The sequence below is a fragment of the Syzygium oleosum genome, unplaced genomic scaffold (genome assembly GCF_021117445.2).
Source record: "Syzygium oleosum isolate NSW1041296 unplaced genomic scaffold, Sole_v2.1 Sole_v2.12, whole genome shotgun sequence".
Classification (NCBI taxonomy): Eukaryota; Viridiplantae; Streptophyta; class Magnoliopsida; order Myrtales; family Myrtaceae; genus Syzygium; species Syzygium oleosum.
In genome coordinates, this window is record NW_026607496.1 from 7,104,060 (window position 1) to 7,174,351 (window position 70,292).

Below are 70,292 nucleotides of genomic sequence, written 5' to 3' on the forward strand. Positions count from 1 at the left end.
ACGCCGGCGAGGTCGAGCCCTCGCCCGATCTGGCGAGGCCGGCCTTGCCCAGCCCAGACGAGGGCGGCCCTTGCCCGACGCCGGCGAGGGCGGCCTCGCCTGAGGCCGGCGACCTCCGCCGGCCCCGGCTATGGCCGGCGGAGGAAGAAAAGAAAAAAAAAAGAAAAGGAAAAGGAAAAAAAAAAAAAACAGAAAAGAAAATTATGAACCGGTTCATACTTGGCCACGAACCGGAACCGGCGGTTCCGAACCGTCGGTTCCGAACCGTGGCCATGAGTGTGTGGTGAAACTGCAGTAGCAGGCAACGGTCGCTTCGCTTCCTTCCTTCCTTCCTTATGGCGTCGAGCTCCGACCCCTCAAGATCACCCGACGACGATGACTTCTCAGCGTCCCGCTTCAGAAAAACAGTGAGTGCTCTGTGCTCAAACTCTCTCTCTCTCTCTCTCTCTCTCTCTCTCTCTTCCAACTCCTGATTTTTCTTCCATGCGTTTCGCCGAGTAGGTTTGTCTCTACGATTGGTGGTTGTCACAAGCTGCAGATGGTTCTCAGGAAAGAACACTGGCTGTTTCTGGCTTCGCTTCACCCAAGTAAGCGTCGACAATGATCTGCTAGAATTCATCTTCCCGTTCGTGTAAATTTTTCACCTTTGTAGGAAAAAAGTGAGCTTTCCCGTGGATTTGCGGTTCTTTTTTTTGGGGAGAAATCTAGTCAATTTGGGCCAAACATCGGAAAATGTGATCCTGTAGACACTAATCCATCCAAAGGCTCACTTTTGATTGAGACAAATACAACCTTGGTCTTTCATGTCTGCACTTGTTTTGAAAATGTAGCTGGCAAGGTAACTATTGGGGCTGGGGATTTGTGTTGCGTCATCATGATCATGTTCGTGTCGGTTATTCAAGTCATTAGCTGAATATTACAAAGTTGGTGCAATATGATGATAAATTGTCTATTTATTTTCTAAAAGCTTCTTGAAATTTGTCGAGCAATGTCTGTTTTGAGTTAGTTATATTCGTGTTCTTTTAATTTGGGTTTCTCCTATCCAAGTTAACTCGATTGTATTGTGTAGAAAGTTGCCACCCTTATTAACTAGGACTGCATCTTCAGGTAGTCATTGTTGTCCTCGTGACTTGGGCTCTCAATGAGACTTCTCTGTTGGCATTTACTTTATTTTTCTGGTGTAGCAATTCCATGAGCTCAGAGGACTTTTTACTCCAGGCAACAATCTGTTCAACAAGTGGTTCAGGTGTTCAAATCGGCTCCGATCACCAAAAGATATGATTTTGCAACTCTTGAAACAGCGGATGGTGTTTGTGTTGTGGTGTCTGGATTGATAAATAAGTTGCGTACTACAGAAAGTGGCTTCTCATCTGAGGTTTGTGAGTCTCTTGCTATTTTCCTGCCCATGCAGGCTCTATCAGTTAGTATATACATCGCTAGCTTCTCAGTGCAACAACCATTGTTTGTAGGCTTAATCAAGCTTCAAGAAGCTATGAATTGCAAAAAATTTTACTAGCCCACTCTAGTTTGAGCTCTCGGACCTTGACCATGGAAAACTTGACATGGGCAACTATCAACTGTTGTTAAAAGTGCTCGGGTTCAAAACAAAAGAAAAGTAGAAAAATCATCTCATGGTGACCTGTTTACAAATGCAGAAGGATTCTGAACAAGTCGTTATGAGCTGCTCTTAAATCCGCTTTAATGCTGAACTTTAGCTGTTTTAGGGGAAAATGTTTGAGATGGATTCGAGATTTGTTTGTCCTTTGTGCAGTCATCTTACTATTTGATTATCTTATCTCATTGCAATTTCATATGTTAGATTCAAAATTTGTGCTGTTCGTAGATTTTCAAGCATTTTGTGTTTGGATTTCCTCTTAATTGGGAAGAATGTGCTTCAAAATGCTTGGAGAAAGAAGCGAAGATAGTTACGAGGCCGGGAAAGGAATCTTTCGATTTATCAACATTGAGAGGTATATAAGCAACACAAGTTTGCTTAAATTAACTTTCATATGTTAGGGACTATGGTTTTACATGATGACATGTTGCTCCAAAATGTTTGTTCCTTCTCAACTAGAAATTTAGACTTGTTTGATGTTTATTGTTCTGCAACTTTTTGTGTTTTGGATGTCTCCATTTGACTGACAGGAGATACGAACCTTAGTTTGGATGAAAGAACTCCAGGAAAATACAATATAGGCAATAGTAAATAAGCACAGTGTACAACTTTACATTGTCTGTTCTCCAAAATGCTGTGATCTGCTCCAGTAATGTGGATCGATGCTTCCAAATTTGGCATTGAAGGGATTTCAAGTAATTATCTTTTTACACCTGTTGATGTGGTTGAAGCACTCTTATTGCAAATCATTGTGTAGAACATTCTTTTTTATTTACACTTTGCTCAAGATGACAATCAAATTTGCAGTTGTCATTGCTAGGAAGTCTGGGGAGATTGTTTTAGTTTGCTGATGTCCAGACCATTTGCAGGTGGGAATAGAAAGAGTGAAATACATGAAGATAACTCAATTAGGAATGCTACTATTGTTACTATCAAAAGAGTTACCAGATCAGCAAGCAAATCTTCTGCATTATCAGCTTCAAGAGGTATACATGCATGTCTAGTTTGTGTGAATTAACAGTAATATATTTGGGAGAAATTTCCATCCATAAAATGTTACTTCAAAGTTTTCATACTATCGGAAGTTAAAATATTATGCTTCTGGACGTTTATTATCTTCACTGACTACTGCTATGGATTGCAGACTATTGTGGGCCCAGTGAAAGAAATTCGGACAAATGCATGAGGGATACTAATGAAAATAAGCATGATGCACAACTTCAGAATGATTTTTCTCCTGAAAATCCTAAAAGTCACCTCACTAGTATGGACCCAGGTCTTCCTAATGTGGAAGTTGAAGGAACACAAGAAAATCATCTTTCCGCAGCTATGGATGAGTCTAAACTGTACTCTCCTCAAAAGACAGGTGCTGAAACGATTTTGGTGTTTAAACGGTGCATAATGACTCTTAATCATTCGTGTTGAAGGGATTTGCAGTAATAATAATTAAGCATCTGTTGATATGGTTGAAGTGTTGTCTTATTGCAAATCAATATCTAGAACATTCTTTGTTTATTTTTACCTTGTCTAAGATGGTAATGTAATTTGGAGTTGTCACTGTAGGAATTCTGGGAAGATTGTTTCAGTTTGCTGATGCCGTAAACATTTGTAGGTGGGAAGAGAACAGGTAAAGTAAATGAAGATAACTCATGGAGGAATGCAACTATTATTACAAGCAGAAGAGTCACCAGATCAGGAAGCAAATCTTTTGCTTTATCAAGTTCAAGAGGTATACATCCATGTCTAGTTTGCTTGAGGGATAGTATATTTGGGAGAAACTTTTATCCATGAAATGTATTTCAAGGTTCTAATACCATTTTAAGTTATGACATTGCAATTACCAGACAGTTATTTATCTTCACTGACTTTGCAACATTTTAACTTCTATGGATTGCAGACAGCTCTGGCCTGGATCGAAGAAGTTCAGGCAAATACAAGAGGAATGCTACTGAAAATAAGCATGATGCACAACTTCCAAATGATTTTTCTCCTCAAAATACCAAACGTTGCCTTACTATGATGGACCCAAATCTTCATAATGCTGAAATGGAAGGAACACAAGATAGTCGTTTTTCTGCAGCTGTTGATGAGTCTAAAGTGTACTCTCCTCAAAAGATGGGTATTGAAACAATTTTGGTGTTTAGATTGCATATGATGGCTTTTGATAATTGCTAGGAAGTCTGGGAATCAAACATTTTATCACTAGTTTGACAGTTATCTAACGAGTTAGCATTGCAGGTGGGAAGGGAAAAGGCAATGTCGACAACAATACTTTATGTGGGGAACCAATTGTGATTAAAACTCCTACAGGCTCCCAAGTAAGTTCTCTCAGTTTCTGATTCTGTCAATAATGTTTGAGTGGTTTAGCAAGAGTTTCGTGTTTTGCTGCTTCTCCTTTACAATATCAAACATTCTGAGTTTCCATATACAATATTGAGAACTTTGCAGTGAGGTTTTAGTGAACGTGGATTAGTAATACTATGAAATGTCACTTAGATTGATTTTCGAACTGAGGAGAAGTGTTATAAAACTGACTATCTTGTCAACCAGGAGAGACTGCTGAGATTTTATAGTTTTGCCTGTAAGCTTTATTAACAGTGGCAGGTGATTAAATTTTGATGCCTTTGGCCACATTTTTCTGGATATATTATCTCACTCCTAGTCATTGCCTTTTCCACCCAGACCTTAGCCTTCCAATTCAACTCACTGTTTTTACAAAACATTTAAAGCTATGAAATACGCCAAACTGATAAAAAAAGCTTTTGAAGATGGGAGGAAAATATAGCACCTAAAACATACTAAAACTTGACTTGTCAGCCCATATGCATATGTGATCTGTGGGGGGAATTAGATATAAATCTAGTTAGTCATTACTCATGTGAACTTAGGGCAGTCTTTGCCTGCCTTTCTAATCAGTTTATATGTTTAGAATTATAGTATAAGTTTGGTATCTGTATGCCTTTATATGGTGATCTTCTGTCCACACCCACAATTACATCTGCCATCATCATGCTCCTATTTAATTTGCATACAGATTTGGGCACTTGTTTGGTCTAAAGCCTTCTTACTTTGTTTCCTGTTTGTTTAGGGAAGTTCCCTCACATCTCCAGATTCTTTCAAACGTTCTAGATCTGGTGAGTAGACCATCAGACCATATTTCTGTTCAAGATCTACAATTTGCTGTTTAGCCGCTTATGAATTCAGAATAAGCATGTATTATTTTTTCAATTCCGTTACATGCCTTAAAACCTATTTTTTTAACTTTAATGAAGTTAATGAACTGGAATTATCATTTCAATCAATACTAAAGCATTGTACATACCTGAATACATATCACCAGTTTAAATGAGAACATCCTTTGAACTGATGGATCCATTTGTATGGAAAGAATTCCAGTTATCACACTCTGTATCCTGTAACAGTTGGGCCTGCATTTAGCAAGCATTCAATCAATAGCGAAGGATTTCTCCATTTTAACTACTCTTTTTGTGAATTGCATTTTGCCTTCCCAAAATGTTTACTACTATTCTGAAATAATTGGCCCGTCCCATACTTTAGTTAAATGCATTTGCAATGCTTTGAAGTATTCCAGTAGTCACCATCCGTATGCTCTAATAATTAGGCCTGTATGAAGCGAGCATTCAATCAATATTCAAAGATTTTCTCCATGTTTAAATACAATTTTTGTGAGACACATTTTTGCCTTCTCAAAATGGTTACTACTACTTCCAAATCATATATTGCCGTCTTGAAAGGTTCATAATTCGCTTCTTCCTGCATTTTTTGTAGGAAGAATACTTTTACCCAGGTTAGAGTTCTGGCGAAACCAAGTGGCAGTTTATGCACTGGTACGTAGTTTCTTTCTGGTTTGCAATTTCACTTTATGTTTCTCTAGTAAGTAAGGATTTGTCCTTTCTATTATAGTATCAGTCCTGAGTTGGCATAGTGGTTCAAGCAACCAAATCATACTTATGAATCTAGGGATACTACTAGGGCAGTTATGGAATTTTGTGCTGTAAATTCACCTTAAAATCTTCTTCCATTGTCTCATAAAACTGTGGATGAACTTCTTAAATTTGCATATTCAGTACAATTGTATTGATTGCTGTTTAAAGTTAAATAAAATATGTTGACATTCCCATATGACTTTTATTTAGGACCGTGGAGTCGCTGGAGTCCAAGAGGCCCAAGTTTGATTTTAGATGAAGGTTTGTCTCCTTAAATTTTTGCAATGCAAATATATGTTTAGCTACTCCTCTTCCCAAATGGTTGGATGAAATGGTTTTTCCAATGACAACGTTTTAGTGATTCTTATCTGGCATATTGACCTATTGGGTCCTGATATGACCTTCCTCTAATCATACTTATTTTTATGCACAGTCCAACGGCTCTCCAAGGTTTAGCTGTTCCTTATGTATTTATTCCCAGTCAACAGCTCTCCTAGGTCCTTGGTAAAATCATCTTCTGTATCAGACCGAATAGAAAATGCCGCTTGAAGGAGGGACAGAAATGCATATTGTCGACATCGAAACTCTCTTCGCTGTCCAAGTCTAATCGAGTAGAAAGTCTAGTTTGTTTTGTTTTTTCCTGTGGCTTATGCATGCTGCTATAAAATGGATATGATGCCAGGTTCGGCAAAATCATCTGGAGTAAGCCCAGGACAGACAGATTGACCCTGCATCAGTGTAAGCAGTGTTGCATGAAAGTCAACTTAGTACTTTTGCAATGATTTTGCAGATTGGAATGTACCTAAGCAGGTGACACTGTCTTTTGGGGCTTTTTGTTGAACAGTGCTGTGCGTTATGATTTGTTTGGATTTCTTGTTTTTGATGATTATTATCAGCATGGCCTTTAATATAAAGTTGACATATTGGGACGGATGGATGCAGGGTTAAAGTCTTGGTTTTTGGGGTAGCCATGTGCAAAGAACCATTGTGTCATACTTTGCACAAATTGAGAAGATATGCGCAGTAAATATGACTAATTTTCAAACAAGGCCAAAAGCATAGAGCAAGAGTAAGTTCAAGATTGGTCGATTGGCAACTTCTTGCAAGAATGCTTCCTCGATTCCATTTATTGTCTTGTTTCTTCCCTCAATTTCACTAGCTTTGCACGCATTTTTTCGCTCGCCAAAGAAGGTTTATATGGAGTTGGTTGTTTTCTCATTGGCTGCTTGAATGTTTGATTTAACCACTGGGCGAGCCCGTCACCACAGCACCACAACGTGCGAGTGGGAAAGCCCAAGACTGGTGATATATATATATATATATATATATATATATATATATATATATATATATATATATATATATATATATATAAGCGCTTACCCATCTTTCGCGGACTAACCAAGGTTTTTGAGATTGAAAATAAAGTGCAGAATTGAACATGTGGTCTTTGGCTAGCAAATCAGGTCTTTGAACACTTGATCAACCACGGGGTTCGTGTGCCTGCCATTTTGTTATTTTTCCATATGATGCATCGATGAGCGAAAATTTCTGAGTGTATGTTGCTCTTCTTCCTCCTGTATCAACTATAATTCTGCATCAGAACTAGCATCTTTTGTGCAAACAGCAGTGTCGATGGGCGTGAGCGTGGGTGAATCTCTCTTCCATCTCAATGTATCATTGATACAGATGGAAATGAAACAAAATGCAGTATTTGCAGAATCAATAATTAAGGAAAAAACACAAAAATAAATACCTCGCTCTGGCAATATTACAATTTTGCCCTCTTTTTTAGTGATACCCCTTCTCACATACTCTAAAACACACGAACCATACCCACAAATCCCAAACGCCGACCACCTAGGTTCGGCCGCCGCATACCCCCGCCTGCCGCCGCAACTACCTTGAACGCTCGCCCCTCCGTCATCGACGCCTTGTGCAGGATCTTGGCCACTGTCGTGAGTGGTCATGAAGGTCTTGCCGAGAGAGCTCGTTCTTCTTTTGTCTCTCTCCTCCGTAACTCGCTCTCTCTCTCTCTCTCTCACACCACCGCCTAAATGCAAAGGTCGGCCACGCATCACGACCTCTCATTGACGCCATAGACGCCATGGGCGACCAATGGGTTGATGTGGAGGCTAGGGTCTTTCTGGGTCCTAAACATGTGAAGGTATTTTGGTCATTTAAGAGGGTATGAGGCATGGGCCTTGTAATTTTAAAATTAGAGGCATGGTTTTGCTATCAAGATGAAACTCATATATATATTTATTTATTTATTTATTTATATTTTCCCAATAATCAATGGACGAAAAATGCCAGGTGAGATAGATTTTACGAGAGAAAATGACACAAATGATTACTGAACTTTGACCCAATGTACAATGTTGTCCCTAAACTTTTAATTTGTGGTATCTAAACTTTTAATTTGTTCAATATGGTTTATGAACTTTTGGTACATGTTCAATTTGAGGGCTAGATTGAATTATTTATGAACTAAATTGAACATTTACCAAAAGTTCAAGAACCACATTGAACAAATTAAAATTCAGGGACGACATTGCACATTAAGCTAAAATTTTATCGACCATATTAAACAAATTAAAAGTTCAGGGACAACATTTCACATTGAATCAAAGTTTAGGGGCTATTTGTGTCATTTTTTCAATTTTTTTTATGAGATCACTTTGGCTTTTTTATCTTTTCGCTTTTACAAAATTTTGTAGCCTCATAAGTTGACTTTTTAGTTAATGCGAAACCCCTTTAAGGTGTTTTTTTTTTCAATGGAAAACGAACGTATCATTAGGCTCCGTTTGTTTGGCGGAAAATATTCTCCCGGAAAATATTTTCCGGATTTTCCGGTGTTCGGGGGACGGAAAACGTTTTCCGTGGGAAAATATTTTCCTTCCCCCCTCACAAAATAGCCTAAGTCTACGGAAAATGACTTCCGCTTCTTCAAGAGCGGAAATCATTTTCCGGAGCTTCTTCTTCTTCTTCTTCTTCACTAAGGTCGCCGGCCGCGGTCGGCCGCCGCCGCCGCGCGTCGCCGCCGCCGCCGCCGCCGTCGCCGGCCGCCGCCGCTGTCGCCTGCCGCCGCCGCGTGCTGCCGCCGCCGCCGCCGCCGCTGGCTGCCGCCACGGTTGCGGCGAAAAATATTTTCCGAAACTTTTTCATATTGGTTGCCGAACACCGGAAAATTATGTTCCGGGAAAAAATTTTCCAGGAAAATGACTTCCGAGAAAATATTTTCCAAAAAGAGAATATTTTCTGCCAAACGAACAGAGCCTTAGTACCAAAATAAAATGTCGATTAAGTAATAGATTTTGGTATGGATTTTTTTTGTCATCGGATATTTATAACAAAAGTTTCGAAAGATTTCTTCCCTCTCCTCAGTTTCCACCGTCCCAACACAGAATATAAATATCCGACGACAAAAAAAAAACAAAGAATATAAATCTTTATGAAAGTGCAAAACATAATTAAGTTTTGTTTGGTTTCAAATTCAGCCAATTACCAAAAAGTATCTACTCCCCATCAAAGTGAAAATCATATTTCGATTCAAAAGATAATAAATTCAAATTATAAAATCACTTCGAACGTATATTCACCAAATGTTTTAGGGTGTTTTTCATTAAACTAAAGTTTGAATTTTATTTCCGAAGTTACAAGGAGTCGGGTTTTATTCACAAGTGCGGAAGAAAATTTTGTTAGGTAACTAATTTAAAAAAATATATATAACCTAATTTCACTATATTTTTTTTGTGTTATGTAGTATTAATTTTTTTCAAAATCTAAATATTCTTTCTGGTTAGAGTACGCTTAAATTATTGCCAATAGCAGCAAAAGACGCTTGAATTTACCCGGGCGAGGCCACGTCAGCATCCAGCGTCATCCTCGGAAAGCCGAGGGGAGCCAATCAGCTCCATTCCTAGCAGGCGACGCGGATCGACATCCTCTAGCCGTCCGATGGTGAACTGATCCAACGGTTCACGTTTCCCCTCCCCCGAAGCTCCGTCTCCTTCAACAGCGCCACCGCGCAGTGCCGTTTCCTCCCCCTATAAATCTCCTTCTCTCTCCGTTTTCCTCCTCAAGCTCTCTCTCTCTCTAAAGCTCCGTTTCTCTTCCGGCCATCTCGATCGACCTCCGAGTCTCCGACCCTCCGATCGCCGCCATGTCGGGCCGTGGGAAGGGGGGCAAGGGGCTGGGCAAGGGCGGGGCGAAGCGGCACCGGAAGGTCCTCCGCGACAACATCCAGGGGATCACCAAGCCGGCCATCCGCCGCCTCGCCCGCCGCGGCGGCGTCAAGCGCATCAGCGGCCTCATCTACGAGGAGACCCGGGGGGTCCTCAAGATCTTCCTCGAGAACGTCATCCGCGACGCCGTCACCTACACCGAGCACGCCCGCCGCAAGACCGTCACCGCCATGGACGTCGTCTACGCCCTCAAGAGGCAGGGCAGGACCCTCTACGGCTTCGGCGGCTGATTCCGGTCCGGTGGGGGGCCCCGCGGGCTGTTTCCCCCGCTCCGGTTGCGCGCCTGTTTGTGTCGAATTGGGTTGTCGCCGTGGATGGTGGCGGCGCTCTAGGGTTGGGGGGGCTTTTTGGGTTTGGTTTGGAATCGAAGTCGCGTGTGATGTGAATACTTGGGTCGATTTAATGGGAAGTTAGTGTTCGCATTGATCAATTTCTGCGTCGAATCTGTTTGGCAATGTTCCTCTTTGCTTCGATTCGTTCCTACTCTGCTGTTCATCATTCATGATTGTGAATTTTTTCCCACTGCAATCTTTTCCATTTGAACCGAATTGATGATCATCTAGATTCGCTAGCAAGCAAACACTTAAAGAGAAAGGAAGAAAGATTCTCCGACTGCCTTTAGTGGACGTGCGTTCAATTTGCCAGTGTTCTTGCGAGTCATGCAGCTCTCTATGTGCATCGGTGAAGCTGTGTTTCCATCTGCAGCTGAACTTGAATCTGTCGGCCTCTGCATTTTTGGTTGACATGTGAGAATCGAACATGCTTTTCTGTCGGATACGGTCATATTGCGGAGCCGCCCCATTCTTGTTTTTCAGGATTTTAAATCTGAGGTTTTCGGAAGCTGTTCGTTCCCTTTGCGCTCGGCTCTTCTGCTTGTTGGGTGCTCCGGAGATATGCTTCGTTGGACCTGGCAAAGAGCTGGTGTGTTGGCACTTTGAATTGGCAAGTAGCCGGCCAACTGGATTCGCCCTTTTCTTGATTCATCCGAAGAAGATTTCACACGTAATACATGGTGAGATCAATTGGGTTTTGGCATGTTTTGGATTTGTGTCCTTGTAGTCGCGGATGGCATCGTTTGGTTGTCCTTACTTCGCGAATGGGGTTACTCTAGTTTGGTCTTGTCAATTTTGGCAATCGCCCCTCAGGCTCATTCCTAGCAACAAGCAAGAATTTGGGTTGTATAGTATAAAATGTTGGAAAGTATCAATGGATAATCGTGACTAGGTGGAAGGTGGTGAATATTCTGATTGGTTCGGCGGTTGGTTTAGACCGTTTTCTCTTTAACCTGTTTTGGCATATCGGATTCCTCGAATGAGTACTAACTTTACGATACGGCCCGTTCCTTAAGTTTAGCCTCTGGCAATTCGTATCGTGTCGAAATAGGGATACGATATGAAGGTGACTTATTCTAATTACAGCTTACACTTAAAAATCATGGGCCACGACAACGGGCCACCATTCACTTTTGAGTAACAATCATTTGGCCTTAAATGTCGAAATCAACAATAACAATCAAAGCAACATAGAACATGGCGAGGGAGGGAGAGGGGTTACACATGAATGATGAAACATGAACAGAAATGAAGAGAGCCGTGAGTCCGTTTTATAAATTAAAGTGTTATTTTATAAGTTATTAAGAAATAAAAATGTCTTTATATATTACATACGTATTTAATTTTCTCAGGTCATAGAAAATCGCATGCTAACATCTCAACTTAAAACATTTGGATTCTTATTTTAGCGGGTTAAGCGAGTTAACTCGCACAAAACACGATTGTTTTTTTCATGTCTTAAGCATGTTAACCTGCTGTGCGAACGAGTCGTGTTGAAAATTGTCGGCCCTAACATCATGTGTTGGGATCGGCCATATCTAATCCTGGTCCAATTCTTTTCATTAGATGTTTGGTTTGATTCTTTGCCCCTGTGGACGCCCCACCTTGAATTAGATGGATCCATGTGAGTGAAACGTAGAAGCCCATAACATATATTTTCGAGCCCATTAGACTAATTGCTATCCATGCTACTATTATTGTTTTTTTTTTTTTTATAATTGAGGTGTCCGCGCTGCTGGCGAGCTAGGGCTCAAACCAGCGGTGATGCCTGTTTAAGACCAAATTCTTAACAAATCCCGTATAGGCAAACAAAAAAAAAAGAATTTACTAATTCCTCTAGCCCTCGGCATTGAAGGGACAAGTTAGTTTTTTCAATCTCTCGAGTTTCTATTTTGTTCAATTTCATCCCTGTAGTATTGTCCGACATTCAATTCAGTCCCCGAACATTTATTCCGTCCGATCTTTTCCTTTTATTCTTTTAAGTGATCCCGATTTGGTCATTTCGTTGAACTTCTTAGCAGCATTTGCTAATGGGGAGACAACGCTCTTCAATTTGCTGTGATTTGATCACAGTGGCTCTTACATTTGATTTTTTTCTTTTTGCCAATTTTCTATGTATAAAAGTGCATGAACGAACAGTCTATTTCTAAGAATGTCCATGACCAAAAAACCGTAAAAATCTTTCAACAAGATTGTTCGGGCCGGATCGAGCCCGTTAAAGGAGCCGGAAGCTTAGCCAGCTCGGCCAATGGGTCTAAAAACGTAAGGGCAGTCCATTAAGCCACTAAATTTGCAGTCCGTCATAAATTATTTAGGCTGAAATATTCCCCAAAGTCATGTCATCTCACATTTTCAGAATTACACTACATTTCTCAAGAGACAAAGTGAAGAATTATTATCTGCCCAAGAAAACAAACGGTCAAAAGGGTAAAATGGCTTGTGAGTAATGAGTACTTTGACTTTGTTGGGCCTAATGGATATGATGAAGTAGCCCAATTCCATCATGTCTTTTCTAGTTGGACGACGCCGTCACTGATGAATTTAGGATCGATCGGGTAAAAGCCCAGATCAGTTTGAAGCCATCATCTTTTTGTCCTTCCTTTTCTTCCCCGTGATATTTGAACTTTTATCGCAATTGGATCGCTAAACTTTATGTTTCTTGTTCGAGTTGATCCATCCGTCGATACTTATCAACGACCCGACGTTGGCCGACAAGGGCTCCGTGACCCTCACCAGCATGTGTCCCGCCACCCCTTCTTTTCTCTTTTTCTTTCTCCCTTAGTTTTTGGATTCTCTTCTAAATTTTCTGATAGTTTTTTTAGTCAACACAAGAGAATTGCAAGAAAGCGCCTATTTGTCAAGACAGTGCTGATGGGGCGTTGAATTTAATGGAAGAATCGACTTAAACAAAATATATATACTTCAAAGACTTAATTATACAAAAAAAAAAAAGAGAGACTATTCAGACACCAGATTGAACAATTTAAAGTAGTGCCGAGACACTACAGATTGCGTTGCCTTTTATCCCTTTTTTTCTAAATGCACATATAGTACTCTCCACTGGCTCTCTTCTTCAGTTTTTTTTGTAATATCTGACAAAATGGTAAACTTGACGAGGTCAACAACTTCTCTCTTGATCACGCATATTTTCTTTTCTAATCACAAAAATTGATAAAGCTTTTAGGTGGCATGTGCAAGGTTCCTGTGAGAGTATTTTGAAGAAAACTTTAGTGAACGAATTTTCACTTGTGAAAAAGCTAAAACGGACATGCCCCAAAAGTTTTTCCTACCATTATAAATTACCTTTGACTTTCACTCAAAAATTTGAAAATGAAAAAGATTCTAAATCTGAAAAAGTCTCGAAAAAACTACATATGATACTAAATATCAATATTTGTATATTGAGATAGCCTTTAGATGTTTCGACTAGGGAAAAGTCAAATTGCGCGAATCACAAAATTTATGATTCAAATTAGGTCAGAAGTAAAAATTTCTCCAAATAGACAAACGTGAGGGATTGTAGAACCTCTAAAAAAGTAGGCTCATGATAAGTTTGGGAATGTAAGGAAAAAGGTAGGAATGAAAATTCGGATGGAATATTGGAAAGGAAAAATTAAATCTTTTGTAGTATCATTGCTTTGATCTTTTACCTTCTTGGAAATTTCAATTAAGAAGTTATATTCAAGATATTAGGTTTGGGACGACAAAAATTTCGACATGCAAATCAAAATGAAATATGTACGGAAAAAACACACGTGTTATTGAAGAACGACAAATCGAACGAGTAAAAATGGAAAAGTCAAATTGAGGCACGAAGAACGTACTCTTGGCTCCGGCACTTATCGGTCGGATTCAAAAAATTAGCCGTCGGATCATGAGTAACTTCATATGCACATGAGGTCACGAAAAATCCCGTAACCAAGTGATGTAAGAACTTCCAACGGCCCTCGTCCCGGAAACTCTGGGTCACACTTCTTGAGTTTCAAAAAAATATTTTTTTTCTTTTCTTATTTTTGGAAGTTCCTGTCTTTAATTTCATGCGATTTGCAAGGGATGAACATAATTGATGACGCCTTAGATATTCTCATGTTCCGTTGCACGAAAAACATATTTAAGATTGTAAGTGGATCCCAGACGGCAAAACTATTCTTTCATAACTCTTTTTGTCATTTAAATAAAAGGAAGAGCCCCCAATCAACAAAGTGCTGGCGTAGATGGTAAGAAAGTTCGTTTTTCTCCTTATGATCTTAGGGTTCGGGTATTGTTGAGAGTATTGCCGGAAGAAAATCTTGAATGTACCGGAACAATTTTGGGGAATGCACACCCTTAAGATAAACTAGAGAGAACCAGTCGAGGTGCAGTGCGCGAAAGTTGGCTCGGACAATTCCTAACCACTAAATTTTAAAAAAAAGGAGGCCCACGTTCAGTCACTCACATTATGCTTGTGTTATGTCAAGCTGAGATGTATGTGATTCGATTTAATGTGGTTGAAATGGAAAGAAGTAGGCTGTTGCTTATTAGCAATGAAGGGGACAAAGGGTGCCCTAAATGCATGAATTGACTTATCTGCTACTATACCTAATTTGGATCAATTGCTCGGGACCCACAACACATAAATCCAAAACGTGATTGTGACCTAAAGAAAACCTTCCACCAAAGCGTGCCTGTCTTGTTGAACTTCTATTTTTTTTTTTTTCTTAATTTGAATCTTGCAATGGCTTGAAACTTTTACAATTTACAAATGTTGACATATAGATTTATATATACTTTCATAGTTTTTGAATATTAGATGATATTATAAATTTTAACGGAGAAGTATAAAAGTACTTTTTACTCGACAAACAAGTCGAGCATACACTGAACACACCTCGCTAGAACAGTTAATGCATTATTGACAACTGTAATATTTCCATAATGGTCACTTAACAAGTGCAATAAACTTACAAACAAATTCCTGGACAAAATAAGGAAATTACAGTCTACCTCATGTACAACATTTTCTGGACCATTGGACTAAACCGAAAGTATCAATAGCTAGTCCCCGAGCATTTCTAATTAAGGAGTGGGTGGTCAGGACGAGTATGGTTAAGAGTTGGACCTAAAAAGTCTTGGTCCCACTTTAAAAAATATTAACTTTTCTTTTCATAGCAATAGAGCCTGGGCAAAAGCCAAAATGGGCATGTGCTAGGGCCGAACCCACAATGATGTCACTTTCAACTCGCGAAAGGTCAAACCGTCGATCTTAGGGCAATTCCCAATTGACCCAGACAAAACTTTTTTGCTTTGCACAGAAGGAATTAGGTATACTCATAGGTAGCCCCCTAGCCTTTTGGAACTATATATTTTCTATATCTAAGAGGGACTTCTCGAATGAGAATGAATTCATACCTGAACTAGGAGATCCAGCTTGACGCAAATTAGCCTTGTGGCATAAATAGCGATTCCTATAGAGAGGGCGTTTGGTTCAGTTTCACTCTGAACAATGAAGAAAAAGACCGTTACTCCAGGCTCGATGAAATGGGATAATTATCCAAAAAGTCCTAAACTTATTGTACGACGGCTAATTCAATGCTAAGCATTTCAATTTGTGTCAATTTAGTCTTAAATCTTATGACGATTTATCGATGTAGTCCTTACGATCAATTTTAGCCGGAAATCGCTAACGTGAACAATGGACGGCGAACACCTAACATGAACAAAAGGCAATTCCACTTGCAATGCTGCATGCGGGGGAGGAATAAAGGCATTGTTGACTCTAACTTTTGGTTTTTTCTGGCTAAATCAAGACGTGAGACATAAGGCAATTCCACTTGCAATGCTGCATGCGGTGGAGGAATTAAAGCATTGATGTTATGTCCAACTCCTCCACCTATAAATTGATTGGCGATAAATTGATTGGCGATTAGCCAAATTGCGTACGACTTTTTTGCCCAAAAACATATCACGTGCAACCCGCTAGAGGGGAGCGGTCGTCCTAGGCTTGGCAACAAAAAAAGGACTGCATGAAGCACAGATTTTTCAGTAAATTCGATTCAAAATGTTAAGGGATAAATGCAAAAAAACAGAACTTAACATTTTAATCATTCGTCAATTGAAAACTTAAAACTTTATTTTGATTACTTTCAGTAAATTCAATTCAAAATATTAAGGGATAAATGCAAAAAACAGAACTTGACATTTTAATCGTTGGTCAATTACAAACTTAAAATTTTATTTTGATTAATTGAGGATTTAAAGGTTTGAAAAACACCTCAATCAGGTCTACAGTTCTCGGTATTGATAGAGGATCAGATCAGAGAGAGAAACAGAAGAAATAAATGGATGCGGAGAAAAGGAAGAGAAAAGTGAAAAGTCCTTTTGGTATTGATTTTTTTTTTTTTTGGTAACCCAGGGAACCCCCGCACGGCCGACAGCCGGGGGGTAAACCCTGGGGGCGACACGTGCTAGCCACCACACACGTGCCACCGGTTAAGTCACCCTGCGGCGCCCGGGATTCGAACGCTCAACCTTTTGCGAGAGGAAGAGCGCCCGCTCCAGCGACGCCACCCAGGCGGGTGGTCCCTTTTGGTATTCATAGTTTTCGAGAAAGTATAAAAAAGGTTTAGTACTTTTTGACATTTTGCCAATTTAGCTTATCTGGCCAATATTGATCTGAAATTGCTAACGTGGACGGTGGTCGTCATACATACCACAGCCGGCAGGAATTTTTTTTTATATGTTTTTCTTTTCTTTTCTTTCTTTTTTTTTCATTCTTTCTCCGCTGATTGCCGGGCCTCGGAGATGACCAACGATCGGCCATAGGCGGTGACTAGCGAGGGTTGCCCTCGTCAGCCTCAAGTGAGGTCACCCTTGCCGAAAGCCGCTGAGGTTGACCCTCACTAACCTCACCAAAGGCCAATAAGGGCCAGCCTCATCGGGATATGACGGCGAGTAACCTTGCCAGCCTTGGCCGGCCCTCATTGGCCTCTGGCGAGGTCGCCCATCGCCGATCGGCGCCTATGGTCGGCCGCTAGCCATCACCGAGGCCCGGTGATCAATAGGGAAGAAGAAAAAAAAAGAAGCAAAAATGGATGAAAATACTATAATAAAAAATTGTAAAAATTGTCCTGTTAGCTAGCGCTGACGGTGCCACGAAGGACAGCTAGTGTCCTGGCCAATGATTTCCAGCCAAAGTTGGCTGCCTGTACTACATTAGTAAAATGTCAAAAGGTTTATGACTCAATTAATACAATTAAAAGGTTTATGACTAAATTGATATAAATATAATAAATTTATGAATTTTTTGGTACTTTTCCTAATAGTTTTCTATATATTTTGCAAAGTGGGTTTATCTTAATATATACACTTCAAGAAATCGTGATTCAATAAAATCTGTTTACACTTACTGGACCTTGAATGGGTCAGCTTGGTCTTTCGATAAGTAGTTGCTAGAAGATCATATCTTGTGCTAGAGATGAGGAAGGAAACACTAGGGGCTGCTAGCCTACTGATGTGAACTTTGACTTGTTCAACATGCGTGTTATCATGTCAGTGAAATTTAGGACATGGAAAATGACATGTGGCAAATGGCTAAATATTCCACATGCGAGCCACATTGGATTCTGATGCTTAAATACTGCCGACGGTAAGGTAAAGACCTAATTGTGGCTTTTGTAAAATCTTAAGTTCTCAACCAACCAAAATATAATCTTAAATTGTCAATAGACAAATGGCCGTGTGAGATATTTTGGGATCACTGCCTATTGTTTTAAAAGCTTAAGTCATTAGATGAATGCATAAGATGACGTTATTTAATTATTTAAATATTCTAATATGCCAAAAACGCGAAGTCATGTTTCTACACTTATCCCAAAATTTTAACTCCTTCCATTTCGTTAACAATAAGTATAAATTAATTCATTGTGTTAGCAAGTTTAGCTCTTGAATCGTTTCTGGAACTTGAAGAATATGGTTGCCTACTTATTGCACAAATGTCATGTCGAATTATACCAAATAAGACGATCACGTTAAGCCCTCGATCACTAATGTCTCTCTATCTTTTTATTGTCTAGTTAGATCTCTTTTATCGATCTGGTACAAGTACACTTTATTATTAAATTATGTCTCGAATTTGAGCTCATATATAGAACCTAACCAAGTTGGATGATATAGACCGATTTGTTAAATAGTAGAAAAGGAAATCCAATGAATGTCTTGAAGGGCATATAAATATATTTATATGTTGGGATTTGTTTTGATTGGGTTGGATAAATATTCAAATGTGACCGCACAAAAAAATTCAAGAAAGGGAGCTTCTATTACGGTTAAAACAAAAAGAAAAATCTCTCTGGCTCTGCAAGACAAAATTTGGGTCTCACATATTCTATTTTATAAAATATATTTTTTATTTTATGGGTAGAGAAGTCTTTGTCAGAGAAAGCGACAAAAAGCAAAAAAATTTCTTTTATTCCCCTTGGCCAGCCGCAGCCGCACAAGGGAAAAGCGTACGGAGGTGCTTCTTGGACAGCCGTAAAGCTTTTGCTTTAGGTTTGAACACACGGTGATTTTGTGCTGTAAATTTTACATTCAATTAAATTCTTTATTTGTAAAAATTTTAGACTTTGGTGTAATCTAAATTTGGAAAACACTCGAACATATGAGCAATTATAATCCTAATTCTTAGATTATAGTAAATTATTTATTGCTGGCTCACCCGTAGAATGGGTACCGACATTCAGACCGAACCACATAAATCTCTAGTATCCTTATTGTTCCTTATTTTTCTCTGGTGATTTCGCATTAACTTAAATTGTAAGATCCTATCAATTTCTACATTAATATTACAACAATCGGTATCAAACGTTGAGGATAAGATTGTATGGATTGTGATTTGGGGCTATTACTTGTTTGATTATTATTCGGAAATTATGTTATTGTGATTATGTCTATAGCTAAAGTAGAAATTAAGAAGTTTAACGGGAGGAATGGTTTTGAGTTGTAAAGCATTAAGATGCATGCACTATTGACAACTCAAGGTTTGGCCAAGGCATTGGATGGCAAAGATATGTTGTTGATTTTGATGAAATAGACTAATAAAGTAGAGCTAATGGAGAAAGAAAAGAGTATAATTTTATTGAATCTATTGGATAAGGTAATAATATAGAGGTAGTCAAGGAGAAGAATGCCGCAACGTTGTGGGCAAAACTTCAAATCCTCTATGTAACGAAGGGTTTGAACAATCGCTTATATATGTTAAAGAAGGTGTTTCAGTTTTGATATACTGAAGCTACGTATATCAGTTCACATCATACCTAGATGAATTTAATAAACTCATGATGGATTTAAATAACGTCAGTAAGATCTTAGATGATGAAGAACGGGGCATGATGTTGTTAGCTTCTTTATCAAGGCCATGGGAGCACTTCATTTATTCACTATTACAAGGACGTACTACGATTACCTCAAAAGAGGTGAAATCCGCCCTGTTCTCTAAGGTGTGATAGAGAAAGTTACGAGTTGACAGTCTGGCATGGGCTGTAGTGCGAGAAGTGATTCAAGGTAGAAATCAACATCGGGGGTCCAGCAGCAGCACAGGTAAAAGTAGGTTGAAGTCACATCATAGAAAGCCCAAGGGACGAGTGAAATGCTTTGAGTGTCAAGAGACGGGGCACATAAGGTGAGACTGTCCAAAGCTGAAAAACAAATGTGACATGCAGAATGTCACAAATAGTGTGGCGAACGTTGCCAAGGAGAGCGCTAGTGATACAGAGGCTTTTTTGTATATGACTACCGGTTCATCAAGAGACGAATGGGTGCTAGATTCGAAATGTTCTTATCATATGATACATCATAGGAACTGGTTTACTACTTATCAAACTACAGACGAAGGTAGAGTTCTGATGGGGAACAACACAGCCTAGAAGGTTATGGGTATAGGGACAGTTTGGATAGGTGCGCACACTGACAGACGTGAAATATGTACCGGAGCTCAAAAAGAACATTATTTCTCTAAAGACACTCGATGACATTAGGTGTAAGTACACTATTCAAGGTGGAATACTCAAGATCTCTCGAGGTGTCATATAGTTTTAATGGGGAAGAAAGTGAATATTCTCTATCATCTACTAGAAGAGACCGTGACAGGAGATGCTACAGTTTCATCAGGTAAATCAGACTCCGACTTGACTCAATTACGGCATATGCAATTAGGGCACATGAGTGAAGCAAGTATGACAGTGCTGAGTTAGAGGAGGTTGTTGAAGGGTCAAAAAACAGGAAAGCTGGACTTGTCTCAGCATTGCATCTTTGGAAAGTAGTGCCAGATTAAATTTACCACAACTATTCATTCAGACATTTGAGACCTGTCTCTGGTTCCTTCGAAAGGAGATGCCTAATATATGCAGTCATTTATCGATGATTATTCAAGAAATGTATGGGTATACTTTCTTAAGCACAAATCTAATGCGCTTGATCGGTTTAAGAAATTTAAGTCATTAATTGAGAAGCAGGCAAATAAACAAATCAAGTGCTTGAGAACCGATAATGGCATGACGTTATATGGTAAAGATTTTACTAAGAGAAGGGATTTTGAGACACTTCACAGTACCCGAAACACCATAGTAGAATGGCGTAGCAGAACAGAAGAACAAAAATTTACTAGGGCGAACTAAGTTTATGCTTTCACATACAGGAGTGGGATAAAGAATTTTAGGTCGAAGCAATGAATATGGTCTCTTTTGTTACCTGGTTAATCGATCTCTATCATCTGTTATCGGTGGAAAACTCCTATGGAAGTATGGTCGGCGAAACCTGTTTACTTTGAATTACAAGTATTCGAATGTCCTGTATATACTCATGCGAGTGATGGCAAGCTTGAACCGAGGGTGAAGAAGTGCATATTTATGGGTTCTTCACATGGGATTGAAAGCTACCGGCTATGGTGCACCAATCTTAAATCACTTGTTTTCTAATTAACAGAGATATGATCTTCGACGAGACTAATATGCCTCGATAAAGGAGTCAGCAGAGTAGATAGATTGTGGTGTCGGTAGTGAAGTAGAGTTTCAGATGGAGACTTGATATTTGACGAGACTAATATGCTTCGATAAAGGAGTATTGAGACACAACCAGCGGAGCAAACAGATTATGGTGTTGGTAATGAAGTAGAGCTTAAGATGAATGGAGATGGAGACCTCGAAGGTAATCAAGGTTGAGGCTACAAATGAGGCCACGGTTCTTGAAGTCAGTGATACATAAGAACCGGCAGCTATAGCACACTATAGCCATGGGCAAATAGAGATTATGGTTAAATAGATATTGCTTATGCATTGACCGTAGGTGGTGGAGACAGGTGAGCCTTCCTTTTACTCTAAGGCAATGGCTAGTCTGAGTTGTCGCAGTCCCTAAGGGCTATGAGTGAAAAAATGGAATCACTCTATCGAAATCAGACATGTAAGCTAGTCAAAGTACCAAATAGCCAAAAGATTGTTGGAAGCAAGTGGGTCTACAAACGGAAGGAGAGCATTCCAATGTTGAGGCGGCGAGGTATAAGACGAGACTTATGGCGAAGAGGTATACATAATGAGAGAGCATTGAATACAGTGAGGTATTTTCTCTTGTGGTAAGACATACTTCTATAAGTGAATTACTTGCCTTTGTTGCTATACAGGATCTCGAGTTGGAGCAACTAGATGTGAAAATGACATTTCTTCATGGTGAGTTGGAGAAACAGATTTAAATGAGACAGCCGAAGGAATTTGCTATTCCGAATAAGGAAGATCATGTTTGCTTATTAAAGAAATTTTTGTTTGGGCTGAAACATTCTCCTAGGAAGTGGTATAAGCATTTTGATGCTTTCGTGACTAGTCCGGACTATTCAAAAAGTTAGATAGATAGCTGTGTTTACTTTAGAAAATTAGATAATTGGTCTTTGATATATCTGTTATTATATGTTGATGATATGTTAATAGCAGCTAAAAATATGTTTGGAATTGATGTATTGAAGAGGCAGTTGAGTGCTAAGTTTAAAATGAAAGATTTAAGTACTGCAAATAAAATATTGGGCATGGAGATTTTACATGATAGGACTGCAAGAATTTTACATATGTCTCAAAAAAATATATATGTTGAGAAGATTGTTACACATTTTAATATGTAGTTAACGAAATCTATGAGTACAACTTTAGCAAAACACTTTAAATTTTCCAATAAATTATTACCATAGACTGAGGAGGAGGAGAAGGAGTATATGTCTCGTGTTCCCTATACTAGTACAGTAAGTAGTATTATGTATAATATGGTATACACTAGACTTGATATTTTACAAGCTATGAGCGTAGTTAGCGTTATATGAAGAGTCTAGTAAAGCTTATTGGAAAGCTGTGAAGTTGATCATTAGATATTTGAACGGGGACAATAGATGTTCGTATGTGGATTTGGATCACGCCGATGACTACGATTAGCAACGTACGTATTTACAAGTGATGTAGTGAGTTGGAAGGCGTCCTTACAGGACCACGTTACCTTGTCTTCGTTGAGACGGAGTACACAGCACTGATCTTTATAGCGAAGGGGGCGATATGGTTACGGGGTTTGCTTTCAGACTTTATATTGGAATATAAAAGCATTTATATACACTGTGATAACCAAAGTACGATATTTCTGACATATAATCCAGTTTATCACGAGCAAACGAAGCATAATCATGTACCATTTCATCAAAGTATCTTAACGAAGGTTAAGGTTGTTGTAAAAAAGATTGCTACAGAAGAATTGTGACATGATGACCATGCCCGTTCCTTTGGTGAAGCCCAAGCTTCGTTTGAGCGCAACTGATGTTTGTAAAAAGTGAGTGCCTGTCGGGTGTTGGGGAGCTGGCTTAGATGATGAGCATTATGACCTGACTTTAAATGTCAGTCAAGGTGGTGAATAGTTAAATTATGTCTCGACTTTTAGCCCGTATACGGAACCCGACCAATTGGATGAAATCTTAGGAAAGAAATCCAATGAATCTGTTGAAGGGCATATAAATATATATGTTGAGATTTGTTTTGATTAGGTTGGATAATTATCCAAGTTTGAACGCACAAAGAAATTCAAAAAAACGAGCTTCTGTTACAGTTGAAACAAAAAGGAAAATCTCTGCGGCACTACAAGACGAAATTAGAGGCTCACATATACTATTTTATAAATGTATAATTTTTTAATTTTTATGGGTGAAAAGTTCTTTGTTGGAGAAATAAATAAAAAGCAAGTGATTTACTTTTATTCCTCTTTGCCTGCGGCACCCACACGAAAGGAAAAGGAAAAGAAGCGTATAGCCGTACGTAAAGCTTTTGCTTTGGACTTGAACACATGGTGATTTTGGACGGTAAGTTTTACATCTAATTGAGTTGTTTTTGTAAACACTTTGAAATTAGGTATAATTTAGAATTGGAAAACATCCAAGGATATGATCGATTTTAAATATGATTATCTAATTATAGTAGATTATTTGCTACTAACTCTCTTCGTGGAGTAATCACCGACACTTGGACCCACCACATAAGCCTCTAGAGTCCTTATTATTTATCGTTTATTTCTCTGGCAATTTCGCGTTGATCTAATTGTTCTGCATTAATATTACAACATTAATAATCTCAACAAATTCAATAGTGACGGAAAATCATTACATATTTCATGGCATCGCGTCACCATCTTCCCAAAAATGGATACCCCACAACACGCTCGATGCTTTGCTATTGGTACAGTCGAAAAGCATACGTCATGACTCGACGTGATGTGTATTGTTGGACCATCATAGTGTTCATAGGAGGGACCAAAGTTGCAAAATTAGCAAGAATCTAATTCTAACTTTGTTCATAATGTAGGTAATGGAAAGAGGAGGGGGTGGTGGGAGATCAAAATCGATGAGCAGTAATGCTGCACTACACTACCGACCTGGTGATAATTATAACCGGTAGGTTTAAGCTGGTAAATTGATTAACCTTTCAAATCACCCTGTTAACTGCGATCAGCAATCTGGTTGTGAATAAATGAGGGTGGGTGGAAAGGAAAAGGTGAGATGATTGAATGAATTGCAGAGTAACGGGGGGAATGCATGTGAAATAAAGCCTGTATTCGCCAACCGCTCTTTGAACCTTTTGCACCTTTGAAAAGCTCGTGACGATGCGACGGAATGGCTAAATGGTGGGTAAGTTTATTTTCTTCCTGCCCGGATCGAGTTAGGTGGCTATTATATCGAGTTGAGCTAGAAAATACTGGATTCGAGTTCGCCGGCCTGATGACTTTTATATCTGTAAAACGGGTGTATGTACTTTTTTGCACGTCAAGGGAACGTCCAGCACTGGCAAATTATAAACCATCTACCGGAGAATATTCAATTTAAGTCGGCAGATTTTGCCCATGCCCCATTGGCCACGGGGTGAGCTCGTCACCACGATCTGAGTGGAGAGTCCAAGGCTAGCGATACATCTAAGTTCAGGTCCGTCTTTCGTGGACTAACCAAATTTTCGGATATATAATACGATTATATACACTTACCAAAAATTCTAAGTTTGAGCTTGAGTTCAAATTTGAGTTCGAGTGTAATTTAAGGGTTCGTTTGTTTCGCGGAAAATGAATTACTTAGAAAATCTTTTCCAAGAAAATGATCACTAGTATGACATGAAAAAATAGTCAATGAAAATTGTTTTCGTTATCAAGCGATTATTTTTTGAAAAGAGTTTTCTAAATCATTCATTTTTCGCGCCCTAAACTTAGATTTAAATTCTTGTTTTATTATTTGAAGTGAATTTTAGTCGGATCGAGCTTAAATTTATATAGGTACTTGATCTACTCGAGTTAAAGCTTAAAATATCCAGCTCAACCGTGCTGGAAAAAAGTATCTGTGAGTTATTTAAGTCAAATCGTTCGAGTAGTAAACCCAGATTAACTCATCTTGACTCGATTATGATATATCCTGGCAATGGAGTAATGATCCATTTTGGATTACCTTAACCCAATGGGTCACATGGTCCATCCCATAGAAGGAATCGTTTTAAATGGAGTCGAGATATGGTCGAGCCATAATTACCCCTAATCAGCCCCCCCCCATTTAACATGATTTTCCTAATGAGCTTAGCCTTAAAAAAAAGTGCAAATGTTTTAAAAATAAGGATTAATATCGAAAAACCCTAAACTGATACACTTTTAACAAATTTATCCAGAACTAATTTTTTGACCACGAAAAACTCCAAACTGGTATATTTGTGACAAATTTACCCCAAACTAATTTTTTTGATCATCAAAAACCCCAAACCGGTACACTTGTAACAAATTTACCCTCTGTTAAATTGGATTAATACCACGAAAAATCATAAATCGGTAAACATGTGAAATCCTAAACTGTTACACCTGTCAACTATCACGTGTCATCCAACTCAGCAATTTGACAATAAATTTAACGGAAACTAACGGAAGGTAAATTTATCACAGGTGTACCAATTTAGAATTTTTTATGGTCAAAAAATTAGTTTAAGGTAAATTTATCGCATGTGTACCAGTTTGGGGTTTTTCGTGATATTAACCCTAAAAATAAAGACAAAAATGCAAAGCATATTATTTATGACATACATCATGTCAAAAAACTGAATTTTCCTTAAAAAAAATTTCGAATAAAACTATCTTACAAATTAAAATATACAATTGCTATTCCTCCTTACACATGAACAAACTCTCCATACAAGAAATCATAAATCTTTACCTGCGCACTCTAATTTTTTTTTTTTTTTTGGTTGGATCGCTCTAATTCGGTACATTTGAAATCCGCAGAAGTGCTAATATAAAACTGCTCGTTTCTTGAACTCGGTTATTTATAAAATATTCCGGAGTGAGCCTAAATCCAATAGATTGAAGCTTTAGGTCTACATAAGGAGATCTACTTACTACTCAACCTGAGATCATGGCAACACAATAATAATAACCTAGGAATATCACTTAACAATATTAGAAAAGGAAGCCAACATATAATCTGACCTCAATTAAGAAAATGTGAATTATGCATGATATGCGTGGCCTATAAATAACTATTGTCATGTGTGCAATAAATAAATATGGATGCCATGAGATAATAATCAACTTTAACACCCAAATGCATGCGGATGAACATACACATCCCATGATACGCAATTCCCACATTACAAGCTTACGATATACGCAAATGAGCATCTAGCCCTATTCGCTTCTAGTTATGATTCATTTCCACTAATGAAACATCATCACTGTCATTTCCCAAGCGTATATGAACTGAATCATAACTCCATCTATGACATGACTTAGTCTATTCTTCACGCGTGTCCTCACTATCAGCGAGGATAGATATACTACCGTACATCTACAGGATGATAGCTATCACATAATTATTCTTTTTCTTTTCCTCAAATTTGGACCTCAAGTCCATAATATCACACACCAGTAGCCTTATGTCATAGCGTCATATTTAAGTGGGTCGTGAACCTATCTCATGTAAAAATAGAAGGATATCATGCCATCTCAACCCTATAGATAGGGGTAAACGCTAGAATCGGATTGAATCAGGAATATAACCGAACCGGAGCGAACTAGCCGGTTCCGAGCGGTTTCTAATTTCTAAAATTTGGAACTGATGATTGTCGGTCCGATTTCAAGTGTGGACCAAACCACCTGGTCCACCAGGACTAAACCGATACTTTTTTTTATTAGCAAGTTACTGATATTTGATCATATTTTATCGCACCTTTAGCGTCTTTCCACTGAGATATTCATTAATTAAATATCCAAAACACTAAAGAATGAGAGTTTAAATTACGTAACAACAACTTGTAGTCTTGCAGGGAATTGGAAAAAACAAAGAAAGATATTATCAATGACTCATGGAAATACTTGGGAACCCAATCGGACCGGTCCAGTTCAGGTTCTATGGTGAGAACCAACCAACCCTGAAACCGATAACCCCTATATGTAGAGACCCATCTCGAAATGGTACAAATGCGTCATTTCGCATTGTCTCATACACATACTCATATAGAGTAATTTGCTCTCTAGCAAATAGGCGATGGCATAAAAAGCATGGCATTGATAACCCACTAATTTAAATCATAAAACTTAATCAATTTATCTATTATGCCAATGAAGCCATACAACCACATAACCCTCGTCCGGTATTCAAATTTATCGTAAAACCTTGGTTCTTAATTGACCTCAAAAATTGAAAAAAATTGTACAAAAAGTCATAAACCTATTGTATGATGGTCAATTCGGTCCTAAACCTTTCAAATTGTCAATTTAATCCTAAAATTTTTAATGATTTTCCAATGTAGCTCTTGCAAGCAATTTTGGCCGGAAATAGTTGGCGAAAACAATTTTTGCAATTTTTTTAAAATAATGATTTTTTTTATAAATTATTTTCTTTTATTTTCTCTTTTTTTGCCCACGGTGAAAAAGAAAAAAAGAAAAAAGCTAGGAAGCACGGACACTCTCCGGGAGCCTCTGTGTCATGTCAGACACGTGTCGGACATCAACACTCGTCCGACACTCTTTTTTTATTATTTATTTATTTGTGGATTTAAATCAAATTAATTTGATTGAAAGATCAATAAAAATGATAATTTATTATGTATATATAAAAATATACATTAAATACGACGTGTCCCAATGTGTCGGATTTCTCTATTTTTTGAGAAATGACGTGTCGGCGTGTTATTTCATGCCATGTCGTGTGTCAGTGCTATTTAGAAAAAAAAGTCAAAAAATTTATAAAAAGAAATCACAAAATTAAAAAAAAATTACAAAAATTATCTATATAAAAAATTATCTACGTCAGCACCAGTTAAGCCATGCCACATAGAACGGCCTGATGACCGACATCCAAATCAGCGATTTCCGGCCAAAATTGGTCGAAAAAATTGTATTGACAAATTATCAAAAGGTTTAAGACTAAATTAGTCAAATTGTAAAATTTAGGAGTGAATTGGTCGCTATACAATAGGTTTATGACTTGTTGGACAATTGTCCCCAAAGCGAGTCTAGGCCTATTAATATTTTGCTATATTGTCCCCAGTCCACTTTACAAAATCGAAGTCAATAGAAATAATATTTTGCTTTAAAGCTGAAGTTGCTTACAATCTTGTCACCAAAGCCAAGATTAAATTAAACAATTCTGCCCAAACTTAAATATGTTCCCATTATTTCGAAATTAATTGCTAATCAGTCCATTTAATATTCGGGTCCTACCCACTTCACCATACTTGGCCGATTTTCTCGGATTTGCCCATGAATCCAAATCAAACAATAGATGAAACTAATCATCTCCCATTCACCAAATTAACAATTTAATTTACGATAAGACTAGAGAAAGTGTGATATACTATGCTAACATGATGTCGGTTCTTCAATCGCATTTTCTTTTCGTTCACGTTAAAATTCTTCAAAGAACTCATAAAATCTGTGAAATTTCCTCGAAGCAAAATAGAGTTGATTCGTTGAGAAGGGGCCTCCTCATATATCCAAATTAGCCATGAGAGGAAGTGAGTCTCCAAACGAATTATTGGGATGTCGGGCGATATAGCTTGATTACAATTTACTATTTATTTTTCAAGAAAAGACATTTTTCTCAATGCCTAAGTTTACTCAAGCAAAGCAAACCATACAAAAACAATCGCACCAAAATCGAGGGCGCGCATTTAATATGCCAAGTCTCTTTCCACATGATATGTATATATCGTGGAAAGAAAGTGGGAATGAGATTGAAAGCCTTTTGACACACGGCAGATGAGAAATGAAAGGCGCCCACTCGTACTTGAATTCAACCATGAAAAGCGAAGGATCGAAACACGTAAATGTATTGTTTTTCATGAATCATGGCCAGTTATTCATTGCGTCTCCCATGAATTTCATGAATCGTGGCCAGTTTTACAACTAAGAAAGTTGAAGAGTTGTTGAAGCTAATGTTGTACAGTTCCTAACTCCCAGTTCCCACAGAGGTGAAGTGACCATTCAATGCACCTACGCCACACCTTTTCCAAAGACCCTAACCCTGAAACTAACTCGCACCCATAAATGCGCACTGCAGCTTGGCTTCCTTCCTCTGATCTCTGTCTGTCCTTCCTTTTCAATCTGAGCTAATATAAGAACAGTCCTCCATTTCTCACTTTCTTCGTGCACTGTTCCAGAGAATCTTCGTACTTGGGATTGTTCCTTCTTTGCCTTTAGCAGTTTTTTATGTTTCGGGTTGATCAGGGGAGATGAGTATTTTCTCGTTAGTGACAGGACGGCGAGGCCCAAGTGGGTTTGGATCAGCCGCCACTGCAGAGCAGGTCACTGAAGGCATTGATGCAAGCAACGTCACAGCTATCGTCACAGGTGAATTCTCTTTCTTTTTTATTTTTCCAACCTTCTGTTCTTGATCTGGCTTACAATTCAGTTCAACTGAATTCGTTCGTCGTGATTCTGTTGTCCAGCTGTGTTTCATGATGTGATGTAAGCTCATCTTGAAAGATGAGTAACTTGTGCGAGTCTTTAGATAGTTTGATCTTGAGTGTTTGCCTTGAAGTTGATCTTGTCCATTTGGCATAATCTGCAAGGAGGAGGGAGTGGCATCGGATTCGAGACGGCGAGGGTCCTAGCCTTGCGCGGAGCGCATGTCATAATCGCCGCGAGAGACACGGATGCCGCGAACGCAGCGAAACGGCTGATTCTGAACAATGATGGAGACGCTCGCGTGGATGTCCTCAAATTGGACCTCTGCTCCATGAAGTCCATCAGATCATTTGTCGACAATTTCATTGCTCTTGATCTTCCCCTCAACATCTTGATGTAATAATCACCCTGCCTCTCGCTTCACTCTGTCTTCAGTTTTTCAGACTTTCTTGTCAAACTACATGGGAAAAAAAAGTCATTTCTCGCGCTCTCGTATTGATGAGGCTAAATTGTTCGTTTCAGCAACAATGCCGGGATTATGTTCTGCCCTTTTCAGCTCTCGGAAGACGGGTTCGAAGTGCAGTTCGCCACAAATCATCTCGGTAGCTATATCTCTGCAAAAATTTCCTCGGTTCAACCTTATGAAATTCTCTCTGTTGGCTATTCTGAATGCCCCTTTTCGCTCATTCATTGGCCAGGACATTTTCTGCTGACAAACCTCCTCCTGGACAAGATGAAAGCGACCGCAAGAGTTTCCGGCATCGAGGGACGCATCGTGAATCTGTCTTCCATAGCTCATCTGCACACTTACCAGGAAGGAATTAGATTCGATGACATCAATGATGAGCTCAGGTATGCAAACTCTCTCTTGATGTTCTACTTCTGATAGCCATTGGTCTGACTTGTTACTCACACTTTTGCGTTTCTTCTTTTTTGGTTCAGTTATTCTGACAAGAAGGCATATGGTCAGTCCAAATTAGCAAACATACTTCATGCCAACGAGCTCTCTCGCCGCTTGCAGGTGACTATCACCCGTTTTGTCGGAATCCAAAATCATCGTGGATAATTTCCGATTGTTGCATTTTGAGGCCTCATCGATTAATTTTCCACGATCATCAGTTGAGGGTAACCAAAATCTTCGTAAGAAGTCAAACTTGACATGGCCCTCTTTCTCGGTCTCCCTCCATCAAATTGTACACCGGATTCCCATCTTTGCGCGTTTCCAGTCATACACATTCCGAGTTCTAACGTTTGTATACCGCAAATGCAGCAGGAGGGTGCAAATATTACAGTCAACTCGTTGCATCCGGGGCTGATCATGACGAATCTCATGAGACATTCTTTCATCGCCGCGAGTAAGTTATAGAACCATGGAGTGATCTCAATGAGTAAGTTTTAGAAATTTCATTACATTTCTTGCACTCTTCTGCAATGCAGGAATCTTTAGGATGTTCACGTATCTGCTATGGAAGAACGTACCACAGGTAAATCGGTGAATCATTCCAACCTCGTTAAAGTATTCACATCGTCACGATACGACGCAAGAGAAATACTTGCGGATTTTCACTTCGGTTTCGTCACACCACATGGTCATCTGACTCAGGGAGCGGCCACGACTTGCTACATCGCGCTCCATCCGAGCCTCAAGGGCGTGACGGGGAAATACTTCATGGAATGCAACGAGACGGAGCCGAGCGCGCTCGCCCGGGACGAGCATCTGGCCAAGAAGCTGTGGGATTTCAGCAACGAGCTGGTAGATTCGGCCTCCAAGGGCTGACATAAAAACCAGGATCTACTTCGCAAACCAAAGCTTTAGGACTCCGCAAATATATAATGAAATACATAGATTTGCAAAGATTGGTGTTTGCCCCTTTGCTTTTGTACATGGTGATGTTGGCCTTCCACCACCATCTCCTACAGCAACTGTATCTGCATGACTGTCTCAGTGAATTCAAATGGTTTCTCCTTCCACCCTTTTTATTCATTATGCAGTTCGTACAGTATCACCATCATCTACAGAAGATTCAGTACACAAGAGAGAGAATCATGAGAGGAAAGAAATCGATTCCTCCGCGAAAAGATGCGGAGATACAAATATTACTAAAAGCATGATCCAAAGAATCTCCGACGACGATCATCAGAACGGAGGGGCGTCGTCCTCCTCGCCCAAAGCCAGAGCCCTGACCACGAGGGCTGACCCGGCCACGACGACCGCCGCGAAGACCGGCGGCACCACCAGGTCGGCCCGGGACCTCGAGAACAGGTGGGCGGGCAGGCACACGACCTCCCCGGGCAGGTCCACCGGCACCCGCACCACGTCGTCCGGGCTGGGGCCGCCGCCGCCGCCGCACTCCCGCGTGAACGCGGACGAGGGCGATACGGCGGACACGAAGGCGAGCTCGGGCGAGAAGGAGGCCACCGCGACGGTGGCGGTGAGGAGGGCCGTCCAAGCGGCGGCGTAGAGGAGGAGGGGGCGGGGGCGGCGCGTGAGGATCCGGTCGAGGAGGGCGGAGAGGAGAGCCATGATGAGGGGTCGGCAACGGCTGCGGCGGCGGCGGTTTAATAGGGGATCAGTGGAGAGGCCGGGCCGCCGTGAGGGGTGCGGGGTTGGATTTGGTGGGTTGGGGGAAGATGAAAAGTAGAGATAGAGAGAGAGAGAGTGGGGTTTGATGTGAGTTTGACTTCTGTTGAGAGAGTGGGAGGGAGTGTGTTCGGCTGGGTTCGGTTCAACGGCTCGCCTGGCGTGTACAGCTTCGCCACACGTGTCGACGTCGAGAACCGTTGGGGGCACGAGGTGGAGGTGGAGGTGGAGGTGGAGGTGGAGGTGGGAGTTTCTCTTTTGGCCGAAAGGCGTTTCCTTAAAAGCCTCAAGCTTAGGTTTGTCCCGATTGTACCTTAAACTGTTTTTTTCCCTAAATAAAGAATTTAATACACGAGAAATCCTTAAATGATACGTGTGAAAAATTTACCCCAAACTGACTTTCTTAGCAGAAAAAACCCCGAACCGATACATTTGTGTGATAAATTTACCTCAAATTAATTTTTTGACCATCAAAAATCCTAAACCGATGTACTTGTGACAAATTTACCCTTTGCTAGTTTTGGTTAAATTAGATTAATATCACGAAAAATCGCAAACCTGTATACATATGACAAACAGAAGGTCAAACCCCAAATCAGTATACCGGCCAACTGCCATGTGACATCCAACTCTACAATTTGATGGTAAAATTTAACAAAAACTAACGAAGGGTAAATTTATCACAGGTATACCAGTTTGGGATTTTTTATGGTCAAAAAATTAGTTTGGAGTAAATTTGTCACATGTGTACCAGTTTGGGGTTTTTCGTGGTATTAACCCTTACAAAAAAACCAAACCAAACTTTTTTCTTTCTGTCTAAAAAAAATCACCAATTTTAATTCTGGTTCCAAATCCGTTCTTGTTAGCCCTTTGTCTAAATGTCATCGTTAGTCGTCCCTAATTTCTCTGACTTTCATATCAAAGAACGGTTTCGTTTTAAAGATAATTTTTCACGTCACCTTGTTGATGCGAATTTGTCACCAACGTGACAAAATGTCATCTCAAGCAACTAATTAAGATTTTTGGACGGGAGATTAACGGAGGCAGATCTGAGACTAGAATGAAAGTTTGTGATTTTTTTCCAAACAAAAAAAAAAATTCAGAACATATGTGGGATTAGAGTTAAAGTTAGTGATTTTCTTTTGGACAAAAGAAAAAGTTCAAGGCAGATTTAAGGCTGAACTAAAAATTTGGGATTTTGTCTTAGATAAAAAAAAAAAGTGAGGCAAAACTGAAATTAGACTTAAAGTTAGGATTATTTTAGCGAATTAGGCTCAGAAAAACGTCAAAAAAAAAATTTGGTCGAAATTTTTTTTTCCGAGCAATAGATGGAACTCCGGTGCGTGCATTGGTTCCTCTTAAAATTCAAGGAAAATTTCGTGTTCAAAAGGATGGAATGCCACGTAATGTTTTAGCTGTTATTACATTTCACTTGAAATCTATTTATGTATTAGTTGGCTGGAAGGGCAACACACCCGATTCTTGTATTTTATCCGATGCACTTACAAAGCCTAATGAATTGAATATTCCTAAAGGTATGAAAATGGAGTTTAAAATTGTTGTGAAATTGAGAATAGTATGTTTGAGATAAAGTTATTTATAATTTGTATAAAAGTATTATATTGCCGATGCTGGTTATGGAACCAACGGGGGATCATTTCTCCTTTGTATCATGGCGTTAGACACCATTAGAAGGAGTTCGGTGATCATCCACCCGAAAATGAGAAGTACTCCGTGGGAACAACAATCAAAAGAGCACTTGCATACCGAACCTTTTTGGTCATTTTGAAAACATGTTCTTCTAATTTGTTGCATCACTCGCAATTTTATTATGGGAGTGGATCCTAATGACTCTATCGTGGAAGAGTTGAATAGATAAATAGAATCTGGGAGAGAAAATTCAAGAGTTGAACTAACACATAAAGAAGAGAGAGGAAATAGGGAATGGACATTTCAAAAAGGATAGGATTGCAAATGCAGTGTGGAGTACTCCATATAAAAGGACTAGAAGAAGCCGATGATGTCTCCATTCTTCTTTTTCTTTTTGTTTTCTTTGCGTGCCTCATTTTGAACTATGGTCATGTATTTACTTGTTTGGCTAGGAATTTTTTGAAGATGTCAATGTCACGCATGTGGGATATGTGAGTTGCAATTCTCCTAATGTTAAATATGTTAATCATTTATCCTAGTGTGCATCTTTATCATACGGAATGAGCGATATTCAGTGGGCGAAGAGCACTCCCTTGCTCTTCATTTTTCTGTTGATGTCTATCTTGAAGAGTACTCAAATTGGATCAATGACCGATAGCTATTACACAATCTTTCAAGGGCGGCTGCTTCTAGTCAATAAAACAGTAGTATAAATATTTATTGGGGGTAGGAGGGAACCCTAAGAGAACAGCTAGCTCCAATTACCGTCCATGTACGATCCATAAGCAGTGACAATTGACTTAAGAAGACTCGCTTTCGCTACAACTCCGTTAGGTTCCCTTAACTTATGGGCACTGACATCCCAAATAATTCAGTCTAATGGTTCCTCGTTCAATTCTTTCAAAGTCATTGGGTCATTTTCCTCGTTCAAGAATCGTCTCCCGTCTTCCACTCCGTCCTGAATGGTCCTAATCCATTAAGAGTACCCTCACGAATAAATCTAGGACAGATATTTGAATGTTCTGTTAGCTAGAGCAATCGCATAATTATAGCAATGGGTAGAAGCAAGGAAAATGGAAAAGAACAACCAATTTAGGTGGTCCAAGCCCATGGAACATATGCTACATGAAATCCTTGCCGATGAAACTCATAAAAGAAACGAGCCTTCCTTCAAGTACATTCAAATTCTACGACCCAAAAAAAAAAAAGTGCACTCAAATCCTCTTTCACTTGCTTGAGTTGTTGACGCAATAAAAGAGAGGTTTAGTGTTGATCATGAGCTTGACCATATTAAAAATCGTCTTAAGACGATTAAAGAAAAGAACTAGAAGACAGTTCGAATTATACATGACAAGAGTTAATGCAGCTAGGACGATGAGTTAAAGATAATCATTCACCGGATGCTGCTACTCGGATTTTATGCAAATTATTGTTGTACGGTGGAGACCCCGCCACCACTGGAGGTTGCGCAACCTTAGATGCCACTTATCTGTGACAAAGAGATGGGAGTTTGCGCCGGGGAGTTGTATGGTGGTGGTAAAGTCGATTCTATTCTTCATATAAGTAGGTTTCGACACGGAGGCGACTGATACTGGTGAGGGGTTTTATGCTTTGCCGCCGAGGCAGTGGCCACTATTGGTCAAGTTTGGCGACAGTGGTTGTGTTCAAGCCTATGGGCAGCAATGGGTGGCGGCAATGGTGGGCTGTGGCAAAGGACGGTGTTGTTTCTGCTTTGAGAGAGACATATGGTTGGCGGCGATGGTGAGCATGGTTCCAGGTTCTACCCTGAAACTTGAGAACTTGACCGATGGGAACATGTAAGTTCCAAGGTATACATGATAGGTTTCAGGTCCCAAAAATTGAGAAACCTATTTCGACGGGTAAGTTTCAGGTTCCAGGTAGGTGTAACCTAGAAATTCAATAAGTTTTTTGTGTTTTGTCTTGGTCTATGTCTTCATGTGATTCTATGGTGTTTCATGGCGTTAGATGATGAGTGTAAAATCCGGAACCACTAATATGAGCTTTCATTTTATGACTTGTTAATATTTCATATTATTCGTGTGTCTAAATATAAATTGTGGTCAGTGGATCAAAGCAGCAAATGGTGATTATTAAAGGTGATGATTCATTACAATTGTTTAATTAATAATATAGGGGAAACCTGGGTAGACCCTAGAACTAACCTGAAACGTGTGATAGGGTAGGTTCTAAATTTCAAAAAATGAAGAACTTGTTCTTATGGTTGGGTTCTAGGTGGAACCTGTACGGAACATGGAATCACTCATCCCGAGTATCGATTCACGCAATGACTTCTCATTTTAATTGTATTTATTTGAACCATGATGCCAGGAAAACTAGTCTTTTGTATTCTCTTTGGTGAATGACTAGCTTGTTCAGTATTATTGTGCTCATTTTTGTTTTGTTTAACTAAAAATGAAATTAAAAAAAAAAAGAACCTATTAGACCTTGGAACCTACCCTAGTTTCAGGGTAGGTTCCAAGTTCCAAGTTTCAACGGGTAGATTCCAAGTTCCAAAAAATGAAGAACCTGTACCCAAGGGTAGGTTCCACGTTTTAGGTGGAACTTGTAAGGGACTTAGAACCGCTCACCCCTGGATATGACGCATGGACTCCAAGTGGATGCCAAAACATTTCTAATAGGATGACTACATTAGACCAATTTTCACAAGTTTGGATAATAGATTGAACAAAAAAAGAGTTGAGGCCCCCACATCCGGCGATACTGAAAAAATTTCAAGAACTTGCCATGCCATGAACTTTAGCAATTCTACCTTACATTAAATTTGTGAAATCTCAAATCCCCACTAAAGTTTAGTGTGTTCCCGTTAATAGTATGCAATTTACTTTTATTGTCAATAAACTTTGGGGGCAAAATTATCAAAAAAGAGTCTTAAACCTATTACGCTTGTGTCAATTCGAAAAAAATTACCAAACAGTTCTAAACCTATTGCATTTGTGCCAATTCAGTACTAAACTTTTTTTTGCGCCAATTCAGTCCTAAACCTTTTGTATTTGTGCAAATTCAGTCCATCCGGCCAATTTTGGCCAGCCGGTGCTAACATGGACGCCAACCTTTCAGCCGACGTTGACGTGGCAATTTTAAATTTTTTATTCAAATTTTTTTATTTTTTCTCTCTTTCTTGTATTTTCCTATCTTCTTGGCAACCGACCAAACTCGCCGGCCACTGGCGAGGCTCACCCTCACCGACACTAGCGAGGGCGAGATCGAGCCTCGCCATGGCCAGGCGAGCTCAACCTCACCCAGCGACGGCGAGGTCTCGCCAGATCTGGGCGGCTTCGCCGTTGCTAGGCAAGGTCTCGCTATATTTGGGCGGCCTCACCGTCACTAGGCAAGGTCGAGGCTCGCCCTCGCCAGCCTCAGCCTTTGGCCTATCCGGCGACCAACTAGGGAAGAAGATAGGAAAAAAAAAAAAGAAAGAGAAAAAAATCTTAAAATTTTTTTAAAATTGCCACGTCAGCACCAGCTGGCCAAAATTAGCCAGATGGACTGACTTAGCACAAATACAAAGGGTTTAGAACTAAATTGACATAAAAAAAAAGGTTTATGACTGAATTGGTACAATTGCAATAGGTTTAGGACTGTTTTGGTAATTTTCCTGTCAATTCAATCTTAAACCTTTCAGTTTTGCCAATTTAGTCATAAATATTTTCACAATTTGCCAATTGCTGACATGGACGCTGGGTATTTAGGTGACACGGCAGGCGATGACTGGAATGGTTTTTGTAAAAAATTTTAAAAAAAATTTATGATTTTTTTTTCTTTTCTTTTTTTCTTTGCTTTTTTTTTCATTTTGCCAATGGGGGTCACCGGCCGCGAGCAAGGCGGCCCTCACCCATGGCCGGCAGGGCCACGAAGGCCCTCGCTAGCGACCTAGTGGCTAGAGAGGGTCAACCACAATGAAGAAAAGAAAAGAAAGATAAAATAATAAAAAAATTTAGAAAAAATTTTAATTTTTTTTTTTAAAATTGTCCACGTCAGTGCCGGTCATGCCACATAGAACGGTCGACGTCCACGTTAGCAATTTCCATCCAAAATCGATCGGAATGACTCAATTGACAAATTGTCAAAAAATTTATGACTAAATTAGCCAAATTAAAATGTTTAAGACTGAATTAACACAAGTGCAACAGATTTAAAATTCTTTTGGTAATTTTCCCTAAACTTCGGTAATCTTCAATGAGGACATTAAACTCTTACTGTATGCCTTGCTTGACTCACTAGTTTATAGTGATTCTATATTGTACGGCAATATAAAAATTTCGATGATGTTACGGTGGCAAACTGTTTCTAGTTAATATCTTGGGTTAAAACTTGGTAGTTTGAAGTAAACGATGCGAACACACAGGCAATCTACTTGCCCATTGTTTTCCGGTAGTCCATTTCATTTTTCAAACCTTTGCTCACCAGAATTTAAGATCGAAACATTAGGGTTGATGAATTAGGACGAGTCGACGCAAAGTAAATGATGTCTTAAAGTACCTTTCTTGGATTAAAAGTGAACTCCCTCCATAGCATAGCACAATCACAGAATTTTAGCGAACATCGTATCGATTGATTGAGAAGCAAAGGCCTGCCTCCCACACCCAAGCTAGACGAGTTGCAAATCTCGGAGCTTGCTTGCTAGTGTAGACACTATCTAATCGACAACTAGCACGAACAGTAATTGCAATAGGGCAATACCTTCGGCAGGCGTTTCGCTACAAAATTCCCAGTGACATATATTCACTAGGTATATATAGCTCACCGTATTGTGAAGGTTGTCCTCGATGAATTCGTAGTTCTACCCATCTCAAATTATATCTTTTCAATTGGTGTCTCCGAAGAAAGCAAAAGCCAAAACAGAGGTGCATTCGAGTCTTCCAACGCAGATCTATAACATACTCTGTTCTTTTCTAAAATGAATGGTTCAACTTATCTACGGTGTTCGATAAAGAATCAAAGCGCAAGCACCAGTTAAGTTAAGGCAGCCCTCACCCACCTTGGGAGCTACAGGTTTCAGGATTCTTAGACGGATGCACTAACACAAAACAAATAAAAACCCACTACATTACCCACTGAAGAGGAGCAATAGCAGCACATAACTTTCTAGCAGCATGATCTCTCATCTTCTATCCTCATATACAAATCGGTTCCAAAAGTTAAACGACTAGAACTACTCTTATCCTTTCTAACCAACTTTAATAGTTGAGAATCTACTTAAGGTTGTCAACATCGATGTTCAGTGACCGCATGACAGATGCATGAAGGATCTCTCTTCAGCTTTGTCTATTACAAGAAACTTGTACAGGTCAAAGCGTATAATTCATTGCAAAGGACCAGAATGATGTGTAGAGGAATACAGAACGGAACTCACACTGCGTACGTATTTATTTGCAGCAGCAGAACCATAATAGGTCTGCTGATAAGGCAATTTGGATATTGGAGTGCAAGTCAATAAAAGATTCACAAAGGAAGATAAATTATTCCAGTCTACTACAACCTCCACGAAAGGTTCACATAGAAAATATTACCTCATCCACTCACAGATTGTTTAGTACAGAATCATTAAATCAGCAAATAAGTTCAGAAGGTGTTCTGGTTTTCAGCAAATCCAGAGAGACAAGACTGAGAAAAAGTAAGAAGTTGGTAATCAGCTACCGCCACAAACAGGTACATATTAGCTCGTAAATGTAAAATGACAAAACTACAAGTACGCACTCATAGTTTGCATTACGAACAATCAAAAACATGCCATACCTGAAACCACAAATATCCAAGAAGAATAAGATAATGAATGGTAAGACCTGGAAAGTCTATACCGTGCCTAGCCAAGTTCACCATCCCCAAGCTATAGACATTTCACTCAAAAATAAGGAAACTGAATTGAGGAATCTCCAGTTGCATGGCTGCAATGCAAATTCAGGTAGCACGGCTTCTAATAACATCAAGACCCATCTCAGTGGGATCAGTTGCTTGTAATTCAACCTGAATTCCATCAAGCTCTCTCTTGAATCTATCTTTGGAGCTTGCGTAAATCATCTTGCTTCTGACCCTCGACGTATCAGGAGACCTTTATAGGACGATATTAAAATTAACTCAAAAGACCAGATTAACTTGCAAACCACATCGTAAATATTAGTGACTAGTACACATTGTATGATGTCAGAGGACGTGGCAATAGCTTTTGGTTGGATTTTCTAACGCAGTGAAAGGCAGGAAACATTAATGTGAGAGTAATTACAAGCACACACACATATATATGTCAATCAGCTATGTCTGTATCAAAGCATACCATGCAATGAAGAATATTCTGCTTTTCTGGCAGTTCTCCGCGGTGACAAAATCAAAGTCATAGACAGCATATCGACACTCATCAGCAGGAAGACTGGCAGTAAAATCTTCATAGCTTTCAGTTGGCTCTCCAACCTTCTCCACGACAACTTGCTTCTGTTTCTCCTCTATCTTGAACACTATGAAGCGATAGGTTCTCTTGGCCTTCAATTCCAAGAACCTTAACTTACAGTCATCATGAACAGCCATACCAGATGCAGCGTTGGCCTGTGAAAAAGAATATGCCATAGATATCAGCTACCTCGAGAAATTAAATTCCAGGTACAGTTAGTTGAGAGACACAGAAAGACGGATATCAACACAGGAAACAACTGTCTCCATGATTACAAAAAAATACGGAACACTTTGCAGTGTGATGTCTAACAAACTATAATAACAATTCTCAAAAATCTCAAATTTGGTATTCATTAACCAATGACAGATCAAAGGCGCGAAGAAGTCACGCTTTGCTTCAGTCACCGTTCTAAAGGTAACAATATTAACCAATAGCTACTTCGAAACTACGATTCACTTTTCCCTTAACTCGTTTACAATATATGATCTCCAACAAATGTATTCTTCTCCTGCCCCATCCTCTCCCAGCCAGATGGAGGAACCAATCCATCAGACACGCGCATTTACCATCTATCTCTTGCTAAAATGCAGCTTAGGTTCTTGAACAGGCACAAGCCAGAACCCACCAGTTATCAGTTATCAGATCTCTTCTCTTCGAAAGACACACGAGTTGCTTGGAAAAAACCAGATCAAGACCGCAAGCAACAGCTGCATATGGCTGCGTGTATCTACGCTCAGAGATTGGTAACAGCAACATGCATATAGTCATCCTCCGTCAACAGAACCCTACGTTAAAGACATCGAATCGCGAAATTCTCAAACGCAATGAATTACTCTCCAGCGCTCAACCTGTTCCCAAAAAGAAACGAACACGATCGCAGAAGTTCACGATACGGCGGCGTCATCCCACGGCAATCGAATGGGAATTACACGGCCCAACCAAATCGAGCCAGATCTTCGCGTCAAGGAAACACGAAACGAGCAGTTCATTCACTCACTGTCAATCCGATCGAACCGGCCGGTGCTCCAGCGAAAAGAAGGAGAGGAGCTCCGCGGGCGAAAATCGGCGACGGATCAAGCGCGCCGACAACATCGGCGGTAAAGAGAACACTCTCGGAAGCTACAAATCGAACCGAGACGCGCACCGAACAGCACGAAGAGAAACTGCTCCGCGAAATCGGCTTCCCACGATCGCTCGGCGGAGGAACTTAGATCGCGAGCTCTCGGAAACCCTAGCGGACCAAACCTTAGGAGAAGGAGTAAGAGAACTCACCATCTCCGAAATCCTCGGGAAGCGATCGGCGAGCGAGGGTCGGTCGGTCGGTCGGTCGGTCGATCGAGGGGGGGGGGAGAGAGAGGCGGAGGAATTTTGAAGGAGGTGGGAAGGAGAGTTTCTCTCTCTAGAAGCCAGCTGGAGCTCTATGAGGGGGAGAGAGAGAGGGAGGAAGACGGAGTTGTGAAGTCTCCTTTTATTCGGTGGGTTTCCGTGGGAGAGAGAGAGAGAGAGAGAGAGAGGAAGATGGAGGTCGCGATGAAGAGCGTGTGTGCTTGCGCGCGCGCGAGAGAGAGAGAAGAGCGTGTCCCAGCGAGCCCGGCCAATCAGAGCGCGCCACGACGGGCGAGTATTATACGCGGGGATACGTAGCGAGAGCTGCGGCTCGGCTCGCTGGAGCCGACTTTGCTCGGCCGGCTCGTTAGGGCTAATGCGAGCTGATTAGCCCCAAGTTAATCGACCTTATTCCTTGGCTCAAGCGAGGGCTTGAAGTATGAACGGACGGTAAGTAGTATAGTAGTGCAGATGGTCCTAACGGAAGAGACTAGTGGAGACTAGACAGATGCAGCGAGTTTTGTTCGGCGCCGATGAGTTCGTGACTCCGGCGTTTGCGCCGTGTCTTCACTCTCATCAGCCCCGAACCCTTGTCACCGGGGGTGAATACCTTTCAGTCATTGACCATTTTCTTAACTCATATTTAATGGACCGGGTTGTTATATAGGTTAGTTATATTCGGTAAATGAGTTAGACTCGATTCTATAGGTCATAAATAGGCTTAATATGGGTGTTGAATAGGTTCGCGACTTACTTTGACTCGTCCCACCTCTATGACTCTCTCTTCACTTTCTCTCGATCTCGCGTTCGCTTACTTCGTGATTTCACCTTAGTTTGGGTAAAGCGTTTTAGCAATAAATGTCTAGTCGAATATGAATTGGGTTGAGTATGGGTCATTAGATTTGTATTGCATTGAAATAAATTAAAACGGATAAAAATGGGTCAATTTGGGTTGGACTAGTTTTTACCCGACCCATTTGTTTGACAGGCTACCTTCATTAAGAAAGAAATTGTATTTTATGACGGGAGTGTTTACCGGCTGATTCAAAGCTTATCATACGTGGCCAAACATTTGATGTTCATGAAGTTCTTATGGGTTAAAATACCATGACCGAGAACGTTATAAGGTTGTTGTGGAGCTTCACTGCTCAAAGTCCAACTTCGATCCATCATGTTCCCATTTTATCGTGCTCTAGTTTCGACCAATCAATTTTTAGTTACGCACAAATTATATAGCTCACAAGCCCTAGGTTCGTTAGCTATCTATTTTCTTTTACTAGAAAACATTCATTTCATCTCTGAATTCACTCCAAAGATCTTATAAGATTACTCGCCATCGTATGGCTATACCCTTTCTATTCCCTTTTATTTTCCCTCCTCAATTACATGCCCCTTTTTTCTCAACAATAATTATATTTTGTTCAGGGAGATTTTCTTCCTACAACTAGATTTTTATACCATGAAATTCCATTGCACAAACAATTTCCGATCAAGACACTTGTCAGTGCAGACGATTACTTAACATAAATATGGACACGTGTCTCGATGTCAAACCCGTTTGGACAGAGAAAATTTTATGCTAATGATATTTTTCTTAGATCAGTCCCCTATAATAGAAGAGCTCTAAGCACGGCTTGGCTAGGCTGTAGGCTGCAGCGTATAATATGGTTCGTGACTATAGTTTATACAGGTACTGATATTTTTGCTTGGCAAGACAGGATGGCCGTTGGCACATTAACGGCGGAGTTTAACGGCGTCAGATTTTGAATTTTTGCGCCCCCCTCCCCCCGTCCTCGAAAAACAATTTAATTATCTTGGCTTGCAAGAGTGCGACGTGTCCATCACATGACGCTTTTCCGATGGAGTGGGGGGGTGGGGTGGGGCCCATCCGGATTCTTTCCATTTATTCCCATCGGCGTCCATCTAACGCTACTTTTCCAGATTTTTCTTTTCTTTTTTTTCATATATCTTTTGGTGCAAATTCGTTTTTTTTTTTAATAAAACCTAATATATTGGGAAAGCAAAGCTAATTCGCTTGCGTTATCATGATGCTGCCGTCGAATCATGTAATTAGAGAATGACACGAGTGATCCCTACACTACAATTCAATATGTAATATGGTCTTTGAATTTTTAATTTATTTAATGGGATCTCTCGATTTGAGCCGAATGTACAATATTATTCATGAACTTTTAATTTATTCGATATGATCCATGAACCTTTGATACGTATTCAAATTAGTCCCTAAACTATACGGAAACGTTTAAAGTTGTCCATAAACTTAAATTAACGGAAGGATAATATTGATTATTCTCATATTCTATAGAGACTAGTTTAAATATTTACAAAAAATTCAGGAACCACATCGCACAAATGAAAGATTTAGGTACGATATTGCAATTTAGGTTAAAGTTCAGGGATCACATTACACATTGGGCCAAAGTTTAGGGACGATTTATGTCATTATTTCTTATGTGTTTTTAGTTGTCTTTTTTTTTTCAATCTACCATTTAGACCTTTGAGTTGAAATTTGAAAAAACAGAAAATTGCTTTATACATATATTTAAATGGCGTAGCTTTTTAAAGGAAGTACTATAACTTGTGCCTCTATAGAACGAATCTCTCATTAACAATAAAAATCTCTCGTTGATCATTTATATGTTGTTCTAAATTATTGTTGGGTTGAACTATTATATCAAGAGAGCAACTTTAAAAGTTTTGGATATAAGAACTTCCACCCTAACTTCTTGAATGCAAACATCACGCATTCTTTCACTCCCGTTAATGTCCCAATTTTCAATGAACCTAACATTTTCAGATTCAACAATTCTTGTACTATGATTATGATAGTAAAATTTATACCTTTTGGATTTTTCTACATAACCAATGAAGTAACTACTAGTCGTTCTAAAATCCAATTTCTTTTTATATGGATTGTAATTTCGTACTTCTGTTGGATAACCCCAAACATGCAGGTATCGAAAACTAGGTTTCCTTCCTATCTATAGTTTAAAATGAGTCTTTGGAATTGCCTGACTAGGATCCATATTTAATAAATAATACATCCACAAAGATAAGGTAAAAATGATTAACTCATCATACTCCTAACCATTTCCATTAAAGTAACGCCTTTTTGTTATACCATTTTGCTGTAGTGTACCCAGCATCATGTATTGAGCATAAATATCATGTCTTTTAAGGAATTTAGCAAATGGACTCGAACATTATCCCGATTCATTATACTTTCCATTATATTCACCACCTCTATCTAGCATCACCATTTTCACCTTTTTATCTAATTACTCAACTTCTTTAACATACACCTCAAGTACATTTATTGATTAAGATTTATCACGCAATAGATAAATGTAACCATAACGTGAAAAATCATCAATAAATGTGATAAAACTTTCTCCACTGAAACATGGAACATCAAAAGGAGCATATATATCAATGTATATATTTTTAAGAAGCTATATGTTTCTTGTGGCGTCTTTCTTAGTGTGTTTTGTTAGTTTACCTTTAATACAATCAAAACACACTCCTAGATCAGTAAAATCCAAATTCGGAAGAATTTCATTAGTCACTAATCTTTGCATTCTTTATTGGGATTGCCACCCAAACATTTATGCCACAAGTAAGCAAAATTCTCATAAGGTAAACTGCGTTTAGTGTTAAAATTATGATGCAAGATCATTCAAGTCTCAATAATAACATTATCAAGTTAAAACTTGTAGAGACCATCACATAAAATTCAAGTTCTAATAATATTATTATTCTTAAAAAAATTGAAAGATCTAAAATCAAATTTAAAAAAAAAATTTGAGGGAAAATGTAGGTACATAAAATGTTCAAAACAAATCCAAATAATACCCGATATGTAAGATTAACCGAAAAGTACCAACATCTTCAACTGGAGCTTTGTTTCCATTCCCCCGTGAACACATAGTTCTCATTTGGCTTTATGGTTTGGATCATAAGAAACCCCTTCATTGTATAGTTCGATTCAAAACATACTAAAGCACAAGGCTTACTTTTCTTTTCAAACCAAACTTTACGCCTCAGGCAATCTTTCTTCAAGTGTCTAATTTTATTACGAAAGTGACAGTTAATAAAATCGAGTTCCTTCTTATGGATTTAAGAAGTCTTACACGAGTCATTCATGTTGTATAGTCCTTTTTCTTCTTACTCTTTCCATCTTTTCTTTTGGAATTCTTTTTAGCTTCTCGATGACTTAAGATATGAACAAAATGAGCCTTTTGATTCTTTATTCTTGTTTCCTCTTGAATAAGCATATTGGCCAATTCATTTACATTTCACTTATCCTTTATAGTGTTATAATTTATTTGAAATGGCCCATATTGTTCATGAGGTAAGGAGTTAAGCACTCATTCACGCTCATTCCCAAAGTCCTTCATTTTGCTATTAAGTTTGTCATCTCAAGTATATGCTCATGCATGGTATATGAACCCTTATATTTCATGGTGGTCAAAGTGCTTCTCAATGTACTAGCGAGTGACTTATTAGCAGTTTGAAAACGCTTTTCCACAAATTTCATAAATTCCTCAGTACCGTTAGTTTTGGGAAGAGTAGTCTTTAAGTTGTTTGCAACTGTCGTTCGCATAAACATCAAGCTTAATCTGTTCCATCTTTCCTATGCTTTTTTGAAAGACCTTTCATTATCGCTCTCTTATTAGCAGTTGGAGAACGCTCCTTCACAAATTTCATAAATTTCTTAGCACTGTCAATTTTGGGAAGAGTAGTCTTTAAGTTATTTGCAACTGTCATTCGCATAAACATTAAGCTTAATCCATTTGATCTTTCCCGAGCTTTATGGAAAGACCTTTCATTATTGCTACTCTCATCAATAATAGCAGCCAATTCTTCAACTTGAAGTGCTAAATAAGATCCATGACACCTAAGTGAAACTAGACTTAATCAAACCAATTAGAGAAATTCATTCCATTTAATAAAATAACAGAGAAGTATGGGAATGAAGAGAAACAAGTACAAATACTTCAAATATGCAAGAAAACACTCATACATTAATGCTTTGAGAATATCACATAATTATATTCAAATTAAACAATACATGTATACCATGGTTCTTCTTTGGGTGATCCTACGATATACAAACATACAGTAAACCATAATGATGTAAACAAATTTTATTTAATAATTACAAGCACACCTCATTAAATTTTATTTGCTATCTTTGAGTATACGCACAAATCTAACAAGACATATTAATTATCAACTATTACGTTAATGAATTATAAGAAATGGCTAACCTTTGGTTGAATCCCTAAAATCTCATAATAAATAAAACTTTAATATACCCATGACACCAACAATGATATGTAACATATCAATTTCATTCATAGCATCAATTGATCACGGGCAATTGAATAAAACATCACAAAATTTCAAAAATTCAAGAGACATTAAGGTTCGGCAACTCTGGTGACTAACAAACCATTCATAATTGAATTTTTAAAATTGTAAAACACGGTAATTATTTCATAATTTGATTATCTCTAAACGTGAATATTCAATCACTTTCGTGATAAAATTGTCATAAAGGTATGAGAATTAAATTATAAATTATGATGCCTTAAGTATATGTATCAATTCATATATAAATATATGGATACATATAGCAAAACAATTGACATGTTGAAGAACATGAAAATACATATACACCAAGAGCACCAAGCCCAAACAATAATGTACATGTGATTTTATTAAGCAAATACTTGTCTTAATCAATTCGATGTGTATATATCTTTAACGAACATTAATGGGAGATCATTAATAGAAACCATATATTTTTTTTCTAATCGAAAAATCATGAGATCCTGAACCACGCTCTTATACAAATCGATAGCTATAATGTAATTCAATTATACGGAAATTCATAATAAAAAAATCTTAGATCTTCATTATTTATTCACGACAAAAGGGATGAAAAACATACCTTTATCCATAACAATGACTTTGAGAGGATGATTGTTGTAGAAATAAGATAAATGAAGAAATCTGATTTCTTTCCCTTAACCCATTTTTGTCTTAATGTATTTATTAGATGGAGGATAGAATACAACTTTTCGTTATCTTGGGTGGAGAGAGAGAACTAGACTCTTTTTACAGGCCTTTAGTAGGTGCCTTTTATCAAAACATATTGTATCTTTACAAGAGTTACAACTTTTCATTGCCAATATGTTTCAACACTTAAATAGTTATTAAACTCTTAATTAATAATATCAATAAGTGCATTCCATCAAAGCACATTCTATCTTCTCAAGAGTTTGCAACTTTTCATAGCCAATACATTTTTTTAGCATCTAAATAGTTATTAAACCATCAATTAATAATATTATGTGGGCCACAATTAATCTTACATTGCTACCAAACGATTTTTTTTTATCTATGTCAATTGGACAACTATATGGCTAAGTTCATACGTATTAATTAGAAAATGAGTTTTGGGGATCGAATAAGTGAGGGACTGGTTAGCATCCCGCAACGCCATTCTTGATATCACAACTCTTTGATCAAGTCCTAATATAGTTTTTTAACATGCAATTTCCTTAATCCATCCATCCGAAAGCAATTTAAAAATTGATTTTTAACTGATAGGCAATCAAGCAGGAAGATCGCCTAATCTTACGTAACGAGTGGATGATGTAATATATAATGAGATATTGAATAGGATGTGATCAAAATCGAACAAGCAACAAACAAATGTGACTTAGAAGATGAATGAGATGTCACATATTGATCAAATATACAATGATCGAACATGACATGTATATGTGATGTGTGTAGCACCTCAAATTATGCCAAACAGGGAGTCGCCAGCCAGTGGCATCTTGGTTCTTCGAATCTTCGAAAATTCTATGTTGGAGTAATTAATAGAATGCAAAATTGATCATAAACTCAAATAAAAAATTGGAGTGACCAACAGTTGGTTTGAAAAATATAGATTGATTGGACACATGAAGGCTTGAGCAATGTTAGGAATCAGCTATCTAAGTGCATGTGTGAAGAAAGCTGGTCTATTCAAACCAAAGATCTTAGGTCTGGGGGTTTGGCTAAGTGAGACGTGTTAGCATCCCATGACGCTTTTTGGTATGACATCCTTATTTTTTTTATTATGTCCTAAGTCATTCACCAATTAATTTTCTAAGCATGCATGCTGCTTTGTTTAAAAATTGTAAAACGTCGCGAAAACACTGTTATTGATTAAATTACAGTTTTCTTATGTGTACAAGCAAATTTCAATTCGGGTGCAAAATTCAATCGTGCATGGGAAAGTGACATGAATAATGACACAATTGGTCTTTGAACTTTGGCTCAGTGTATAATGTGATCCCTAAACTTTTAATTTGTTCAATGTAGTCCCTGAATTTTTAATTTGTTCAATGTGGTCCCTGGACTTTTGGTACATGTTCAACTTAGTCTCCAACCTATATGAAAATGTTTAATATTGTCCTTCTAGTAATTCAAGTTTAGGGACAATATTGAACATTATTATATCATTCAGGGACTAAATTGAACATATACCAAAAGTCTAGGGACTACATTGACAAATTGAAAGTCTGTGGATCACATTACACATTGGGCTACAGTTTATGGACCACATTGAAAAAATTAAAAGTTCGAGAATCATATTGCATATTAAGCCAAAGTCTATGGACCATTTGTGTCATTTTCCTTAAGTGACATGACAAATTTGAAGTTCAAACATAACGAGGAAATAACAAGATATGAAAACAATATCACAAATTCAAAATTCACGCGTAATGAAAAATATGATATAATATGATATGACAATGACTGACACATTTCAAACTTGGAAAATGATGAAAAAATGAATTGATGGCAAGGATATGGTAGATTCAAAATTTGAGAATTGATGAGAAATGACGTGACGTGATAATGGCATGAAAAATTTGAAATTCGGACATGACTAAACAACAACATGACATGGCTATGACAATGCATATTTGAAATTCATAACATTATGAGAAAATTACACGACACGGCAAATTCAAAATTTAGAACATAATGATAAGATGACATGACATAGTAATAATCACATGTAACATGACCTAGCAAATCATATTCAAAACAGGATGACGAAATAGCATGACATGCCAATTATCAAATGCAACATGGCATGACAAATCAAATTCAAAATGTAATTACAAAATGACATGAGACATAGTAGTAATCACATGCAACATTACATGACATATCATATATAAAACATGATAGCAAATGATATGAGATGACAATAATCACATGCCACAAGAATGACAAATTAGACTTAGAACACGGTGATAAAATGATATGACATGGCAATAATCTTATGCAATATGACATGGCAAATCAAATTTTAAAACATTATGATGAAATGACATGACATGGTAACAATTACATGCGATTTGTTGTGGCAAATTGGATTTTAAATATGATGACGAAATGACATAACATGGCACAAGATGAAAATGTGGGCTATGCAATCCACACTGCGCGACGAGTCATTTTCATTTAATTTATAACTTTATCCATACATGTAAAATTCTATTCAAATACACACCATTTTCTTTCGATCAGATCAAAACAAAATCATAATTCAACGCAGAATTCATAATTCATTTAAAAATCATGAAATAAATATTCACATGCACGATACCCAAGTTCGTGGGTTCGAATCACAATGACTATTGACTTTTGACCTCTCGTCACATTGCCGTGGCCTATCCTACATACGGACCTAAGCTCTGCGGTATATGACTTCTGGGTAGGCTCATAGATAAAAGGGTTATATTTTCATGCAGCACTTCAATATGTTCACTACTTTATCATCAACAATGGCAACATGTATTCTAGCACATTCTCAACACAATCAGCAGCGCAATGGCTTAGTTATAGATTCAAAATAGTCATCGCGACTGCCTAGAAATATGTGTCGGCACCACAACGACGTATTCTATAAACTTGATATTTCATTTTGGTATTACAACGGCCTAAAAACATGTATTTTTGTCTATCTTAAATGGGCAACACAAAAGTGTACTTTCAACCTCGAGATTTAATTTCAACATTGCATTTTTCGACTTTTCAAATGGGTAATATGACGACATATTCTATACCTACAAAATGGCAATGATCCTAAACATATATTCATATTCAAATTCAAAGAGAGGGGGGCTTGGAACAACCTCTAGGTGAGCGGTCCGTGACGGGAGAAATATGCACGGAAAGAGAAAAACTTAAGAATGACTTCATAATGAGAGAGAGAGAGAGAGAGAGAGAGAGAGAGAGAGAGAGAGAGAGAGAGAGAGAGAGAGAGAGAGAGAGAGAGAGAGAGAGAGAGAGAGAGAGAGAGAGAGAGAGAGAGAGAGAGAGAGGAAATAACTCACAATGAGTTTTTTCTTTAGCTAAAATAACTTACGATGAGTTGAAAATGAGAAAGGGGATGCCTTCTTATAGGCACGTAGGCACGCTTTGTCTTGAGGCTTGAATGCCTCTAGTAAAAACTTGTGTCTTTTGGGTCTCGCAACTTCCGTGTCCAACATTGATTCACGTGATTTTCACACCATTGGAAAGCTCGTAAAGAGATCTTTCTAGCGAGCTCAATATCGCTAGGATAAGTATGTACGAATCACATGCCGAACGACGCAAGAAATTAACATGCATGATGACGTTACAATCAAATACGACATGAGCCAACGACATACGAAAATGATATGAGAAACTGAATATGACACGAGATAATGACAGTTGTTATCATGAAAAGTAGGGGTGTCAACAAAACCCGGGCTGGCCCGGCCCGGACCGCCCCGGCCCGACTCGGCCCTAAAATTTGGGGTATTTTGGGGTCGGGCCTCAATCTGGCCCTAAAATTTGGGGTATCACAGGGTTGGGGGTAAAATCGGGCCGACCCATCGACACTCTGGGCCGACCCATCGACACTCTGGGCCGACCCATCTGAGCCATCTCCCTCTCTCACTCTCTCTCCCATTCTCTCTCCCCTCTCTATGCGCAGAGCGGGATGAAAAAACCTAGGTCTATCGGCGACGAAATCGAACACCTCCATTGCCGTCTCGCCGGAGCTCGCTCGTTCGCTCGCTTGCTCAGATCTCTCCGCTTCCGTCGACAGGGTCATGTCCTCCCGAATTCATCTCTCTCTCTCTCGTCTCTGCAAATTGTCTGCATCTAGAGAGAGAGAAATGGTGAAGAAGACGAATCGCGGCAGCTATGTCGGTCTCGCTGCACGGCGGCCGCGGGGTCGAGGTCGAGCCCCCCGGGTTCTCGATCGGCGCCGCCCGGTCCTCGGCCTTCGATCCGCTGGAGCTCGACTCCTCCGGCGGCAAGGGGATTCGCGTTTTCGAAACCCAGAGCAAAAGGGAGCACGGGGGGAGCAAAGGGAGAGCCCAGGGCGAGCACGAGAAGAGAGGATTCGCGTTTTCGAAACCCAGAGCAAAAGAGCAAATCGATTCGATCCAGAGCTCTGCTCTTCGTCTCAGTTCTTCTTCGTCGTTCGAACCCGGCGCTCTTCGTCTCAGTTCTTCTTCGTTTTCCCTTAGTTGCAGGAGAGCCGCCGTCCCGCCGCCGCCGCATTCGCCGCTCTCGGCGGCCGCGCCCGATGGCCTCCCCTATTTTCGGACGCCGTTGCTGAACAAATTCATCTCTCTCTCTCTCTCGCTCTCTGGTCTCTGCAAATTGTCTGCAACTAGAGAGAGAGAAACGGTGAAGAAGACGAAGAGGAGGAGGAGAGAGAGTGGGAGAAAGGTGTGTGTGTGTGTGTTTGAAGAGAAAAAGGCCCGACCCGGCCCTTGGGGTGTATGCTGAACAGGGTCTTGGGCCGGGTCTGGGCGGGTCAAGCGCAACCCTATTGTTTTCAGGTCGGGTCGGGTATCATGAAAGCCCGACCCGACCCGACTCGACCCATTGACACCCCTAATGAAAAGATGTACTCTTGAATATGCAATAAATGTAGGTTGATATGAAAAGTGGTGATGGTTCATCATGAAAAGTGATGATAATGGGAATAAGATACCTATTCCCAAGAGATGTGTTGATTGGTTGTTTATAAATAATACTAAATCATACATTGTTCAATACAATTGTTCAAGGATCACAACTGTTCAAAACAACAATTTCTTATTCGTAATTCTTTTATTCTATTTTTATACACACAATTTTGATAACACATTCAAAGTGAAATTCCAATAGAGAAATTGAATACTATGATGAACTCGTTGCTTTGCGACTTCGGTGTATATTCTGGGGATATATATATATATTCTAAACTCGAAAGCAATAATAGTGGGATAAATAATACCTTAAGAATAGTGATCATCATCATGCATAAAAGCATCAAAGATCTATAACTACCGTTTTATCTTTATTAGCAATCAAATTTCCCCAATGTTACATGCGTAAGCGAATACTCATGTGAAAATGGCATGCAATATGACGTGGCAATCGAATGTTGCATGAGCGAATAACATGCGTAATGACGTGGCAATCTAATGCCAAATGAGCAAATGACAATTGTAATGATGTGTCAATCTAATACGACACGAACGAATGACATGTAAAATAACGTGGCAATTGAATAATGCACTAGCGAATGGCATACATAATGGTGCAGTAATTGAATATAAGATGAGCGAATGACATGCATAATGACGTGACAATCGAACAAAATATGTCCAAACGACATGCGAGATAATGTGACATTCGAGCAAGACATGTATTAACGACATCCATAACGATGTGATGAAGAAGATATATACGACGCGTCGAATGGATTTGTATGACATGTATTGTTATATGTAAAGGTGGATGAATGTCATTTGGATGTCCTTTTGGAATCAAATTTGAAAATTGAACTTTGAATAATGAAACGATGATCTGCATGCACAGGGCACATGCTCATTAATTGCCATGGCTATCGGTCCTTGACCCGGGCTCATCACCATAGCATATCCTACGCATGAACTCAATCCTTTTGGTATTGTGTTTCGAGGGTTGGCTTGCAAAAATAAGGGGTTCCTTCTGACGCTTTGCACATTAAGAGCACGTTTGGTAACGCTTCTGTTTCTCTATTTTTCTGTTCTTCTGTTTCCTGGAACAAAAAAAGAACAGAAATCCGTTTGGTAACGCATTTTATTTTTCTATTTCCTGAAATAGAAAAGTGGTCAAGAAATAGATTTGGATCAGAAATAAGAAGTAGAAAAAATCTACTTCTTTGTTCCTAGAAATAGAAATAGAAATAGAAAGGTCCGGTCCTCAAGCCGCGACCTCAGCTCCTCCTCCATCCTCCGTTGTCTGCAAACCGTCTCAAAACACCGGTCCGGTCCATTCTCTGCGGAAATAATAAAAAAATTATAAAAAATTAAAAAATTCCAAAAATTCATAAAAATCAGAAAATTTCTCAGAAAATCCATAAAAATCAGAAAAACTCAGAAAACCCATAAAAATTTGCAAAATTCCGAAATTGAAAAAATAAAAAAAAATTCATAAAAAGCTTTCTGGAAAATAAAAAGAGACAAATTTCGGGAAAGTAAAAAGTTTTAATAAACTTTTCCCCAAAAAAACAAAAATAAAAAATTCACATAATGGCTTAGAATAAATTAAAAAATTCCGAAAATTCATAAAAAATTAGAAAAATTTCAGAAAAATCCCATAAAAAAATTAGAAAATTAAAAAATTCCCAAAATTCATATAAATCAGAAAAATTCTCAGAAAATCCATAAAAATCAGAAAAACTCAGAAAACCCTTAAATATTTGCAAAATTCCGAAATTGAAAAAATCATAAAAAAATTTCGGAAAAATAAAAAGAAATAGATTTAGGGAAAGTAAAAAATTTTAATAAATTTTACCCCAAAAAAATATAAAAAAATTCACATAATGGCTTAGAATACCTGTGGCCACCCACTTTGAGTGAAATTTAAATTTTTGAGGTGCCCAAGTGGTATTTTTGAAGATTCCTTAGTTTAGGGATTAAAAAGGGGTTTTAAACTCCTAAAAAGGATTAGACAAACCAATAAATCATGCTTATTGATTTTTTTCACTTATAACTTGTATTTATAGTTATATAAAAGATATAGATTTGAATGCAAAAAATTGGGAATAGAAATTTTGTGCAGTTACCAAACGCATTTCTGTTCTTTTTCTATTCCAGGAATAGAAATTTTATGCAGTTACCAAATACATTTCTGTTCTAGAAATAGAAATTTTGTTCAGTTACCAAACGCATTATTTTGCTCAGAAACTCTTCCAGGAAATAGAAATAGAAAAAATTATTTCTGAAAAGAAATTGTTCCCAGAAATAGAAACGTTACCATACGTAACCTAACCAACCCATGGAAACTGTAGGGTTTTTATCTAAACAACCCGTAATACGCATTATAGCAACTTTTGAACAATCAGATCATTTGGCAGCACGATGGCCTATTTCAAGTTTTATAATTTAATTGCGCCCGCCTAAAAACATGCGTGCATAATGACGTAAGTTCAAATCTAATATCTCGGTTTGGCATTTTATAACGATCGAATATATTTTCTATATGAAATTTTAAAGAGTGAGGGCGTCATGACTTTTCTCAGGGTGAGGCGCCGCGGCAACGGGACCGGGATCCTCAAAATGATGACCGGCAAGTTTCCGGGCTCGTAACTTTTTTTCTTCCGGTGCCTGATTCGCGTGATTTATATGCCATTGGAAAAACCACGATGTGAGCTTTTGAACGAGTCTGATATTGGTACGGTAAATCTACATAATTGTTTTGCAAGAAATAAATGATTTTAAAAATATTTTTCTAAAAATGATCGAATCATATCTCTTGAAATAATTAGTCAATGGAAAATTTTACATTATCGACAATAATTTGTATTTAAACATTTTCGCGGACGATGAACATATATTTCGTTCATTCATTTCTGCAAACTATTCAAGTGATTATTTTAAAAAAATATAATTTTTAAATTATTTATTTTTCGCAAAAAAAAATTGGAGAATAAATAAGAATTTATATTTCAAGGATCATTCTCCCCTGTCTCCCAATTCCTCCCGCCAAACGCGCCGTCAATCGAAGAAGTTGGGCGGGAGATAATCTCCCGTTATAACAGGAGGGAAGGCCCACGGCCCACGACGGCGCGTGGGCCCCACCTGGCCCCCCGCCCCTCCACCATCCATCCAACGGCCCTCCCCATTCCCCTGGGGGAGCACCCCGTCGCCTCAACCGCCGGGTCACGTGGAACGCGTTCCCGTGACTTGGCGAGGAAGCCGCGCCCCCCACACGCGCCGGCCCCCGCACGTGCGGCGCGCGGGACACGTCAGTGCTGAGGGGAAATCTCTCCCTGGGACCCAGGTTCCACCGTACCCGGACGGACGACGACCGTCGATCTGGACGCCAGCCGCCTGGTCCCGCCGCGGGGGCGCCGCAAGATCAACGGGCGTCAGGCGCTCGCTCTGCTGGATCCGGATCTCCTCGAGAGGATGCCCCGCGACCGGGCCCCGCGGTGGCGACGTGGCGCCCCCTCACTGGCCCAGTGGCGTGGGCCCCGCCTTGTTTTATCCATCGTCCACCTCCCCCCCTCCCCCTCCCGTCACTTCCCGAATAGATATAATTTTCTTCTCCAAAGCAAGCGAGAGAAGCAGCTAAAAATAGCGTCTCTCTCTCTCTCTCTCTCCTCGGAGCAGTTGTGTAGTCTCTCTCATCTTCCCTCTCTTCTTCGCGAACCCGAAGGCCCCTACTTTGCCGCCCTCCCCGAGTTCCCGCTGCAAATCCCCTCTCGAACGCGAAACCCTAGCGCTCTCGCTCGCGCGCTTCGCCTCGCCTCGCCTCCCGGAATTCGAAGCATCGAGCCGGTTTCCTCGCGGCCTCGCGCGCCCGCGCGCTTTTCTAGATCCGTCCTCCGGCGTCAGATTCGCCGTCGAGGCGTGCCGCGATTGGTTCCCCCGGATTGACGAGAACCGGTCGCTCGCGAGATTTCGGTCGCTCTTGCTTCCGGATTGCTCGGGAGAGCTCGAGATAGCAATCGGCCGGATGCTTCTGCATGTGGCGACGTAGAGTTTCCTCTTCGCGAGCCGTGGTCCGGAGAGATTGATTGTGGCGCTGTTTGTTATCGATTTAGGGAATTGAAGTTTCGATGATGCTGCGGGATTTCTTCTGGATCATTTAGGAGGAGTTTCTTGTTGATTTGAACTGGAGTTGGATTTGGAACCGAGTGGCGAACTCAAATCACTTGCAAACGGATTCAGGTACGGTCGTTTGCTCGTTCGGCTCTCGATTTGCTTGGTTTCCCGTGTTTCGTCTTTAGCTGGTGAATGCTGTCGCGGGCAATAGCTACGCTGTTTTGCCTTGAAATTGCCGGGGAATCGCGTTTTGATGGCGGAAGAGGAGGCTTGTCTGGATGTTTCGTCGGATGTGGTCATGGAGGCGAAGAATTCTCCTAAAGATGAACTGAAGCGCGAACGCGAATGCGCCGCGGATGATGATGATGATGCCGCCGTGCCGTGTTCTTCTCCCGCGAAGAAGCAAGCTATAGAGGCTTCTAATGAGGACACGCGCTCTGAAGTGTCCAATCCCACGGTGTGCCAGAAAGCGAATGCCGCGAGCTTTCAAGATGTGACCAGCCCACCGGCTGAATTGTTGAGTGCTAAGCTGGTTGCTTCTGGTGAAGTGACGTCTAAATGTTCAGCGAATTCGAGTTCAGAAGAGACTTTGAGCAATGAAGAATATGGTCTGAATGATGCAGAATCTAATGGCACGGCCGAAAAGCCCGAACCAGTTATAGCGTCCTCTGTTGTATTGGAGATTCCTAAGCATGCTAGTACTACTGGGATCAGGAAAATTACATTTAAGTTCAGTAAAAGAAGGGAGAACTCCGATATTCTGTGTACTTCGTCGGTTGTGGAGCCAGCATTCGGTCACGCAACTAGCCGCTTTGCGGATGGAAGTTGTAGGGAGGAACAAGAGCAATACTCTCCAGGAAAAAGATATCCTCTCAGCAACCTCAATATATATGGTCGCAATATGGAATTGAAAATGTCTAAGAAAGTTGTTCCGAATAGTTACCCTACGAATGTCAAGAAGCTATTGTCGACTGGCATCCTTGAAGGAGCTAGGGTGAATTATGTTTCTGGTGCACATGAGGTTGGTTTATGATCCATGTTGAGCTTCTTCACATATATCTGAAGGTGAATTTACAAGGGAGCGATAATTCTTTCCAATTTTTTTTTTCTAGGAGTTACAGGGGATAGTCAGCCGTGGTGGATACTTATGTGGCTGTTCTCTGTGCAATTTCTCAAAAGTGAGTTCTCTGATTCTATTGTCTTTATCCCTGATGCATCGAGTGTTCCTGCTGTTGATTTGTCAAGCAGTTAACCTCACTGCTGTTTGCAGGTTCTCACGGCATATGAGTTTGAGCAGCATGCTGGATTCAAAACTAAACATCCTAACAATCACATATACCTGGAAAATGGAAAGCCCGTCTATAGCGTTGTGCGGGAATTGAAGACTGCTCCGCTAAGTGTACTGGAAGAAGTGCTCAAGGATGTTGCTGGTTCAGCAATTAATGAGGAGTGCTTTCAGGTCTGGAAAGGTGATAACCTTTGGTTTCATAATTTCCAAGTACTGATGTGTTACCGAAATGGTCCACTCATCTTTACAACAGAAAAAGTTTTATGCTGCCTGCTCTGATCTTCTTACCTTCTGATTGATTAAATCAAGCAAAGTAAACAGGGCTTTAATTATAAAGGATCAAGAAATGCAGCTTCATTAACATTTTTTTGCTCTGTTAAGATTGGGCAAATGTTAGGCTAGACAAGATATTTTCATCGTGTTTTTCTCCAGGATATATTTTGTTGTGTGATGGGGGATTTTGACTCATTCTCTTACATGCAGAGAACCTTGAACAAGGCATTGGAAGCAATGAAGGTGCTGAAAAGTTCTTGCTTCAATCGCGTCTAAGGTCTGTCATTTCTCCATGATTGATTTCTTTATCAGAGGTTGCATCCTGACTCGAAGTAGAGGCATATTGCATGGGTGAAAAGTAGGGTTTTGCTAATCATCGTTTCTTCTATTGATCATAAGTCCTACTCTGGTTAATATGCTGTGGTTTTTTGTCACTCAGAAAATTTGTCATCTATTGGTACTTCTATAATACATATCGGCTTATTGGTCTTGGTGTTAGCTCCTTCTAGACTTTTCAGTTTTTATTTATATGGTCGTTATACACTTAATGCTATATATCCAGGAAAATGAATACGTCTAATTGTTATTGCAGAGATTTACAAGTGGCAAGATCTTCTTAGGGCTGGGCTGATTGACCACTGACTCATTGTGTTGTGTTTGCAAATGTCCCTTGTTCGTTTATATTACGTGTATATTTTATTTTTAGCATTTAAGATTTGATTTTTACCTAAGACTGAACACTTCATATTTAAAGTCATAAATAAAATTCACAGGAAGATTTTGAGAAGTTTTAATAATTAAAAAGTGTTCTTTTGTTTTGGTGGAAAGTGGCAAGTTCCTTTCAGAAGTCAACACTAACAGGCCTTTAATATAGCATAGCATTTTCTGTTTATGCTTTCATTGTGCATAGTACCAGATGCTAATTACTCACTGTTTGGAAGCCATTGGGTAAGTAGTGGTATGAGTGAGGGGTGATGGAAGGATGAGTGAGGGTTTAGAGACCCCTGGAAAGCCCAAAATCAAGGTGCTTTAGAGAAGAGAGAAAATATAGGACAGCACTAGCTAGTTGACGAAGAGAAGGATGATGCATTTCTTTCTAGTACGAGTATTTCCCTTTATGTGTAAAAAGACCTGCGGGGGGCACAAAATGTAGATAAATTGGCAAGTACTTTTCAGAAGTTAACATAAACAGGCCCTTAATCTGTTTCATTAGTTCTTAAATCTGCTCTTTTTTTAGATAGAATGAAAGCAAGTGGCAATCTTCTGCCCCTACTTTCACTGCGTGTGGTGCCAGATGCTAATTGCTCATGTTTGGCAGCCATGGGGTAAATGGCCTAGTGGTATGGGCGTGGGGTGATGGAAGGGATGGAAAGGGTTTGAAAACCCCTGGAAAGCCCAAAAATACTTAAGGAAAAAGCTGACAATCTGGAATGTTTTTTGAGATTGATCTTGTGACTTAAAGTAGATCAATGCACTGAGGGGATGCCGCTACTTAAGCTGATGTGATGTCCATATGTGGCTGGGAATCGTTCTTTTAAGCAGATAATGATTGACATTTAGATTGTATAACAAGATTACTTTGGGCTTAAATCACTGTGATTTTATACCATTTTACAGCAATCAAGATGTAGAAGGAGATGGAGGCCCTGGTTGGTGTTCTCTGTTGGACAACAGTGCTATTAAATGTGTGGGGAGATCGGATGATCATAAACGTGCAATGAAAAAGTATTCTCTCTGTCTGTCTCTCCCTTTGTTCTTGTGTGTGGTTGCATGCGCGCACTTGCTGGTATGCTCATGCGCATATTTGCATGTGCAATGTGCTCGTAATGCGTACTTGCTCCTTTATGTAAATACTTCATATGTTATGGTATGCCCTCTCTGCACTTAGAATGTTGGATTATTTATATTTCACTTTTTATGCTTTCCAGACCAGGCTCATACATTTATAGCGAATTTGTGAAGCATAAGAAAGCCATTGAAGGATCTTGTAGGAGAAGGTATGTTCATCTTGCAAAAAAAAAAAAAAGGAAACAGAAGAAAGATAACATTGTATTTGTTGGCTGGCTAGGAGATTCCTGATTGGAGATTATCTCTTTCATTTTTACACTTTATTGTCTTCTTTACTTGATTATTATCGCTGTGTGTGTGCAACTTTTTGAAACAGGGACAATGATCTACATAAGCTACTTTTTATGCCAAATGGACTCCCAGATGGAGCTGAGTTGGCCTATTTTGTTAAAGGACAGGTTGTTGCATTTTGAGGCTCGAATCAAAATTTGTGAATGAATGCCAATTGTATTAACTTCATGTTGTCGTTATGCAGAGATTATTAGGGGGATACAAGCAGGCAAATGGAATTGTCTGCAGTTGTTGTGACAGAGAGGTATACTTTGGTTTAAGGATCTTTTAACATATAAAGTCAATACTCTTAGTACACACAATCTTGTGAAAGTACATGGTTACTCCATTCTTTCGGGAAAACAACTTAAAATCCACCAATTGTGTTGATCTCACTATCATTATAGAAAAGCTTCAACCCCTTACAATTCGATAAATGTACGTCTTTATCCTCTGTTATGTGATGAAAACATACAATTCTGCATTTTCAACTTTCACAAATGGTGGTCTTTTATGTGTTTCTATCATCTACATAGCATTGTCGTTTAAGCAATTTACATTCAATATTTGAGGTTTGAGGAGCCCTCTTTTGTGGCTCACCTTTGCCATCTTTCAAATAAACAGATTAGTCCATCACAGTTTGAAGCCCATGCTGGGATGGCTGTCAGACGCCAACCGTGAGTATATTAAATATTCTTGTTGATGTTGTTAAGATAGTTGTTTAACTGTGTTAGTTTGAGTTAATTATGTTCTTTTTTGGCAGCTACCGACACATCTATACTTCAAATGGACTCACGCTGCATGATATAGCTCTATCACTTGCAAATGGACAAAATCTTGCTGGTACTAGTGATGATATGTGCACAGTATGTGGAGAGGGAGGAGATTTAATTCTCTGTGTTGGATGTCCACAAGCTTTTCATGCAGGTATTCGCCAGTCTTATTTTTTTCTTAGTGGGGGATTATAAGTGGCGTAGAAAATTAGTTAGAAGAGAACAACCATAAGTGATGATCACTTTGTCTGGGATCATGGATAATGCCCTCTACTTTCTTATTTTAAAAAGAAAATAGAAGTCAACCTATTTAAGTATATGGATGCTTATAAACTTTCTTCATAGTTCTGTTATAAACAACCTAGCTGGTAATTATTGCCTCTTAGAAGTGTTATAAGTTTTCCCAAATACCAATCTCCGTAAGTTATTTTTAATGCGTTATTTCATTTTCAGCACTTAACGAATTATATCTAGTATTCACAGATGACCTCGCCTCCTTTATCGCTTTGGAGTTTGGAATAAGCAGATTGTAGCCAATAAAAAGATCAATCTCTCTTGTAATTTCCTTGAGTACTTAGTTGTTAAATGTGATACAGTGGGACTTTCACTCTCTCTCTCTCTCTCTCTCTCCGGGGGCTTCATATTTTGTGGTATTAGAGCACGAATTCTGAACATCATGGTGTTGCTATTCTCATCGAACAATGAGGTCCTCAGTGGTGAATGCTTGGAAGCTTCTTGTACTTACTTCTCTATTTAGTTTAGAGGGATAGCTTTAGTAGAACATGAGATCCAAAACACTTAATTTTCATGAATCAATTATCGATCAAGTTCATTTACATGAACCATTACTGTCCTGTACTACGTCATTTCATTAATGGATATTGATCCAATTCTCTTCTTGACTGAGAGGAATTGCTACAATAAATAATACATCAATCACTGTACTTTGACAGCATTTCTGATGTTTCTAATAATATCGTGCTTCAAGTTTCACTATTTTGATGGGTAATAATCCTTTAGCGATTATTTTAATTGATAAATTCCATGCCCTGGACTGCTGGACCCTTAAGTTGCTGAGTCAGCATGATGATTTCTGGTCCTTGATGCTGCCACTGAGAAGTTTTACTATTTGATCATATCACCTCAAGCGATCCCCCAATGTACTGGACAGTTTGGTGCTTAAAAGAGTGGAAAGTCCAAAATGCATAGTTGAGCATCCGAAGCATTCAAAATAAAGTTTTTCAGTATGATTCAATTGCCAAATGAGCTACCATAATTTATGGCTGCTCCATCTATCTCTTGTTCGACTCTTTCATGTTTATCTTGTTTGTTTGTTGCTTTAAATGTCATCTCTCTAGCGTTCGCAATTATTGTATAATTTCCGGTTTTTCCTAACCTTTTGATTCTATTTCTGGTGGTCATAGTTATTTGCTTTTTTACGGCAGTAGTCTAACTAAGCAGAAAGGTTTCAGGTGCTGAAACGTAGGGCTTTCTCCATTATTTCTTATATGTGGGCAATTTATCTCCTCTTTTTTTTTGTGCAGTTTGTTTGGGTTTGCTTTCTACCCCAGAGGGTGATTGGTGCTGCTCAAATTGTAAAGATAAATCAGTCTCTTGTAGAAAAATAAGTTCTGGAGATTCAAATGCTGCAAGACCAATTATGATACGGCTGACACGTGTTGTCAAAGAACCTGAAGTTGACATTGGTGGTTGCTGTGTCTGCAGGTTAGTCAATTGTTATAATTTGGTACTTTCCATCTTGTGCATGGCTGGAGCCATAGTATCCTTCTCTATACCTCTTTCCTTTGCTATTAAGCGGTTGTTGGGTTTTGAATTGGACTTGTATGTCAACTTAAGCCTTTTTTTTTTTGGTTGGAAACTTAAGCTTAACTGAGTGGCAATATTGATTAAGCTCGAGTTAAGTTTGATAGTGATCTTAATACTCAGGGCTGACTTAAATTTCTGTAAAAATATATATCCCCCTTTTTTTTTTCTTAAGTGATCCATGTTTGATAGTACTTCCGAATCAATTATGCAAATAAGAAATCAGTGGAGTTGCACAAATTTGAGATCCTCAGAAGTTGTCTCATATAGTAACATAGGGAAGTCGACTAAACAGAACACACAAACTTTATAAACCACATGTATAAAATTTTAAAAAAAGGGGTAAACGAATAACCGACAATCCATCTGCGAAGTAAATAAATGACCTCTTTCAATCTTCCAGGAAATTGATAGGGAATAAATTCTAAAATCTGAAATCAGTCATAGCAGAAACAGCAATAGTGAGTAGAAGAGAAAAGCTTGTATTAGATGCCATTTGTTGATTGTGAGGCGGGGAGAGACGGGGGGACGAGGGGGTTGAAAACTCTGCCAGATAAAGCAAAGCAGAGAGGACGAGTATAGATAAGCAAGGTAGAAGAGCACATTAATTTTTATTCTTTTTTTTGGGGGGGTGGGGGGAAGGAAAAATGGAAATGAGGGTTGAATGCATCATGCGCATGCACAGAAATAGAGGGACTGAGGGAGGGAGATTTTGCTCTAAATGTCTTCAAGGTTATCAACTAGAGCATGTGGTGTTCTTTCTAACAAAAATAATGCATGGGAAGTTATACAGGATTCTTTGTTGCAAATATGGTGGTAAGGCATTAGCCAGTTATGCTTCCGTTTTAACCACTTACTTTCATCTTTTCCTTTTCTTTTTTTTTAATCGTTATTGTTGCTGTTAAGTTTGTGCTAAATGAAAATGTGAAAACTGAAATAAGGATTTTGGCTTCTTCTGTTGATAGACATGAATTGCGAAAAGGTATATAGAATTTTAGAGTTCAGATGAAGGTCGAAAGGAACGTAAAACCTTTTGGAAGTTAAGCTTAGCATGGGAGATGATGCTTATAGTCCTCATTTGAAGTCTTTTTTGAATGGCTGCTGTTCATCATTTCACTTTTCTATTTAAAATCGTTCTCCTTTCTAGATGGGTCAGGATTTGTTGCAACGCATCTTTTCTTTATATATTTGTCTTCTGAACCATCTCCTAACTAGTTTTATAATCTCTAGTTACTGCTACTAGAATCAAAGTTTTGTTTGACGGCAAAATAAGCAGCCAGATAGTTCGATGGAGGCATCCATTTATTTCCTTTCTTCCCTCCTTAGAACTTTCACTTGTTTTTCCTCTTGTTGTTTGTGGTTATAAAAAATAATTTTGGTATAGGAAAGGTACTCTTGACGTCCATTTCTCTTTTTCAAAGTGCTTATATGGACGCTTCATGGCAATCCCGCCATGTTATTTTTATAGAGGACATGAATACCATACGTAGCTTCACTTTGTCCAAGCCTCCTTGAGATGTATGTCTATGATTTTTTTAATTTGTCTATGATTTTTTTAATTTGCTTTAGAGTTGTCGGTCTCTCCCAATTTCGATTATTTACTCATGCAGTTGGTAGAAGTTACGGCCATAATCCATCTCTCTAGCTATTGTAGTAAGAATTAAGTCTAAGTTTCTCGGATTTAAAGAAGATTCAGAACAGTGGAGGTGGTTACATTGAATTTCACGTCATAGTCATTAGTTACAATCCGTATATTGACAAATGCTTGTAGTTCTGTTTCCTTTGAAGTTGATTTATTTTTTCTTTGTTGTGCTTAATTGTTTGACTCTATTCCTGTTAAGGTTCAACTCGTCTACCCCAGTCCCCCCTATCTCTGTTCTTTTTTATCCCTCTCCTCAGAATTTCATAAATTTCGTATCTTCTACTTCAGGAACCATGACTTCAGTGTTGGTACATTTGACGAACAAACAGTTATGCTGTGTGATCAAGTAAGCTGAGTTCTATTGTTATGCTTCTCCATATTTTTGTCTTATTGCTGCTCAAATATTGGAATTTTGTTGTTTTTATTTAGTGTGAGAAGGAATACCATGTTGGCTGCTTGCAGGAGATTGGACTCTGTGATCTAAAGGTAGGTTTAAGAAGTGAAAGTATGGTGAACTGTGGTGAAGTATGGGATCTAAGTTCCAGTTATATTCTGCAGGAATTGCCCAAAGATAAATGGTTTTGTTGTGATGACTGCGATAAGATTCACATCGCTCTACAAAAATCTGTCTCTGCTGGATTTCAGACCATCCTGGCATCTTCTTTAAGTACAATAAATAGGAAGCATATTGAAAAAGGACTCCTCATTGATGGATTCACGGATGATGTCCAATGGCGAATTTTAAGTGGGAAAAGTCGGTTCCCTGAGGATCTACCTCTGCTTTCGAGGGCCACTGCAATTTTTCGAGTAAGTCATGATGGCAATATCTGTTCTCATTCCTTCTTTTCCATCCTATTAGCAAGCTATTGTCTTACTAGTGTTTCTTTTTTGTTTGTGTTGTGTTGCTAAATTCGGATGCCTATTACTTCCTTTCCCAATATTAGTCCATAGATGCACCCATATAAAAACAACAGAAAAGTTATTATTTGAGGAATAAGATTAATGGGGAGAATGTGCTGAAATCGTTTAGATAAGAGCTTATGATGCTCAGTTGGCATTGCAATTTTCACTCCTTTAGCTGTGCTTATTTTGTGTCTGGACTGAAAGTCCATGAACATGGTATATTCTGTCCGTTTGAACATCGATAAGGGCCGTATTAGAGGTGCCATTTGATTGAATGATTTTCTTTTATCTTTGGGCGATTCTTTCTGTATAAAGTGTATATTCTGTCCCAACCGAGAAAAGAATAAAACGTGTTGTTCTGCATCTGATTTTCTGAGCGACTTAGAATACATGCTATCTACACTTAGTAGTGGGGGCATCAACTGAAATTTACAAAATTATGTGCATGGATGGTTTTAATCTTTGATGATAACTGGACTTTTTCTCACGTGTTGTAAATTTGACCCCATGTGGCAGGAGTGTTTTGATCCTATTGCTGTAGCATCAGGTCGTGATCTCATACCTGTCATGGTTTATGGGTATGTTCTTATACTGATGCTCTATGCTCTTAATACCTGCATGTAAATGTTCTGAAACTGTCATTTCTGTTAGTTTCATTATTTTCAGTTTTTGTTTGTTTGGAATCTTTACTGTGGCATTTGATATATTATATTGCTTCTGCATGTTGCTCTTCTAATTCAAGCTTTTGGGTTGAATATTGACTAACATGAAAAGCATCTGGTCATTGTGCCATTGTCCCGCACTTACGATTTAGGCTCTTATCACATGCTTTGATTTAGCTCCCAGTGGTTTGGACCTTTACTTGTCAGATAGAGATCCGCATTTTTGATAGTTGGTTATAATGGTATTGCATTCAAGTTCTCTTTCAATTTCATCCACTATATTATGGTAGAACAGGGGATATCGGGGCTATATCGGGGCTATTTTTTAACATCCTGCACAATTTTGTCCATTTTCACTGCAGCTTTGTTTTTTGAAAGTTTGGAGATTAACTTCAAGAATATGTATATCCCAATAGTTGTCTTTATTGGAACTCCATGTTGGTAATGTTGAATTCAGTATTATAAAAAATCCCGTTTGAAAGAGGTGAAATTTCTGTAAAAGGAATGAGAACTCTTCTTCCTTCAAGAATTTATACTTGTAAATGAAAAGCAGCTGTCAGATTAGTTTCAAGAAGATTGCTGTTGGAATTGTGGCTTGTTTTATGCATCTTGCATCCACTTCTCTGTATTCGAGTGTGCTTTGGGTCACATTCTTCGAAACAGAAATACACAATAATATGATTGTTCATTTGGGTTGATGCTTCTTCTCATGCTTACATGTACTCTAATTGTTCTTTAAATTTGTTGTAGGAGGAATATTTCCGGTCAAGAATTTGGTGGAATGTATTGCGTAGTTTTAACAGTGAAGTAAGTTTGTTAGTGTGTTAAAGTTCTGCTTGTCACGCAATCTGATATGTAACTGTTTCCCTACCATGATATCACGAGCAATACCTTATGGTAAAACGTTGGGTTCATGTGCAGGTCTGTTGTTGTATCAGCTGGTCTTCTTAGGATTTTTGGGAGGGAGGTTGCTGAGCTTCCTTTGGTCGCTACAAGTAGAGAGCATCAGGGAAAAGTGAGAAATTCTGCTGTTATTTTCAGTCTCTGGCTTCTAGTCCCTAGGATCCTCTTTCCTTCGTGTTTGTTTTTACTTGAAATATTTTGACTTCTTTATACATTTTTTCCAGGGTTACTTCCAAGCACTATTCTCTTGTATTGAGGGGTTACTTTGTTCACTGAATGTGGAGAGGCTGGTGCTTCCAGCAGCTGAAGAAGCCGAGTCAATTTGGACAAAAAGATTTTGTTTCAGAAAGATGAGTGATGAACATGTAAGCCATTTCTTTTTCTTTTTTTTTTCAACGACCCCTTTTTAGCGAAGGGAACAAAGCTGTTGCAGCATTAAAGAAAGTGAGGTGAACCAAAGAAAAAGAACTGTCAGAATTCATAGGGTAATGGCATCATCGGTGCATTGTAAGGATAACTATGGATTGGTGGAGTATTCGATTCCTGTTCTTTTGACATATTGCATAGAACATATTGTCTAGCTTGGACTTAAATTTTTGGTTGTGTTGTCAGTGGTCAGATCTAGGCTTTTGGGTGAAAAAGTAGGGTAAGTGGTGTGGATAATGGATATAAGCAGCATATACATGGATTTATTTGATAGTTTCTGCAATTCTCGTCAAACAAAATATATGTGGCTCAATTCATGTCTCGTTGGTAAGATTAGGTTAGAGAGTTTTTCATGAGCCACGATTTTATTTATACCGCACTGAGTTGGTCATGACTTTCTCCCTTTCATCTTGACCTTTTGTTTTTCACTTGGATTTCTGTTGGTGACCTTTTTTTTTATTTCTAGTTGGATTCACTGTGTGCATGGTTTTCTTGTCCCACTCCCTGCCTCTGCTTAATTTTCCACAACTTGGTCTTTGTCGATATGATCTTCTCAATCTGACTTGAAGGATTGCGTACTTAATTGTCAGATTCGCTGCTTTATTAATCTTCTGGATAATAAGAAATTGAATCAATACCTGTTTCTTTGTGATTAACCTGAGGCGAGCAGTTTCTTGTGTCATCTTTATCTTTTTCTAATAGAATGCTGTAGAGACCTGCTGATGAAAAATATTCGTTTTTCCCTACCCAGTTTAAGAAGCACATGGGGGATCATCAGCTTACTATTTTCAAGGGGACATCGATGTTGGAGAAGGAGGTGCCGGCAAAGCGAGATTAACAGCTTTTTCCGTTTTGGTGGAAGATATGTCAAGGTTGATATATTTGTTAGTTCTTCTTTCTTCGATTCCTTCATGTAGAATCTAGTCCTGCTTTTACATTCTTGTTACTCTGGGGTCTTCTTTGATGCCGAAATCCTGCACGGTAGGATATTTGCTTGTGTTGACATTAGATTTAGAATTAGATAGTGAGGGAAAGCAATGTTTTTAGGTTAGATAGGCGACTTGTAAAAAGGAAAGTCTATGCGTGCTCGCATTTTTTATTACGCATGCATATGTCAAGTTTGTGTTTCTGGTATGTTTTGCTTGCGACGAGACTAAATAAGACTGCATTTTTTTCAAGCAGACAGTGACCTAGATCACCCACCGAGTTTGGCCGGTCTCATTTGGGATTTATGTCTGATTATCTAATTCGTCTCTGCTCGAGTTGTCTATGGTTTTGTTGATGTTCTCGAAGCTTGAAAATCTAGACATCATTCTGAGATAACGTCGAATGAAGTCGTACTCTCTCTGCACGTTTATGAATCATAGTTGCGCCGAATGAAGATTTTGTTGAAACGTTTCTAGACAGGCACTCGGTGGTAATTTTCCCTACATGCTTTCGTCATTTATCTATCTCGCTTGATGGTAACGTCCGCTTGCTCGTAAGCCTACAATGTCGAGCCTATCTCTATCCATGTGGCAGCAAAAAGTGCAGAAGCATATTGACCTTAACTAGAAGAGGAAAAATCATATCTGAGGAAACAATCAGGATTTTGACCTTAATCATGTCTCAATATGTTTAAAGCATGCTAAATCAGATACACCCTATATAGAATGTGGAAATATGCACTAAATAATTCTAGTCATTCTCTTTGTAGGAAAATAATGCTAGTGATCATTATTATACTCACGAGAAATTCGAAATTTTTCCTAACTTCCAGTCGGTTCAAGGTAGGCCTTGGATGGTTCCTTGTTCGTTCTACGGATAGATTGGTTCGCTGGAACGATGACGTCCAGCTAAGAATGCTTGTTCGGACAAATATAGTGCCCATGCGACTTTGCAACTACTTCGACTTCACTTGTGGTGTCAAGTAAGCACAACATCCGCAACACTAAAAAAAGCAAAAAAAGGGCAGGTGCTTGAGTTTCACAATCGCGTGCATGTCACGGACCAAAGGATGTTCGTCATCAATCAAATGGGTTGCCACGCCGTGCCACGCCATCGATATGAAGGGACTTATCAAAGCCGTTAGATTTCAAAAGGACTCTATCTCTAAAATCAAATTTACTTGACAAGGATTGATGCCTTCAACCGTTGAATAGAGCTGATCTCCATCGTTGGATTAATGTGAAGGGGATTAATATCCTCCACCTCAGATCAAGTGGATCTCTAATGTCGAATTGATTAGATAAGGATTGACTGACATCCTCTACCGTTAGATCGTGTGGAAGATTAATGATTGTAATTAAAATGACTTTTATATAAATAGGAGATTCCTCCCCTTCATATGTATCATTCAATTTCGTTTGAGCAATACAAGTATTCTAGAGCTTCTCTCTACTTTCTTATGATCCAAGTGAGACATGTATACGTGTTAGCTATTTGTTCGTCACAACTCCAATGGTGTTGTTGAAGGACTTTTTGTTAGCCGAATAAAAAGTACAAATGGTCTACAAAAGCCTAACTGATGGTCAAATGAACGGCCGTGGTGTGAATCAATTTCTTAAAAGTTTAGGCTACCTCGAAATCAATGATTTAAGGATACTTTCGAATTTGAGTAGGATTATAGGAGTATTACTCATGTTATTTCCCATATATATTTTTATGGTCAACTTTACTTTTCTACCATATAACTGGATCTTTATTGGAAACATAAGTCTTGACGAGGATACGCGTGTTTTTTTTTTTTGGGTTAGATATGATACTTCAAAGTTCAGGATCATGACTCGAAATAGATATATTTAC

At 39.0% G+C, this 70,292-nt stretch overlaps 6 protein-coding genes across 11 annotated transcripts; 4 read left to right on the top strand and 2 right to left on the bottom strand.

Annotated features, from left to right (window-relative positions):
- Positions 1-291: 291 nt before the first annotated feature.
- On the top strand, positions 292-6,375 carry LOC115665948 (kinetochore-associated protein KNL-2 homolog). 3 transcript variants are annotated; one of them, XM_056316615.1, is made up of 13 exons: positions 292-407; positions 502-587; positions 1,219-1,375; positions 1,844-1,970; positions 2,485-2,601; positions 2,760-2,981; positions 3,228-3,344; positions 3,513-3,734; positions 3,854-3,933; positions 4,704-4,749; positions 5,405-5,463; positions 5,773-5,823; positions 6,245-6,375. In XM_056316615.1, the coding sequence occupies exons 1-12, from the start codon at positions 336-338 to the stop codon at positions 5,809-5,811; spliced, it is 1,344 nt and encodes a 447-aa protein (XP_056172590.1). In that variant the 5' UTR covers positions 292-335; the 3' UTR covers positions 5,812-5,823; positions 6,245-6,375. The 3 variants fall into 3 exon arrangements, with proteins under 3 accessions (XP_056172590.1, XP_056172591.1, XP_056172589.1); XM_056316616.1 differs by having other exon boundaries at positions 5,996-6,367; XM_056316614.1 differs by having other exon boundaries at positions 5,773-6,368.
- Positions 6,376-9,668: 3,293 nt separating this feature from the next.
- On the top strand, positions 9,669-10,397 carry LOC115672374 (histone H4). Its single transcript, XM_030594178.2, has one exon. The coding sequence runs from the start codon at positions 9,728-9,730 to the stop codon at positions 10,037-10,039; it is 312 nt and encodes a 103-aa protein (XP_030450038.1). The 5' UTR covers positions 9,669-9,727; the 3' UTR covers positions 10,040-10,397.
- An 18,553-nt stretch (positions 10,398-28,950) lies between these two features.
- Positions 28,951-31,557, top strand: LOC115672166 (short-chain dehydrogenase TIC 32 B, chloroplastic-like). 3 transcript variants are annotated; one of them, XM_056316757.1, is made up of 8 exons: positions 28,951-29,497; positions 29,688-29,950; positions 30,077-30,156; positions 30,253-30,406; positions 30,497-30,575; positions 30,825-30,909; positions 30,992-31,038; positions 31,158-31,557. In XM_056316757.1, the coding sequence occupies exons 1-8, from the start codon at positions 29,468-29,470 to the stop codon at positions 31,329-31,331; spliced, it is 912 nt and encodes a 303-aa protein (XP_056172732.1). In that variant the 5' UTR covers positions 28,951-29,467; the 3' UTR covers positions 31,332-31,557. The 3 variants fall into 3 exon arrangements, with proteins under 3 accessions (XP_056172732.1, XP_056172731.1, XP_030449794.1); XM_056316756.1 differs by having other exon boundaries at positions 28,959-29,497; positions 29,719-29,950; positions 30,828-30,909; XM_030593934.2 differs by having other exon boundaries at positions 28,963-29,497; positions 29,719-29,950.
- LOC115672167 (uncharacterized) lies at positions 31,501-32,287 on the bottom strand. The gene has a single exon (XM_030593935.2). It carries the CDS (start codon positions 32,076-32,078, stop codon positions 31,692-31,694), a length of 387 nt encoding a protein of 128 aa, XP_030449795.1. The 5' UTR covers positions 32,079-32,287; the 3' UTR covers positions 31,501-31,691.
- Positions 32,288-39,268: 6,981 nt separating this feature from the next.
- On the bottom strand, positions 39,269-41,655 carry LOC115672309 (actin-depolymerizing factor 1). Of its 2 annotated transcripts, none has more exons than XR_004004712.2 (3): positions 40,099-40,381; positions 39,564-39,876; positions 39,269-39,431 (listed from the first exon to the last, which is right to left on the bottom strand). XR_004004712.2 is itself a non-coding variant. In XM_030594092.2 (3 exons), the coding sequence occupies exons 1-3, from the start codon at positions 41,485-41,487 to the stop codon at positions 39,726-39,728; spliced, it is 420 nt and encodes a 139-aa protein (XP_030449952.1). In that variant the 5' UTR covers positions 41,488-41,655; the 3' UTR covers positions 39,269-39,725. The 2 variants fall into 2 exon arrangements, 1 of the variants encoding a protein (XP_030449952.1); XM_030594092.2 differs by adding an exon at positions 41,485-41,655 and having other exon boundaries at positions 39,269-39,876; positions 40,099-40,364.
- A 14,565-nt stretch (positions 41,656-56,220) lies between these two features.
- Positions 56,221-68,686, top strand: LOC115672263 (uncharacterized). Its single transcript, XM_030594031.2, has 19 exons — positions 56,221-57,717; positions 57,809-57,874; positions 57,967-58,165; positions 58,468-58,534; positions 59,875-59,982; positions 60,186-60,254; positions 60,422-60,503; positions 60,581-60,640; positions 61,000-61,052; positions 61,139-61,302; positions 62,693-62,873; positions 64,903-64,960; positions 65,044-65,100; positions 65,173-65,421; positions 66,034-66,095; positions 66,930-66,986; positions 67,101-67,194; positions 67,307-67,447; positions 68,260-68,686. The coding sequence occupies exons 1-19, from the start codon at positions 56,950-56,952 to the stop codon at positions 68,344-68,346; spliced, it is 2,622 nt and encodes an 873-aa protein (XP_030449891.1). The 5' UTR covers positions 56,221-56,949; the 3' UTR covers positions 68,347-68,686.
- Positions 68,687-70,292: the final 1,606 nt, after the last annotated feature.

What these genes read in the sequence shown, in the direction of transcription:
- LOC115672263 (XM_030594031.2), top strand. Translation starts at nt 56,950, where the DNA reads ATGGCGGAAGAGGAGGCTTGTCTGGATGTTTCGTCGGATGTGGTCATG. An exon ending in ATGTTTCTGGTGCACATGAG is followed by an intron (nt 57,718 to 57,808) that starts GTTGGTTTATGA and finishes TTTTTTTTCTAG; the next exon opens with GAGTTACAGGGGATAGTCAG. An exon ending in ATACCTGTCATGGTTTATGG is followed by an intron (nt 66,096 to 66,929) that starts GTATGTTCTTAT and finishes AATTTGTTGTAG; the next exon opens with GAGGAATATTTCCGGTCAAG.
- LOC115672309 (XM_030594092.2), bottom strand. An exon ending in AGAATATTCTTCATTGCATG is followed by an intron (nt 39,877 to 40,098) that starts GTATGCTTTGAT and finishes CGTCCTATAAAG; the next exon opens with GTCTCCTGATACGTCGAGGG.
- LOC115672166 (XM_030593934.2), top strand. Translation starts at nt 29,380, where the DNA reads ATGAGTATTTTCTCGTTAGTGACAGGACGGCGAGGCCCAAGTGGGTTT. An exon ending in GTTCGCCACAAATCATCTCG is followed by an intron (nt 30,157 to 30,252) that starts GTAGCTATATCT and finishes TTCATTGGCCAG; the next exon opens with GACATTTTCTGCTGACAAAC. An exon ending in AGCTCTCTCGCCGCTTGCAG is followed by an intron (nt 30,576 to 30,824) that starts GTGACTATCACC and finishes CCGCAAATGCAG; the next exon opens with CAGGAGGGTGCAAATATTAC.
- LOC115672167 (XM_030593935.2), bottom strand. Translation starts at nt 32,078, where the DNA reads ATGGCTCTCCTCTCCGCCCTCCTCGACCGGATCCTCACGCGCCGCCCC.
- LOC115665948 (XM_056316615.1), top strand. Translation starts at nt 336, where the DNA reads ATGGCGTCGAGCTCCGACCCCTCAAGATCACCCGACGACGATGACTTC. An exon ending in TGCTTTATCAAGTTCAAGAG is followed by an intron (nt 3,345 to 3,512) that starts GTATACATCCAT and finishes TATGGATTGCAG; the next exon opens with ACAGCTCTGGCCTGGATCGA. An exon ending in TTTCAAACGTTCTAGATCTG is followed by an intron (nt 4,750 to 5,404) that starts GTGAGTAGACCA and finishes CATTTTTTGTAG; the next exon opens with GAAGAATACTTTTACCCAGG.
- LOC115672374 (XM_030594178.2), top strand. Translation starts at nt 9,728, where the DNA reads ATGTCGGGCCGTGGGAAGGGGGGCAAGGGGCTGGGCAAGGGCGGGGCG.